Source organism: Harpegnathos saltator, unplaced genomic scaffold (genome assembly GCF_003227715.2).
Source record: "Harpegnathos saltator strain DR-91 unplaced genomic scaffold, Hsal_v8.6 scaffold33, whole genome shotgun sequence".
Taxonomy (NCBI): Eukaryota; Metazoa; Arthropoda; class Insecta; order Hymenoptera; family Formicidae; genus Harpegnathos; species Harpegnathos saltator.
Window position 1 is genome coordinate 829,959 of NW_020230128.1, and position 69,280 is coordinate 899,238.

Consider the following 69,280-nt stretch of genomic DNA (forward strand, 5'->3'; position numbering starts at 1 on the left):
TTTTTTACTTAATATTGTATAATATATAGAAAAAATATATCTATATTCTGCAATCTATATGATATGTGTAATTTTTTAAACCAAGAGTTCACTCAATACTTGATGTGCTCACGTATGATATAAATCACCTTAAAGTCAATTATGCGATTACAAAAAAGATTTACTCGAATATGTCACCATCTCATTTAAATTAATGAAATGTGGTAATACTGTTTAAAGAGATGAATGATAAATCGACGGTCATATCTCGCATATTATTGAATACAGCAAATTGATCAAATATGCATATTAAACATGTAATAATTTGTCGCTCTTACAGCATCACATAGTGACATGGCAGGTAGTTTGCGTCCGATATTTATGTTTAATGACATCAACAAATCATAGTGTTGTTTGCGTAATTGATGCTGAAAACTGCTAATCCCGCGACATTAATTAATTGATGAAATTCAAAGGATGATCCATATTTGCGTAAATAATAAACAGTCGCGGTGCATTATTACAATAGTCGGAAATGCATTAAAATTTACATTCGCATAATTACAATCATATTACGTGAACTATATTCATCCAACCTATAAAATAGCGTTTTTACTAACCACATCCTCCAACGTGGAATGTATTCTCAAAGTAGCAGTGAGTGCAAAAGAATGCAATGAGATACTAAAAATTTCAGTCAAATGAAATCAACGGACGTCGCTTATTTATCGCGCTATTCGTCGATCAATCATAAAGAAACCACGACAGAACGTAAATTCATCGTCAGAACTGAAAAGTAACGCGTTACTTGCAACGTCGTTACTACTACAAATTACTTTTCTTCAATAATAATTCGGTAACGGCGTTATTTTTTCTTCATTCGTAACGCTCACACGGTAACGAGTTGCTCTCTCCAACGCGTAACGAATAATGGTAGCGAATTATTTCTAAAAAGCAACTTTGCTAAGCCGACTTTCGTCGTGCGAGAAATGGCCTAATGAATCCCAAAACAAACCTTAAATTCACGTAAGACGAAAAAGCCGTCACACATTGACGTCTTCTTCGCGCCCGAGTGCTCAATTTGCCCCGATACTTTTATCTCTCTCTCTCTCTCTCTCTCTCTCTTCCTCTCGGACGCTGCACGGTGGAAATCACTTACTGGCCGTAAACGGAGGAGAGGAACCTCCGACGATAATACATGTTCGTACTAATAATAGGTCCTTCGTAAATACATGGTAGCTCTTGTACACTAATAATTATCATCGTGCACCGAGTGTGCAGCGGTATCTCGACGCGTCTTACGCGCGTATTCAGCAATAACGTCGCGCTCTCATTGACCGTACAGATAATCAATACCGATAAATGCGTATCGCGGCTGAACCTCGGAATTTCGACTTTGTCTCTTCTGATTTCGGAACAGCTCGACATCTTGGGTGAAATTCCTCTTGTATTGATCACCGAATGTCCGGAACAGCGATGTTCCGGAATGGTGATACGTTTCCGCTTCGCTCATGCCGGGATTACGATTTCTCGTCGAAGTCGGCGTGTCCACATGGGATAATCGGCGAATCCCGGTCGGTCTTTTTGTCGGGCGCCGTAAATGCGAGGGCAGACGCGTTCGCGAACGTCCGTCGACAGCGTCGCGGCGCGGCGCGGCGCGGCGCGGATCGTGGGAGAAGCGCGCGAAACGGCGAGTCGCCGTTTCGAAGGGTCTAAATGTAACCCTAAAACTCGCAGCCGACGGTCGGAAGAATGTATAATTACGGGGCATAAAAGTAACTATCACCCACTCAAAGAGAGGCACTCTCAGGCTGCGCCCGCGCTCGCTTCGGCGTTTTTCGGCGGTCGTCGCACCCACGACTCGCAAATTCCCATCGATCTCTCCCGCTCAGGCTCGAGATGTTCGGCAATTTTTTCCTTCAAACGCCGATTACGAGGAGGAAGAGAGAGCACGCCCGCTTCGGACCCAATCCCGCTGTAAAACCGTCGTAAGTATACACGCCGCCGAGCGGCGTCGGGTGGACACTGAAAAAGTCGGAGAAACGCGCCGGCGATCCATCGAGGATTTCGAGGATTCCGACATGACTCGGGGGTGGAGGCAAGCCCGCGGATCGCGATTTCGAAGAGGCAATTTTGGAAACGGCTCTGCGATGCTCGCGGGCGTGCTTTGCACCTTTTTCAGGCTTAGCGGTTTCTCTCGCCGGTTTGGCAAGTGTTCTACGCTTACGGAGTAACGATTAAAGTAACGATTATATTCGTTACCGTTGCTCAAGCAGGTGTAGTATCGCAACCGTCAAGGACGAAAAGAAAAAAGATAACGCTGTCTTTGAAACTGTTGTTGTTTGCTGTAAGAAAGCAATTTTCTTCCCGATGCTATTCTTGCCGGTTACAATAGGAGGAAACGATAAAAATGCACCGATAACTCGCCGGGATTCCCTCGCTGACGATCGCTACGGAATGGTGAGAAATGCGACGTCGGCCGCAATTATTCGACGTTTGTCGAGACTAGAACAATTTGCGTTAGCAGCGCGGCCGGATCAGATACGGCATGCATGAAACACCATCTGTCATATCGGATTGTTAACTCGGTTATAGCTCACGCATATCAAATCGTTCAGGGCGCAGCTTAGCCCGGAATGGGCAGCGCGGTAATGCGATTTGGATATATGGAGAGTCCTGTGGGATATTAACGGCGTGGAGCCTTTTCCCTAGCGATGCGATAAATGATATGCATATGTAAATATCACGGACGGGCATTGAGAATCACCCTAGTGCGCTCGCCGCCTCGTGGAACAAACGTCACGCCCGAGCCGGTCGTTTCTCTATTTCGATGCAGCTCGATGCGTCTTGAGCAGTCTCACGGTTAAGTTTTGAGGTAAAATTTTTTAAAATTTTAAGGTAAAATTTTACCCTTCACTCACATCGTACGTCAAATATGTCAAATTATAAATCACATTACACGCGTAATCATCTGTCACGTATCACTCGTTAATAATAATCATTATTAATATTATACAATGTGTGGGAAAGTATGTGTGTGTTCTTTGCGATAAACAACGCGCGAACAACGAACGACGAGGCGCGCTCGTTTAATTGAACCGTCGGAATAATATTCGGGCGACGCGACGAGAAATCCAAACGCGTCTAATTTTCCCTCGCAGATCTTCCATCGTGGGCCGGCATGATCCTGTTAACAGGATCAAGACTCGCACTAGATGAAGGGTTCTTATTATTCGCAATCGCCTTCGCACCCGATCCTTAGGGACCGCGGATCCCCTATATTTATTCCCCGCCGCGCCATGAGAATCATCCTAAAGAGTAGGATGCTCGCTTGTGGCCACGCAATAAGAGAAACTGTTTGTGCTTCCATTTCCAGCCGTTAGTTTGTAAAACATACAGTGTCCAATCGTTCGGAAGAATTCGGGTGCGGTGTTCTCGCGTCGCTCGTACGGAATTGTCGATCGACGTTTCACCGAAATTATTAATCGACCGCCCATTTCCGGATCGAAGATTAAGGCAAAGTTGAACCGAACTCTACGGTAATTATTTATGAGAAATTATTTACGTGCATAATCTTTAGATACTCGAGTCAACACGAAGGAATCTCAATTCGTTGCTTAAAGAGAGAAAGAACACTCGAGAGTCTCGTAAATTTCGAGCGATCGATAACCGCGTACGCCTGTGTGGAAGAGAGGAGAGAGAGAGAGAGAGAGAGAGAGAGAGGTTTACCTTGTTTCTCCTACTCCCGTCGAAATTGAATGTAACATACGGTAAACTTAGCGTTAATTTTTAATTTTATTTTCACGTTAATTAAATGGAAATTAGACAAACAAAGGCGAGCATAATAAATTAAACGACCGCGTGATGTATTTGATTCCGTGCCCTGTACTTTTGCATTTAGTCCGTATATATGATATTGTTTAAATTATTTATTTTAAATTCGCTCGTAACAATCACGTAACAATACGAAAGATTCGATCGGCGATTCCGGAACATTACAATTGATGACGATGAATCCAAATTGTCAAAGCTATTTCGCAATTCGCTCGTTCCCATATAGGCTTACCAGAAGAGAAGTCTCCACCTCTTCATCTCGAGCGCGCTTCTATCGTCAGACTAATGATCTGCAAACAGTGTCTTTCAGCTCGTTCCTCTCGTTACAAAGTTTTCACCGAGCGTATCGTGTATGAACAAGGCAGACATCTTGAGAAGTTTGAAGAGACAAAAATAAAGTAATCTTTAGCTACGCGTAAGCTCCGCGTTTATGTCATTGTTGGTACTTTGTTTATATAAATCCCTCCCCCTCCCTTATTATACGTGATCACCGAGCTCGATGAGACCTGAGTATTGCATGCTAAACTCGCAATAATGGTGTGTAAAACACGCATATATTATAATATCGATAAATCGTATCTATTGCTGAATCATCCATAATGCATGTATCATATTATTTCGTGCGACAGCACGTCTGCCGACATTGTTATTTCTCTGCATTGTTATATTGTGAGATTGTTTATATGTTGGCGCCATCTCTTGGAGAAATACATTATCTCTCGCCCCGACGCTCGGAGAGAATAATAGAGGTTTCTTCAAAGGGAATGTACCATATTGAGATGGAGAGCAAACGTGCAACGTTACCCATTGCAGAAACTTTCTATCATAGGAGGATTTCCATCCTGCTTGTTATTTTATACGTCCCGAAATACGTTACTAACGCAGGATTAAATTTTTCTCTACTCTTGTAAACGTAATTTATTCATTTTGAAATTTATCTTTCTAGTTACTCCTAATCCATTTGTAAAGATTTTATGCCTTGACTTTTTGTTCTTTCTTAGATACCTTCTAATGAACAAAAAGGAAATTCACTTTCCTTCCAATACAGGATAAGTCCATCCTTCAATTTAATTAACATGATATTGCTGCATCGAAAGTTGATTGAAGAAAATCTTCGGTACTGTTTGCTTTTAAAATATAGACGAAGAAATGAGAATTTACAGGAAATATATATCTAATGACATGTATTTATTTCTTATCATAGTAATTTGGAGCGTTAGATAACAATCGTATTTGTCATATCGTGCCAGATAAAAGCATTTTAGTATTTCGTAATCAAGGGCGATCAAGTTCTTTGTAGATACGCATTTAACGCTTCGTCGTAATCGATCGTTCGGCGTCTGTTATCGAAATCATTATAAGACGCATCATTTTGTGCTACATTATATTTTTAAATAGCTTGATATATAAGCGTACATGAAATGTTTTTCTGTACATTTACATGTAGTGGTGGAGTACTCAAACAGACTATATATTCGTACGAAGTGACTTCATTTCATCAGTATTACAAAATACCATTATGCACGCATTACTTGGCTTGGTAGTCGCCTACTTGGCGGTAATCGTACAGGGTGAGACAACAGAGACTAGTCCTTTTTTGTTTTCGCAAAATCGTGCAAAACATTTCACTTTCGTCATTCTGTTTTGGTCGTTCTCTCTTGGTGTCAACCAAACTAATGATTACGATAAAAACACCAGCCATATTTAAACCGCTACAGGAGACATCATTGTATTAAATTCGTTTTAATCTTGGAAATCATTGTGTTAGACTCGAAATTTTCATTCTCTATTTCTTGATACACATATCACCATGTGTGTTCACGTAGGCTTACCAACGAGTCAGATTGTCGGTGGACACGATGCTCCGAACGGCAAGTTTCCGTATCAGGTATCTTTGAGGCTGGACAACAAACATTTTTGCGGCGGATCTATTATCAACAACCGTACTATTCTCACAGCCGCCCATTGTGTGGCAGGGTAACGTATATTTCGCTTTTATTTTATATCGTCCATAAGAAATGGAGAGATTCACGACATGTCTCTAAGAACTATGAGAGAGGAATATACGCACAACTAAAATGTTCTGATTTAAAAACAGCAAAACTTCGCCTATCATTCTCTCGCGAATCACCGTCCATGCAGGCACGAACTTTTTGAAACGACCCGGCATCGTCTACAGACCGAAAAATATCACATATCACAAGGAATTTAATAGATCTCGTCTAGCAAACGATATCGCCGTAATTACTTTATCATCCGTAATTAAATACACCAAATTGATACAACCCGTACCACTTGCAACCAGTGATATCGCTCCCGGCCGTAGGTGCATCTTATCTGGATGGGGACGCATCTCGGTAAGTGATAAATCCAATAGTAGCTGATAAAACAGGAGTCATTTATACAGCAGAGGCGGCCTCGGCTTTATCTAATCGGCTCTATCGATCTAAATTCATTACGAAACGAACTACTTCAAAGTAAACCTTCAATATCGCTGACGTCTTTAATAAAAATCATTTTTTTGCCATTTGTTATTTATACATTATATATTATTATAATATAATCACGTTTCATGTATTTTTGTGTGTACGTATGTGCAAAATTAATATTATATATTTTTAAGATTCCTCTAGAAAACGCGTAAATATTACAGTACATAATCTTTGGTTTGCTTTTAGATGGGCGGTGACGTTCCCAATAAATTGCAAGAAATTGAATTGGTTGTTTATGATAGCAGAAAATGCAAACGGACATACACAAACTTCCTGAACAGCCAAATATGCACGTATAAAAAAAGGGGGCAAGGCGCGTGCCATGTAAATACTGATTTTCTATATATTCAATTGCCTGAAATATTAGGGAACATGTAGACAATATATATTTATCTTCTTTGAATCAAACGGATTGAGTGTATATTATGTTACCATTCGTTCAGCAGACAATTCATCATTATTTCCATTAAATTTCCAGGGTGATTCAGGTAGTCCTTTAGTCGCCAATGGTACTCAAATCGGTATTGTCTCCTACGGTCAGCCTTGCGCCATCGGATATCCTGATGTATATACGAAAGTAGCCGCTTTCAAAAAGTGGCTGAAACAAAATGTTTTCGATAAGGTTGTGTAATAATAAAATAAACCCACTTTGTATATTTCTCTCCTCGTTTAATTATTATTTCCAATATACGAATATACGTGTCGATTGCATTAACTAATAATGCAATCGAGAGGATGATAATTCTATATGCAAAAGTAAATCAGAAATTTTTAATATATGTAGATATATTAAATAAATTCTATTTTGTATCAAACAAATGATTTTCGTACGAGATTTTTTAATGTTTATCATTGGACCAGCTTTGTTTAATGACAAGATAAAATTCTCAGAAAATATTTTATCTTTAAATCTCTTGCTATCGTATATGGTTACCAGATGGTTACCAGATGGATACGATGAAAAGCTAGTAACAAGTAATTACAAGATTCAATCGTTTGATAAAATCTCGAATTATTCTTTTTTTCTATAGTGTCAATTTATATTCGCATACAGAACCGTCACCTTCCAAATTATCCCACCAGTTAAAAAATACTCTATATATTTACTTTATTTAATACGCAAGCAAGTAGAGCCAATAGATAAAATAGCTGTGACGAATAAAATATTGCTCCTTATTGGACGATACATTAGTCATTGCCCTTATTATTTGTCGTTATGTTCATTATAAATTTACTTTCTTTTGTTCGCGCTGCACTAGACGTGCTAGTCATGTTGAAATTAATCAAATGTATATCGCAATTTGCAATTCACAAATAGAGAGATGACAGGAACTCTCGAGCTTTTTAGAAAAATTGCGACGAGCAAAAAATGAAGTTGACTCGTCTTATCGTTCCCATATGTCTTAAAAGTACGAGTCACAGCATTAAAATTTAGTGTGTCTCGTCGTGTTATGAAAGAGATTAAAGGTCTACGCGTTCTCACCTAAATCGTATCTATTTGGGAAGTGACTCTGAAACATATATAAACCCGCGGATATATCTTGTTTTTACCAGTCAGTGAACATGCAGAAGATGAATGGATATAGTTTCGTTGCGTTCGTTGTTCTGATATACGCTGCTCATGGTAAATATAACAAAAATCTAACAAAATAAACGAATGGCAACAACAATTTTTATTCCGATAATTCATATAACTTTTACGGAAGAGAAATTGGGTCTTTTTTTACTCTTTCTTTTCTCCACTTTTTCTTCATATTCGTCATTAGATCTTTAATTCTTTTCAAATAGCAAGTTTGTTCGCTTAATTTCGGTAATTTAAAAATCGTAGGAAATTATCGAGCTTATATAAGATGTGAAATCATACTAAAAAAGAGCCTATATAATACGTGAAATCATACTAAAAATTACTAAAATTATAATTTTATCGCCGAAATTACTCTTTTCGCTGTTCTAATAAAAGAAAAGTAGTGATATGCATGTTAGATTATTACATCATTGACACAATAACAGCATTTACTACAAAAATAATTTTTCTAACTATGATTATATCGGTACGCAAGTTTAATCACACTGTTACCGAACATTTTTGTTCCAATGTGACAATGAAATGTTTGATTATTGGACAAAAAGTATCAAGATATGCTACTTATTAGCAAAAATATATTAATACATATAAATATATACAAGTTATGCATACAAGTTAGACAGTGATGCGTCCATATTTATAAATTATTTTATAATTATTTTATAATTTATTTCTGTCCCTTCGCATTTTAAGCAGCTTTGACTCCTCGAATCATCGGCGGCAAAGATGCTCCAGATGGCAAATATCCGTATCAAGTATCGTTGAGATACGAAATGGATCACGTATGCGGTGGATCTATCATTAACAATCGCACTATATTGACAGCAGCGCATTGCTTGAAGGAGTACGTTTTAGATATCATTTGTGTCCATTTATGTGTATCATCGTCCGAGGGTAATGCAACTCTAGTTTTGTATATCTTCGTATTGCTTATTAGGACAGAAAATTCGCTGAATTACTGGAAAGTCCACGCTGGCACGAACTTTCTCAATGAGACAGGCAATGTTTATTCAGTGGCATCTATCACTATCCATGAGAACTACGATCTGTTCATTAATGACATTGGTCTGATTCATCTTGAAGAATCAATCGAGTTCAACGCGAAGATACAACCGATTAAACTCACGACTACTGACGTTGATAGTGGAGTTTGCAAAATAACCGGATGGGGGTTTAAGGAGGTATGTAATTGTGTGGCCATAATTCTCTATCTAAATGTTAAAAAGTCCTTATAATTTATCCTTAAGAATTTATTTTCATCTCTTTCAGCTCAAAAGTTTTAGCTCCGTTTCGAACAACTTACAAGAAATCGACGTGATTATATATCCTAACACGAATTGCAAGACTTCAACGCCTGGCATAATGAGAAGTCACATTTGCACCCTTACCAAAGTAGGAGAAGGCATATGCTTTGTAAGTTATTTAAATCACTATGATATAGAATATCGCAGTATATTTTTTTATTATGATCAAAAAACGCCAAAACTTTGCTGAATGGATTTAGACACTTATTTCTCCATGTAAAACTCTGAAAAGTGAGTTTCTTCAACTCGAGTTGCCTTGATATGGATAGTTCTATAATATAGTTTTTATTTCATAATACAGGCAAAGAGATATTTATAAACCGTGACTAATACTTAATAATAAACATCCTTATTACTATCAAATTTAATCTCTTTATCCAGGGTGATTCCGGTGGACCTTTGGTGGTGGATGACTTTCAAATTGGAATTGTTTCTTCCGGTTATCCATGCGCATTAGGACATCCGGACTTATACATGCGAGTGTATTCTTTCTTGGATTGGATTGCCCAGCATATAGAAAATTAAGCAATTTGATGACATTTATGGCGATAAGGAATATATCTTCACAGAGTTAACTTTTGTAATCGGCCGATATGAGAAAACGATTTGATCTGATTTCTACGTTGGCCTCATATAATTAATCAAACGATTGCGCGGCTTTAGATGTTGTAAGAATCTTTTTAATTCTTAAAAATAAAATATATTTTAATGTATTTGTATTAAATAAAACTTCAAAGAAATAATATTGAATAACGATTTTAATTTCAAACATTTTCGCTCTCAATCTCTGATAAAGAATAAATATCATATAAATATATTATATCACGGCCACATCGCAAGTACCATAAATACCATAGAATTTTGTAACTACGATCGTTACATATCACCCATTTACTGCTTTGTTTAATAATAAAATTTGTTTATAACTTGTTACATAAAATTCTTAGGAAGTATTTTATTTTTAGATCTTATCTAATCGTTGTCTTTAATCGCCGAGTATAAAAGATGAGATAAAAAACAAGTATTTCATGAAATCAAAAGTTAAACTTTATATAAATAAAATTTTCTAATCAAGCATATGGTATATGCGTATATTTTACAATATTCGAAGACATTTTCCTCAGAAACAAAATCCCGCGTGAAAAATTACATTCTATATTTCCGAATTACATCTTCATGCCGAATTATCGTCTTTTAGGTTTCAATGACCAGTTACGAAATATCGAGTATACTTTAGTATTTACTTTACATAGTATTTACTTTACCAACCTAACATATAATTAAGCCCAATAGATCCTCGGGGTTAGGATTATATCTTAAGCCCAATAGAGAACTGCAACAAACGGAACATTGTTTTTCATCTGTTGCTCGTTATATTTATCAATTTCTTCTCCTTTGTTCATACTGATTAAGACAAGATATGTCAGTCACGTCAGGATTAATTAAGCGTATCGCATTCGATATAACGGCGTTATCATAAATTCTGAGAGATATAAAAATATCTAGACCAGATAAAAATAAACTATCCGTGAGACAATGATCCGTATTTCTCCGATAACCGGCAGGGATTTCCCAGTTTTTTCAAAAATTCCGGATAAAAAAAGCAAAATTGATCAGTCTTAACGCTTGTGCCAATCTATATTAGAGATACGAACTACGACGAACGAAATTAAGTGTACTTTATCATGCATGATATGAAATCGATTAAAATTTCATTCATGAACGTCACTATCACGTGAACCATATCTCCTTCGCAAGCAATAGTGAAACACATATAAACCCAGGAATTAAATTCTGTTCTAACCAGTACCAATAAGTCTGCGATCAGGATGGCTGCATACGCTCTTCTCGTGCTCTTCGCTCTGGCATGCGCCGCTCAGGGTAAGTGAAGATTGTATGACAAAAATCTCTTACGATCAAAGTAAGCGTGTGGTAGATAGCAATATAACGTGTTTTTCTTTTTTTTTTAATAATTCCTGTCACTTTTACCGTAGTACCAGCAAATATGTCTTTCTCATTTCCTCAATTTCATCTTTTATCTCTTGTCTATCTTCCTCGCAATTTGTCGGCAAATTTTTAATTTTTTTAAACAACACGCCTAAGAAAAAGAAATTGTTTGTTTGATTTTGTTAACTTCAGTGTTGTTGTAAATGGTCCAAACAGATGTTAGATCATTATATTAAATTACTAAAATTGTAATTATTTCCGCCGCCACTTTTTATTGTTCTAACAGAAATTTGTTGTGTAACTATGGTCATCAAATACTTTTTTATCTTGATGTAATCATAAGCTTGCTGACTATTATCGGATAAAAGATTAATATTCTATTTAGATGTTTATTCACAAAAATACACACACATACATACACATACACACATATACATATACAGGGTCTGCCAAAAGTTCCGGAACGACTAATTATTTAAAAAAATAATGATTGTTTAAAACAATGTTTGAAACAAAAGTTATAGGACTTAAAAAAAGCTATCAGATATTGATAATTGTTTGACCTTAGAATGATCTTGAGAAACGTTATCAAGGTCCACATAAAAATTTTAAATAGAAACTCTAATTTTTTATTACACCGTCTTTTTCCACCAATTAATTTGAGCAGCTTTTGTCTGAAATATTTTTTATTTGCCTAATATTTTTTGCAATATTTAAGGATAACTTGGTAACTTTTTCGATATTTAACTTACAATATCTCGCTAACTGTTTGTCGAGATAAAAAAATGGTACTATACTTTTCTATTCTATTTAATCTCAAGAATATATTGGTACAATAATGCTCTTTTGTTAATTTATCGATCTTTCGAAATTTCAAAATCATCAAATTACCAAAAGTCTGGGCGCTATTGTAACAATATATTCTTGAGACCAAGTAGAATAGAAAAGTCTAATACCATTTTTTTATTCCGACAAACAGTTAGCGAGATATCGTAAGTTAAATATTAAAAAAGTTGCCAAGTTATCCTTAAATATCTCAAAAAAATATTAGACAAATAAAAAAAGGTTTCAGACAAAAGTTGTTTAAATTAATTGGTGGAAAAAAAGGGTGTAATAAAAAGATTGAAGTTTCCATTTAAGATTTTTATATGGACCTTGATAACGTTTCTCAAGGTCATTCCAAGATCAAACAATTATCGATATCTGATAGCTTTTCTTAAGCCCTACAACTTTAGTTTCAAACATTGTTTCAAACAATCATTATTTTTTTAAATAATTAGCCGTTCCAGAACTTTTGGCAGATCCTGTATGTATAGTGTCCAATGATACTTAGTTTTTGTTCTGTGCGACGATGTGAAACGCATTTATTTCTCTCTTTCTGTACATTAAGGATCAGTGATTCCCCAAATTGTGGGTGGCAAAGATGCTCCGGACGGCAAATATCCATATCAAATATCGTTGAGATACTACGGAAGTCATAACTGCGGCGGATCTATCATCGGAAATCGTACCATATTGACAGCAGCGCATTGCGTCGAGGGGTACGTTACAAACACCATTCGCGTCCATTCGTCTAAATTACCGTGCGAATACAATTCTTAGTTTTGCGCATCTTCATATTATTTATTAGAAAAGGAAATTCGCTGAAGAACTTGATAGTCCACGCCGGCACGAATTTGCTCAACCTGACAGGCGACGCTTATTCAGTGGCATCTTTCATTACTCATGAGAACTGGAACAGGCCTCAACTCATCAATGACGTCGCTTTAATTTATCTTGAACAACCGATAAATTACAACTCAAAAGTACAACCGATCAAACTTACGACTACTAACATCGATGACGGACCGTGCACGTTAACCGGATGGGGATCTACTAGGGTATGTAATTGTGTGTTCGTAATACACTAGTCGAATCTTAAATTTCATCGATAATGTAATTATTTCTTTGATAATTTATTTGTTCAGCTCGGTGGAGGTGCCCCGAACAAGTTGCAAGAAATCAATTTGCAAATATATCCTTCCTCGCAGTGCAAAAGTAAGAATTCGAGAGTTCGGGACAGTCATATTTGTACTCTGACGAAAGCAGGAGAAGGCGCTTGCCATGTAAGTTGTTTGCATTGACATTACATAGAATACTGCATCTATTTTATTTTACTGCAATATTATTAAAAGTACATCAAACATCTTCGAATAAGTACATAAAACATTGAATACAATGTTGTGCTTGTTTTACGCAAACAAGAATATATTTTATCGCAACGCAGACACAAAGACGATTAGAAATTATCACTAGCATTTAATAACATACAAACAAACATTCACTATCGACGCGATAATAAGCAAATGCAATCTCCTTAACCGTATTTTTGTTTTAGGGTGATTCCGGTGGACCTTTAGTGGTCGGTGACGTTCAAGTCGGAATCGTCTCCTTCGGTACACCATGCGCGCGCGGATATCCTGATGTATTTACACGAGTGAGCTCTTTCAAAAGTTGGATTACCAAACATATGAAAAACTAAAAAATTAGGGACCAAGCAACTATTCGATGACACTCATAATGATAATGATATCACAAAATTGGTTTTCGCAGTCGATTGATATTAGAAAACAAATTGATTTGATTTTATCTGAAGTTTATGAATTCAATGGTAATTACTTTCAGCAACGAGATTTCTACAATTTCTCAAAAACGAATACACCTTTAATGTACCTTTAATAAATGTAACTCAAAAAATACATTGCCGAATTACAATTTTAATTTTATATACCTTTACTCGATCTCTAATAAAGGAAAAGCACACGCCCATCATCAATGCCATGCCATAAGTACCATATCGAATATGTGTAATAATTCTGCATATATACAAATGTCATATCGTATGAAAAAAAAATTATAATTTTGTCTCTAAATATAACTACCCCATTTCATACTTTGTTTAAAACCAGATAAAATTCTTAGCAAGTAATCTGGTTTCATTTCATCATAGTTGAAAATTCAATTTGCAATTTTTCCCTTGGATCGTTGGAAATGTCTAAAATTTGTGCGAATTGTTGCGCCAAACAGCATGCATATATACGCTTTTTGAAAGTGATATTTTATTTATGAGAAGTTTGTATGTCTATTTTTGTAGAGTATAGCTTAACAACTACGACGGAAGCAATACACGTAGTTGCAAGATCGGTCATGTTTTTTAACGTGAAATTACCACTAAGTCTATGACACGTACGGAAAACGTCATATAATTACATATAATAAAATGTTGCTCTTAACTGCAAATATCTAAATAAATAAATATTGATGTACACATATCATCAACCATAAAGCTCGATATGCCGATTCGTCGTCGTCCTTGTTTCCGCCTTATCTTGTTTCTGTTATGTTTATTTATAAGTCTAATAAAAGTGTAATAACAAGTTGCGTTGAAGTCAAATTTATTGTTTGTCATGTTTCCTAACATGAAATTACCACTGAATCCATGACATGCATTGAAAACGTCGTATAATAAAATATTGCTCCTAACTGCAAATATCTAAATAAATAAATATTCATGTACACATATCATCAACCATAAAGCTCGATATACCGATTCGTCGTCGTCCTTATTTCCGCCTTATCTTGTTTCTGTTATGTTTATTTATAAGTCTAATAAAAGTGTAATAACAAGTTGCGTTGAAGTCAAATTTATTGTTTGTCATGTTTTCTAACATGAAATTACCACTGAATCCATGACATGCATTAAAAACGTCGTATAATAAAATGTTGCTCCTAACTGTAAATATCTAAATAAATAAATATTCATATACACATATCATCAACCAGCTCGATATAACTATTCGTTGTCGTTCTTGTCTTCGTCTTATCTTGTTTCTGTTCTATTTATTTATAAGTCTAATAAAAACGTAATAACAAGTTACGTTGAAGTTAGATTTATTATTTGAAATGTGTTCAAAATATGTTGTGTCAGCCATGTTTGCGAAACGCAAATCATGAATAAACATGATACAGAGGAGTATATGTTATATGCAGTTGTAGTATAGAAGCTGATATATAAGTAATGGTATATAAATAATGATATATAAGTAATGGTAATATAAGTAATGGTATATAAGAACGTGCGTTTTTCAGTACGTTCTATTGTTTCACGACGAGACTTGCAACTTTGTACATATGTATGTATATTTCGCTATGTTTAAAACTTCTTTCAATATTAATATTTCTCTTATATTTCTTTGTCCACTTGCCTTATGTTTTACCATTACTTTTATTACGCCATTGTAAATAAACATTTCTTGATCTTTTGCATCATCTTTGTGGACAAGTCATGTAATACAAATATATCAAAAGATTTTGTTCATATATCATACAATGTTATTGTTGGATAGTTATCTGCTGAAGCACATATTTGAAGTTAGTACCCTAGAAAGAAAGTTCATTTTCCAGTTTGAAAAATCATGCTCGCGTAGTAAATATTTTATCCTCAAACGTTACGTTACGTAATCGTATCCTACTAATTTAAAACACTTCATTTGCTATTACGATCGCATTAATCCTTGCTGTTTGGCGATCACATTAATCCGTTTATATATCAGACAACATCGCCGTTAACTATTGTTATTTATTTCGTTATGTAATCATACGCCTTTGCGTAAGAGTGAAATCAACTTTGCAAATCCCTTTCGCGGATTCAATATACGCATGATTATTAACGTAAGTTATAGAAATGATATGTAAAATTTTATTTTTCTGCATCGATAAACTCATTGCATCAGGCACTCAACGTCAGCGTCTGTGTCTGACGATGAGTTGTGCCATTCTTGCCTATCTCCTATACCCGAACCGTATAATAGGCAAACTACTTATCTTTACAACTTCAAATGTAAGCTTCGGATTTAACACTTTACTAAAGGAAAAATTGTCTTAGAATTTGTTCAAGAGTATGTAATTTCAAGGATAGTAAGTTGTCCCGAATAATCCTGTATATTAGAAACATAAAAACTACAACGAAATTAAATGTACTTTATAGTTCATGGTATGAAATCGATTAAAATTTTATTCATAAACGTCATTATCAATGTTGGAACAGATTGATATAAACCCGTGGAATCTATGCAATTCTGTTCTAACCAGTATCGATCTGCAATCAGTATGGTGTATGGTATTCTTGTGCTCGTCGCTCTAATATGCGCCGCTCAGGGTGAGTGTGTAGATTGTATTGTATAACAAAAATCTCACGACCAAAATAGCGGACAGCTAATGTTTTTCTAATAATTCGTATCACTTTTACCGTAATACCGACAAGTCCAATCTCTTGTCTGTCTCCATCGTAGTTTGTCTCCTAAACAACTTTCAGTTTCCTCAAATAGCACGTCCAAAAGAAAAGAACTGTTTGCTTAATTTTGTTAACTTAAATGTTGTTGCAAATGATCTGGCCAAAAATATTGGACTATATTAAACCAATAGAATTGTAATGATTTGTGCCACTACCATCGTTTGTTGTTCTATCAGAGAAGTTTTAATAGAAATTTATTATATAATTACGGCAGCATCATCAAACACTTTTTTATCCCAATGTAGCCATAAATTGTCAAGCTATTATCAAATAAATTATCAATATTCTATTTAAATCTTTGTTTATTCACAAAAATATACACACATATGTACAGTGTCCAATGATAGATGTATAATATGTTCCGCGCTACGGCATGACACGCATTTATTTCTCTCTTTCTGTAGATTATGGATCAGTGATTCCCCAAATTATGGGTGGCAAAGATGCTCCGGACGGCAAATATCCATATCAAATATCGTTGAGATACTACGGAAATCATAACTGCGGCGGATCTATCGTCAAAAATCTAGGTATCTTATTGAAAGCAGCGCATTGCGTCGACGGGTACGTTTCAACACCATTCGCGTTCATTTATGTTTATTATCGTCCGAGTATAGTGCAACTCTAGTTTTGCACTTTATATCGCTTATTAAGTACATGTTGGAGAACTTAAAACCCCACATCGACACGAACTTTCTCAATATGACAAGCTGTTTATTCAGTGGTATCCATCAGGACCCACAGCAACGTCATCAAAGTTGTGATTCATCTTAAAGAACCAATCCAGTTCACCTATGTACAGTCTCTCCCACTTGCGACTATTAAGATTCATAGCAGATCATATAAGTTGATCGGATGGGGACCTACGAGGGTATATAATTGCCCGTATTACGTTAAGTGAAATCTTAAAAATTCCATTGATAACATAATCACCTCTAACGTAATCTACTTTTTCGGCTCAATAAAAGTATTTCAAATAACCTCCGAGTAATCGACCTGAATATATTTCCTTCCACATATGCAAGATTCCGGTAATATAGAAAATTAACATTTGTGCTCTGCCGAAACAAAGAGAAGGCATTTGTTTTGTAAGTTGTTTGTATTGACATTGTATAGAATATTACATCTATTTCATTTTACTACAATATTACTAAAAGTATATCAAATATCATTAAATCAGCATATAAAATATTGAATAAAATGTTCTTTAATAAAGTGTTCGTTTTACGCATATATGAATATGTTTTATCGCAACGCAGGCAAAAGGACGATTAGAAATTATGACTGCCATTTGATAACATACAAACAAACATTCACTATCGATGCGATATTAACCGAATGTAATCCTTATTTTTGTCTGCTTATTAATAATCGTACTTTTGTTTCAGCATAATAAAGCCGGTGGACCTTTCATAACCAATGGCGTTCAAATCGGAATCGTCTCCTTTAATAGACCATGAGCGCGGGAATATCCTGGTACATTTATAACAATAGCTCCCAAAATAAGTTAAATCAAAGAAAATATGAAGAAATAGGAAATAAAGAACTAGGGATCAATGACACACTCGTAATGATGTAGATATCACGGAAATGGCTCTCGCAATCAATCGATACACTGTAAGAAATGATGTATTAAATTTAATATATTTCATGTGTTTCAAATTATCCACTCTTATTTATGTGTTAATTTAACATACAGCAAATATATTAAAAAGTAACACGCATTATATGTAAAAAATTAACACAAAAATTTAACATTTGAATGCTGTCAAGAATCACAGTTTGTGTTAAATTGACATACAATGAATGTCACTTCAACATTTGGGAAAAGTAATGATCTATGATTTGATGAAATGAAAATGTTAGATTGACATAATCTATGTGTTAAAAATCCAAGTTAAGAATAGTTAGTCTTAATTTAATACATGATAATTGTTACAATGAAGAAAGTAACACATTTTAAATGTTGACTTTGACATATAAAATATGTCAGAGCAAGAATTCATGTATTTACATATAAATTGTATTATTTTAACATTTGAAAATGTTATTTTAACACTTAAAAATAGTTAATCTTAATTTAATATAAGAAAGTCTAAGTAACACAACAACGATATATTAAATTAACACATGACTGTGTAGAAAATTTAACACAAAATTTTCTACATACAAAAAATTTTAACAAAAGTACGAAACGTTTTTAACTGTGTATGAGAAAACATACTGATTTGATTTTTATCTGAATTTCATAGATTTAATTAGATGATAACTAATTGTGTGGCAACGAGACTTCTACAATTTCTACAGAAAGAATATATTCTTTTTAATATAATATTAACGCATTCTATAATGTAATATATATTTTTCTTTAATACATTCTCACAATAAATGTAACTCTAAAAGTAAAATACTAAATTACTACTTTCATTTTAAATATCTTTTCTCGGTCTCTGGCAAAGAAAGAGCACACTCTTATTATCAATACCATTATCACACATAAATATCATATGAAATGTATGTAATAATTCTGCGTATATATAAATGTCACATTATTCGAAAAAGAGCTATAATATAATATTGTCTTTAAGTATAACCATCCCATTTCATGCTTTGTTTAAAACTAAATAAAACCTAGAAAATATTTCCACTTATATACACATGAATGTGTACTCTTTCAAATATTAAATCGCCCGGAATAGGAAAGACTAAGTAACTATCCGATGACATTCGTAATGTTAAAGATATCATGGAATTAGTTCCCATAATCCGATTGATATGAGAAATTTATTTGACTTTATTTCTACCTAAACTTCGCGGGAATCGATTAGGCAATATCTTTTGATATTGTGAAATGTAATTTTGCAATATTGCAAATATTGTGGCAATGCTTTTGATATTGTGAAATTTTGGCAGTTTGTAAAAAGAAAATAAACTTTAATGTATCCTGAATCCCTTGCCGTATAATGACGAGCGAAACTTGCGGTATAAAATTCGTGTACCAAACATGAAAATCACGAGTTAGACTCGTGATATGAATTACGGACGAAACGTGACAATCACAAGTTAAGACGTCTCTTTGTCTCAGTTCGCAAGTGACTTTGTCCCTCACTACGGCATCGCACGATGCCAAACTAAATCGTACGGCAAGGTTGATAAACGTAACTTCAAGTGAACAATGCTAAATTACATATTTAATTTAGACATCTTCATACAATCTCTCTCTCTTTGGCCGATAAAGAAATAAGTCTTATATAAGTATTTATTGGCACTGGAACTAGGTGTGTGTGTTCGTAAATATTTATACAGAGAGCGCTTAAGTGTCCATTAATTCACGCACTCGCTCTATCAGTACCGTGAGATAAACGTAGCGCAAACATCGTTCCTTTCGAATATATATTTTTAATAGATGTCTCGAGATACAAATTGATATAAATTGAAGAAATTGTGAGCAAAGTGCCATAATGTTTATCGCGATGAACGTTTTCGTCAGTCTCATAATCGCTCACTTAGCGCTCGGCATTAACGGTAGGTTTATCATGTATTTTCATTAAATATTTATTAATTATACTTATTGTGTATATTTCCTCGTTAGACAGGAAGCTGTATTTCAATGCATTCCGCATAAAAATCGATCGCTCATGGATAAAGTAATGTTTTTGACTAATCATTTCAATCGACAGGTTTGCCAAGCCCGCTGATCATCGGTGGCGAGGATGCTCCGATCAACTTGTATCCTTATCAGGCGTCATTGAGATATGACGATAAGCATTTTTGTAACGGAGCCATCGTCAACGAGAGATATATCGTCACCGTAGCGCAATGTGTTTACAGGTTTGCCTTTTCTCCTTGCCTCTCTTTCAAATCATCGATATTTAATAACGTTGCATTAACGAATGTTTACGATGCTCGGGTTCTCTTGTAAATTGAGTGAACGCGAAATAGTTGTAAATTTTGTTATAGTACAGCTATATGTTACAACTTTATGAAGTTGACTTGTTATTACAGCATTAATTATCCAGTCGCGTATTCCGTCGCAGTTGGAAGCAATAATCTCAATGAACCTGGTGTTGTATATGATGTGACAGGTATAATAGTACATGCTGGTTACAACAAAGCACGACATATACACGATATCGCTTTAATACGCTTGTCGGAAAACATCAAGTTTGACGCAAATGTCCAGCCGGTTGCCTTGGCAGATGCTGAACGGAATTACAATGATTATCCTCTCGTGGTTACAGGCTGGGCGAACAACAACGTAAGTATGGAATTCGTGATGAAGCCTGAACTATGAGTGGTTAACTGATTTTGACAAGTCCATTTCTGAAATCTGAAATTCTGAAATTGTTCAAGAGAGAAAGATTCACGCCTATTACCGTTTTCGAGACGGACTGGATTCGTAACTGAAAAGTCACAAGTAAACTAAATCAAAAACTAATTATCTCTTTCAGATGTCGTGGTATTTTTATCTGTTGCAAGAGATTATAGTGAAAGGATATTCTCAGGAAATGTGCAACGATGAGTACAAATTCATCGAAAAAAGTCACCTATGTTCTATGTGTGTGAAAGACGGTGAAGGATTATGCGACGTGAGTAAAATAAATAACATAACATTTTAATCTGTTTAATGTCGTAATGAGAACTTTGGCGGACCTTAACATGTTAAATAAATTATTCGGACAGGGTGATTTCGGTGATCCCGTTGTTGCGGACGGTGTTCTAGTCGGTCTCGTGTCACATGCACGTTGCAGTTCCAATTACCCAGACATCTCCACCAGGGTGTCTTACTACAGATCGTGGATCGATAAAAACACAAATGTCTAATGATAAAATGACAACAAGAACTCATCGATGGAGCGTTATTCTCAAATGTGCGTTGCGTATTCTGTTTGTAATATTTCTCGCGAAGAGCTGTTTGCACTTAAGTCTGTACACATACAAATGTATGCGACTTTTGTATGTTATTATCTTTTTGTCTAATTCTGTGAGACAAATTAACATCCGGAGTTTAAGAGAATAATTTACAGATATATCAGAATCAACATGAAATTCCTCTGTTATTATTATTTTTCCTGTTTCTTTCGAGTCGTATTTTAAATATCTGCGCGGAACGTAAAAGTGACACTTTGCGTTAACAAAAATTATCGGCGCGAACAATACTGACGGAGCAACACGTGTAACTTTTTGCAGCTCTGTATGCAGTACGGTCTCTCGATAGTGCGTGCATGTTTACCTGTGAAATTATAAATTAGAGTGCTTTTGTACGCTAACGCGATTTACGAGTATCGCGGATAATATTTCTTCTCCATAAACGGCGGATACGCGTTGTATCCAGCATTCGGAAAATACTGGCCGCATTTGGGAAAGTTCTTCGGCACTGGCGGAATGTCCTTTCGCTCGCCGACTTTTAAGAGGACCTCCATGCCAACCATCTGATGGTAAATGAAGTGACAGTGGAACAGCCAGTAGCCTAAAGCGAGATACGTGTCTCGTTAATGTCTTCATTTGCAACGTCGCATTTAAAATTGAAATTCGAAGCTTCGAATAATTCTCAACTTTGAAGGCTCGAGAACAGCCGAAGCTTCCAATATTATTTGTAGCCCTATGTTAACTCTCCTCTTTGTTAAAAGACTTTTCCCGTATGACAATTACCAGGGTTGTTCGCGATGAAGCGCAACACGACGTAGCCGTTGTACGGAATCACGACGGTATCTTTCCTCACTGGCTTGTCAAAGCACCTGTTGACCAAATTTTTCTCGTCCATTTCCCGCACGATTTTCCAGTTAATGCTGGTCTCATTCTGCGCGCGTCCCATGCCCATTACGTGGAAATTGTGCCCGTGCATGTGGAACGGGTGGGACAAATTGGTCGCTTGTACTAAAACCGAAGACAAATCATTCTTGAAAGTCGCTCGACATTTTGGTCTTTCGCTCGCAATGCGACCCGAGTGGTCCAATTAATTAAGCAGCTAAACGTGCCGAAAAGTATAAATAAAAAAAAAAAACAAATTTCACAGCTGCTTTACAACATATTCGAAGTATGTCAGGATCGGTAGGTGAGGATCGTTTTCATGCGTGTTGGTTGGACGCCTATGAGCGACCATGGTGTATCATAAATAAATTCACCGATGGAAAATAGACATCGATAACAATGAAAGAGTTCAATACATACGTTCGTCTACCAGCACTATCTCCGTCAACGCGTTCAACGGGATGTCCAGTCTGTGCGTGCAGGTGCACATGCCGTCTGGGCACCTGTCCGATATGGTATTTCTGTTGCAATACTGATTATGAGGAATGTCCGAAGATTGAGAAAGGGGCGGCGAGGGCGGGAACTCGAACGATATGCCGTCGATTAGGGCGTTTATGGTAGCTCTACCCGACGCGACTGTTCAAAATGAGAAAATTACTGCTTACACACTAGGAAAAATGTATTGTTGCGTGAACCAAAATTTTCTTGTAACAACAAAATGATTTGGTTAAAATATGCCCAACAAAACTGTTTAGCTCCTGCAAACAAATATTTTGTTTGATTACGGTTTGTTCGTATAACGTAATACTTTTGTTATACCAACCAAAAAGCTTTAACTAAATTAATTTTGTTAAAAATATTATAATTTTTTCTTAATATATAAAATCTAAATTTTAGTGCACAGAAAGACAAAATAGTGTCCATTGGGCATTATTTTAGTTCATGTAAAATAATATTTCGTAATTATGTAATTTTTTATGGATGAAATTACTAAAATTTATTACTTAATTTTTATATATGAAGTCTAAGAACAAAATCATTTGGTTCAGAGAACAAAGTTTAGTTGAGACAACTAAATATATTTTGTTATATAAAACAAGATATTTGGTTGCTATTAAAAAATGCTTCAACTAAACAGTTTTGTTAGAGATACTAAATTTTTTTTCCTAGTGCAATGCGTCCTGCTCAACTTTGTTTGTTTGTTTCTGGATCATATTTGCGAACTTATATTCTCCGAACGCAATATTTGTCAATTGATTTCTCACGCGCGTTCCTCGATACCGCTTAAGTTTGCTTCCAGATTTCACTCGCTATGGAGTAACGATCAAGCTTACCCATAAATCTACGATAATGATTAGGTTCGAAGACTTCCTGAAGCGTATATTGCTCGAAACCGACGGGTAAATAGAATTTTAGGTCAGGCTCCTTCTCGAGAATCCTCTTGTCTATCTTCTCTTTGCTGTCTAAATTGCTCACGCAGATTGTATCGTCCTGCGGTACTTCGCAAGTTGCATTCAACGCGTTCAGCACCTGCAAAGAATTAAGCGGGTGGTATCGGTCGTCGCGAATAGGAGGAAATCTCCCTCAAAAGTTTACCGAGCGGAATTCCATTCGTAAAGCGGAGTGACAGACGAGTCGCTCGAATTCAGGTCGATTTTTGTCTCTCACCGAGCCGCTGTGTATTGTCAAGTGAATATTTTTCTACGAAGCTACGAAGCACTTACGAGACCCTGAGGGAGACCGGCGTTGTAACTAGGAGACTGCAACTGCGGCTTCTCCGGTGCACCCTTGTAGCGCAAGATGGCCACTTGTTGTATTTCTTCCAGCGCGCATCCGCCCATGCCGCGAACTTGTACCCAATAAGAGCCGACGGACTTGTTGGTGTGCAAAATGAAATCGTAACGTTCGCCTGCAATCCGGATTATTATAACATTATTGCACCGAGATTTTCCGTCGATACGACTATTTAAGAACTGGAACCACGGCAGGAGTCAAAGTGTCTCCTCCGTGAGCGATAATAATGCAATACCTGCGAACGACGTGACGGAATCCACCGTTTTCGGCTCGATATCCGTACCGTCCGTGGCAATAATGGTGATCTTGTGATCCTGTATGGTGAACATGCCTGGGCAAACCGTGCAAAAAGCGTTGATCAAGCGCATGCGATATCTCTTATCGGGCTCCACGTCGATCACCTCGAGCGTGGTGTTCGTCGTCATCCCGGTCTTTGGATCCTGTAAAAAGCTGCTCATGAACGCATTGACTGCCAACGCGCTGTCGCGTGGTACATTTTTATGAGCAAAGTAAACAGAAAGAGGATATCTTCGGCTTCTATTTGATGGACGCAGTCTCAAGTCGCGGTCCCTCCAGAGAAATAAAATTGTCTCGTCTTCGTACCTGACCGAGCAATTGCTGCTTCGGAATTTAAGCCAGACGACCGACCGTGTTAATCCCGAGAAGATAGCAGCCGAGAACGGCCAAACCTACCGTGTACCGCCCTTTGCCATTGATGAGTATCGTATTCGGCAATTGGCCGACATCAGAGAGACGTCTGCCGGGGAAGTATTGTATCGCTGGTTGATGCATCCAGTCGTTGATCGACAGCACGTGAGTGGAGAGGTCGTAATCGTACAGACGACCGTGAAGGTCGTCCTCAGGCGGTTGACGCACGATAACACTACCGAAGACCCCGTCCATCTTCTGCAGGCCGCTGTGTGCGTGCCAGAAATGCGTCCCCGGATTGTTCGCGCCCCACTGATACCTGCAATAGCGCGTGAGAACGTGAAGTCCTGCTGCATCATACACAAAACCTGTACCGCGCGGCTAAACTCAGACTCGAGAGAGTGACTTCTTCAAGGTGTTGCTTCACCGTGTTGCTCGTCATGAAAAACGGTAATTCCATTACCGTTACCGTTATCTTTACGAAACAGGTCATTACGACTTGTCCGTCGCATTCTCTCCATTGAGTTTCAAAGACCCGCTCCACGCTCCGCTCATTCCACAGACACGCGTCCTACATGTACAACATGTAACGATACAAGTAACGTACGTACTTGTTAGCGTTATGGAGAAAAATGATAAGCCGTTGCTATCATCCTTCGGTAAATTGTGTCTAACAAAACACGGACTACAAGGGCTAAAAGGGCTTCGAAAGGGCTCGTGCGTGATCACCTGAATACGTTGCCACCGCTGATGGGGCACTGCGTCAGGAACGGGACGCCGTCGTAATATTGAAATTTATTTTGGAACAATCCGTGCCAATGGATCGACAAGCTGCTGCCGCTCATGCGATTCTCGACATCGATCACTACGTGATCGCCTTCGCACACCTCGATGGACGGCCCCGGTATTTGCCTGTTTACGACCGTCGCGGAGCGCTCGACACCGTCGGCGGGCACGCACTGGCAACTGCTGCAGAAGCTGTTCGTCGCGTTGGGGATGCACAGTCTGCAGGCCCTGTAAGAACATTTTGTGGAACGCCCGTTACTCGTCCGATCCTCCTGAAATCTCTGAAACATTCCTCTTCCTTTGTTTTGTTTTCTTTTTTATTCGGAACGTTCAACGAGACAATCGTATGTGGGAAATGAAACGACAAATGCGACAAATGCGATCACCGACGCGGTGATCGTGACGACTTACATTCCGTTGATCTGATAATACTCCACGACGAAGTGGTAATAGCAGATCTTACGGTCACCCTTGCGACACGTGCGAGCGCATTGGACGGGGCTCGACATCGTGGTGTTCGTGAGGAGCAGAGGATCCAGGCAGCTCCTCTCATCGATGGGTCTCAGATTGTCCAGACCGGCGACGACGGACTTTTGGCTGTGCTTGCGATGCCGATACTTGATCTTGTGCGGATTGCCCTCCGGATCGTTCATCGGCGTGATGGGCGTAGTCGTCTTGTGATTCGTCTCCGACTTGCTGTGATACGGAACAATCGGCGCGTCCTCATAATTGTCTAGTCTTTGTTTGTATTCAGGCATGTTTCCGACGTTGGTGTAAGGATCATCTGACATTCTTCTGGGTGACCTCTCAAATGGTATTCTCTCAGGTGACAGCCATTCTTTCATGTCAAAAGGAGGGTGCTCTATCGCATCCTCGACCAGCCCTGACAAAAAATTCCGTCTCGACCCATCTGTGGTAAGAATATATCGCGTCTTTGTTTATCATGTTTATCACGTAGCCGCGGCTTTTTAAGTACGGTAATCAAGATGCTATCTCATAATTGCGCGCTCTTATCTACAACCGCCAACAACCGATCTTTATGCAGTCTTTATGCAGAAAATTATGCTACACACGCTATCATCGTGGAAAATAAAGACACGCGCTCAAGGGATCCGAGCAAATTGATCGAACGGAAATCGGAAGACACACTTAAGTCCGGGCTTAATCCTTACTGAAGCCGCCGAAAGAAGAGACAAGAAAAAAACATACCACAGAAAGCAAACAGATACAGCAATAATACTCGCGTAGCGAGCTGCATCGCGATATAAAACAACTGGCCCTGCGCGATGCAACATTGCGACTCTTATATCGATTTTCTCGCGTATGTGTTTTCTTATTTAATTGAATGAACATACGTGTAACCCAGCTGAATACATACGTATCACGATGGACCGAAAACTTCTGAAAATGCCACTTGTTATTCGTGCGTTGCACGTGCCAGATGCTGACGCAATGATAATCATGGCTGTTCGCGCGCTCGTTCCGCGCTCGTCGTGCTGGAAACGCGTCGATACAAGACGGGCGTTTATCGAGAGAATATTGTTAGATACCGAGAGAGATATCTTCGAATTGCCGAATTGGCCTGCGATAATGCGTGCGCGTATGTCGATAAACATGCGTATGAGAAAACACCGGCCAGTCGCCGATAAAGATTTCGTTCGATTCATGAGAGTTTCCCGCGCGAGCGACGCGCTGCGCACAATCATGTCGGCGATATGGTGGTTCCACCGAATATAGTGCTTGTGCACAAAATATTATTGAAGTTTCAGCATTACGTATTTTCACAAATGCCGAGTGCGGGAAGAAGTCCCGGAAAACATTTCTCTCTCTCTCTCTCTCTCTCTCTCTCTCTCTCTCTCTCTCTCTCTCTCTCTCTCTCTGTCTCTCTCTCTCTCTCTCTCTCTCTCTCTCTCTCTCTCTTTTTCTACGCGCGCAATTCTTATATATCCTTATACACCGCGCAGAAGTGCATCGAAAAAAATCGACCACAATTATGATGAAATTTCCTCGGAAAGCCTGCCTGAAACTTTCGAACTCTTCCAAGCCAAAATCGGATAGGTGGATCACGCCTTATTGAATCAAACGCGCATGTTATATATATTTTTGCTATGCACATCAAAAATTTATTTTAGATACTAAGATCTCCGTACATATATACATATTTATATGTTTCTCTTCAATATTTATATCTATTTTCTCATCTTATAATGCCGCTGATAACAGATATACGAACGATCACTATAATATAAGACTCGAATTATTTGATCATCAGGTACAAAGATTTATTTATGAATTGCGAAGTCATTATATAACTAAATCCTTCGAATAACATAATTCTGCTATGTACATGTTGTAGACACAAGTCAGTGGAAGAAAGGTTGCGAAGACGGAAGAATTTGTCCTCTTGATAATCTTCAAGAGATCAATCTTCCTGTTGGATTCCGAATTCGTCGTGCGGTTAAGGTTCGTTAAGGTACAAAGAACGTCAACTTCCAGATGCGATCTTTACTCGCGCGTCTCATTCCTCCTAGGACAGAACGCATCACATTCCTCCTAGGATATATCCGTCGCACGGATATCCATAGACGCAACGTAACGTGTGATCCACTGAACGTAGAAGCGATTAATCCGAAGAATATAAAGTGGCTCGCATCAGGCGATTCATTTATCAGCGGGGACGGAAGCGTCAGACGCTCGAGTGATGCTGAGTTATCTTTGGCAAGAAATTGCCACACCGCGGAAAATCTTGCGGGACAGGTGGCACGTCGGACGGGCCTCCCACATGAAACACGTTGCCCATGCCCGTCGCCAAATGGTAAATAAAGTGACAATGAAGCAGCCAATAACCTGCGAATAAAGCACTTGTTTTGAAACTGGATGCGGAACTGTATTTATCTGGATACGGAAACAAACGCGGGAGTCGGGCGTTTCGCTCAAGGTATCAAATTAATACTGCTGAATCGTGATGATGATTACAACTACGCTCTCTGCGATTATTCGATATATCTTTTAAATCGCTCAAGGGCGTTTCCGGTAATTGCATCGTGGAATCAATTTCTTAGGAAGTCACTTCGGTTTATATCTGTCAATCGATAAATAGAAAGATTGATAAGCTTTGAACCAAGAGACACTCACCGGGATTGTCCGCACGGAAGCGCACGATCGCGTAACCTCTATTTGGCACAGCTATAGTGTCCTTAAATGGCACCGAGGATCTTCTCCTACGTAAAAGACCTCTCCTGTCCATCCTCTTTATCTCCTCCACGGTGACTCCCGTTCCGTTGTTGGGAACGCCGACGCCCATGATGTTGAAAGCATAACCGTGCAAATGGAACGGATGATGAAGCCCGGGTACTCCGGCTGAAAAGAAAATACAATGATGATGCAAAAACTTGGCAAGTAGAGGATTATTGTATTGGAAAATTTTTTTATTTTTTGCGCTGCAAACCTCTATCTAACCGTAAAGTTAAAATCTACATCGCGACATCGCTTAACTGTAAGTAAAAAAATTGTAAGTGGAAGTCTGAATCAAAAAGATGTCCAGATATCGATACTTTTTCCTTTAGTCGTCAGTAAAGTGAAAAACAGAAGTGCTTACTCTCATCGATTATGATGAGTTCAACGATGCCGTTGTACGGAAGTTCTATGACGTGCGTGCATATACACGGCTCCTCGCAATTACTTGGTTTGCTCGTACTGTTGCAGATCAAATCGGATGGTATGTCTTCCAGTTGCGAGAGTGGAGGCGAGGGTGGTAAACGCAATGCAATGTTGTCGACATACGAAAGTGTATGACGTCCGCCAGGTGCAACTACGATAACACACGAACAGAATAAGACGTTATAAAATTCGAAGAGTTGCAACAACTAACAAGACGCACCGAACACACTCGTAAAACTTGTCGATCGATAATCGGTCTTTTTTCAAGCATAATTTTACTGTGCGGAGCAAATCTTACCTATAAATCTGTCAAACGAGTTAGGTGCAAAGAGGTCTTCTATGTTGTATCGATAAAACTTAAACGGCAAATATATCTGCGCGTCTGGTCGCTTCGTATAAATGTCCCTGTCAACTCGTTGCGCACTTTTCAAATTGCTGACGCAAACCGCGTCATTTCTCGATCGATCGCACTGAGAATCAAGTGGATTTAATACCTGCAAAGATCACCATTAGAATCAGAATGAAATTAAAATTAAAATAAAATTTAATTAAAATAAAATTGAAATAAAATTTAATTTAATTTAAATAATCGAGCTGAGATCAAACAAGCAATCAGAATATTAATTAAACAGACAACGTGAACGCGGTGATAATCATTTACGTGCAAATAACTATATGCAAGTTTAATTAAAATTAGGCAAAAATTAAGTATATCATCGTGAATAAAATAAACAGAGTGAGAGGGAGGGGCAAAGCGAAACAAGTGTACGAATAAAATACATATACTTACAACTCCTTCAGGAAGCGGAGAGGTGAAACTAGGCATAGGTGAAGACGGTTGATCTGATGCACCATCGTATTGCAAGATAGCAAATTGTTGAATATTTCTCTCTTGGCACGGTGACAGTGCGCGAAGTTGAATCCAATACGAGTCGACTCTGTCATCCGCATTTATGATAAAGTCGTAACGTTCTCCTGAAGATAATCGTTAAATCATTCGATATCTTTCAATTCATTATACGTAAAAAAAATATTTTATTTATAGGAAATTGCATCAAATATCACTTCCTGTGCGGATTCTCATTCCTGATTTGAGATAATTTCAGATAACAATACCAATCAATCGCAATACCTAACATCCGTACATTATCACTTCTTATTTCCGAGTTAACATTGCTTAAAATATCGCTTACGCTTATGAAAGATGCAACTGATTATATAAATGTTTATGGTGCAAAACTTAACGAGATATAAAAGTCACCTCATTGTTAATTTTACGATAATAATTTTACGATAATTTTGTCGGAGATAAAGGTCACATTTATCTCTCGTATGTTCGGTCTGTTCATATTTATCTCATTGTCGCACATATGTATATATGCACAATCAAAAATAAAGATTCAATAATCAAGATTCTATAATCCAGAAGTATTTTTTTTAAGTAATCCATCACATCGAAGATATTATTAATCCGTAGCGGAAAGAAACATGACATCTTGCGCGAGAAAAATATATTACCGAACTGAATCATTGTGAATTATTACATTTGAAAAATATCAAGACGTCATATGTGCCTCAGTTTGTAACTAGGCTGACATATGCATCATTTTCATATAATACGTAAGGTTAAAAATCACCTAGAAAACTTTAATAAATTGAACTCTCGTTAGTCTATTTTTGTGAGAGGATCTATTCTAAAACGTTGAATAAATTATTATATTTTGTTATAAAAAATTATTATATCTCGTTAATAATAATAAACATGCATTAAGGCATTTATTTAAGGGCACGTGGTGCCTACCAGTCTCTCGATTAATATGATAATTAAAGCAGACTAATATCCCAAACTTTATACTAAGCGTCATACCTGAAACACTAACGATGGAAGTTACTACAGTTGGTTTCACTGAAATGCCATCAACCGCTATGATGGTAAGATTATGACCCTCCACGGTAAACATCGACGTGCAGACTGTGCAGAAGTTGTTCACAAAGCGAAACCGGTAACGACGATCGCGCTCCACATTGAACACCTCGAAATTCGTGTTGGTGGTAAAATTGCTCCCCTGCTTTTGAAAATATTATTCTCTCTATCGCCCTTCGACTTTTGCGAGATCCGAAACTATACGGATAATTGTCATACTTGAAAATTTTAATTACTTTCTTAATTTTCTCGTTTAACGATCAGAATACTCGAGAAAAAATCTTCAATTTCGCTTTCGAGAGAGAAAATACTTCGTTTCAATCCTTCAGCACTTTTTTCTCTTTCTCTTTTATTTCAATTAGAGTAACACGGTTTATATAGAAAACCAAAGATAAACAAGTCTATTACCTGATAACGCCCTTTGCCGTTAATGAGTATAGAGTCCGGATCTTGATATCTCGGGGGTTCTTCTAAACGACGGCCTGGCATTCGTGATGCAGCAAGTTCGTGCAACCAATCGCTGATAATAATCCCGTGACGAGACAAGTCGAAGTCGTATAATTTTCTGTGTACTTCGCGTTTTACTGATTGACGTACAATCAATCTTCCAAAAACACCGTCTAACTTTTGCAGGCCAGTGTGAGCGTGCCAGAAATGAGTACCCGCATTGTCGGCATTAAATTGATATCTGGTGAAAGAACGTTACCAAAAAAAAAAAATATATATATATATATATTTCGTACATATAGTTCAAATCTACAATTCGCATTTCAAGATTCGAGACATTATATCCGAATAACAAAGTTTCGAAGTGTGAATATTCGAACATTCAAACGGCACAGAATCTTGTTACGCTCTCCGAAAAATCAGAATTCTGTTCAGGAGCTTCGATATTTCGAATCTTCGATCAGAATTTAAAGATTCGAGCTTCAATATTAAGCGTCGAATTACACCGAAGCTTCGAATATATCAAAAATAGTACTGCCTCTATATATATATTTAGATTGTCGGTCCAATTGAATTTTCATTTAATTTCACTCGATTTGTCTCTCTTACGTTGCGATTTGCCTGAATTAAATTATTACGCACTTACCTGAATGTAGTTTGTTCAGGAATCGGGCATTGGGTGACATGAGCCGCGCCGTCGTAGTATTGCGAGCCCTTCTGGAATATTCCATGCCAATGAATCGTCAGTTCCTCGCCTTCTATATTGTTGGAGACGTCCACCACAATCTTGTCGCCCTCGCAAACATCGATGGTAGGTCCGGGCATCATTCGATTCACCGATATCATAGTCCGTTCCACTCCGTCCGCTGTTATGCACTCGCAATTGTTGCAAAACGCATTGGTTGCATTCGGCTGGCATAAATCGCAAGCTCTAGCAGCACAAGGATCGGTATCGATGAAGAATCGATGAAGAATGATCTTTGACGCAACTACTGATGCAAATACACTACTTACTTGCTGAGTACGGAGTAGTATTCCACCTCGAAGTGATAATAACATATCCTAGGCTTCTCATCGTTGCAGGTGCGCGCACACTCGAGAGGGCTGTATATATTGGGATGATCGGGTGTTGGGTCTACTCTGATCGGACAATATCCTCTTATATCTTCTCTCTCGTCGTCGACTCCCCCGATTATGCGCGATCTCCGCTGAATTTCTGACGACTGACTGATGGTATTTTCGGCCGAATCTTCGGCCGAGATGAAATCTTCGTACCAATCCTCGGACGAATCTACGAACGGGAACTCGTCGTCCACCAAAGTCCCATCCTCCTCTATCGAGGCCGCATCGACCGCTATCGGAATCGCATCGTCCGCCGGGATCGCGACTTCCGCCGGGATCGCGTTACCTGTGATCGGCGATAGCACCTCTGCAAACAACGCAACGTATCGATCGTGATTCCTGCAGATTCACATTTGTTTTCACATGCTAAAACAACTTGAAAATATGCTCAATTTCGCGAACGCGACAAACTGCTAATTGGCACAAAACTCGCGACATGATTACATTCGTGTGTTCATAATAAATGAAATGATAGACGGATCCGTGATAAAAAAAGTATTGTTTCGGCTCTTTTATTTATTTATATTGTATTATATTTTTTACGCTTCTCTTTATATCCTTTTATATCCTTCTCTCTCTCTCTCTCTCTCTCTCTCTCTCTCTTTATTCTTTTTTTTAGTATTTATAAAGAAACGTTGATAGAGAAGCACATAAACGGTGCGCGTCATAAAAAGATGAAACTTTATGAAACAGTGAAACGATTCAATATATTCGCAGACGATTTTAAAAAGTACGACCTATAACATTGCAATGAAACATCTTGCACAACCATAAAAGGGCACGAACGAATGTCTAAGTGAGCAATAAGACTTTTTACCACAATAGATCAGTATCACGCAGAGAACGATTGAGCGGCGGAGGTTACACATTGTTGCAAAATGTGAAACGTTTGGTGATGCATGTGATATTTAGTACCGCTTTTATACACTTCCGAAGATGCATGTATATACACAGATCATAAGCTTTGATATATCCTGATAATACGTATTTCCTCGACTGCGCATACACAAAATGTCAATAAAATCGTGTCAATAAAATGTATATAGATATAGTGTATTGTTCGGTCGCGTGAAACGAATCGTTCTCTCTTACTTGAATGCGCGGATGAAAGAGAGAGGGGAGAGAGAGAGAGAGAGAAAGAGAGAGAGAGAGAGGGAGAGAGAGAGAGAGAGAGAGAGAGTCCATATAGTCGAACGAACCCACACTTCCTATTAAATCAGAACTTTATAAATATCGTTCTACGAAGACCTTCACTTAACTATGTATCTTCTTTATTTTTTTTGCACGGGTGCATTAAACGACTTTTGCTTATCATGCAGTTTTCTACATAATTTACTCGTTATCTTCTGCATAATTGGCTCTTTACCTAGTTTTACCTAGTTATCTGATTTCCGCGTAATATATCACACGTGTGTGTGCTAATTATTATTACGTTGAACTCCCGCAGTGTCTGCAAATACAGCAAATTATGTATCTCGGTTGCCCCCTCCTCCCGATACGTCATTTCTCTTTTCAACTTAAGTATATAACCTTAAGTTTAAATAGAAAAAAAACTGCTTTCAACAAAGTATCCTGAATTCGATAAAGTTCGATAAAGAAGGACAGAATTAATGTCACGATAATATCACAAACCGTTAAAATAATGCTATATCCGTTAGAAAATATCTATTTTAGGCTGAAGTAAGAAACTATACGTGTAATCAGATACGATTGCTTCCGATTACAAAAGTTGTTCCATTCTCTGGATGTGTTTCATTCAAGACAAATTGCTTTTCTGTCTCTGATATTATATTTCTTGTTAGAAATCAACACAATCAATTCCTCGCAAGATAATACTGCAATATCAACAAGACATTGAACATCTTTTTTTAATCTCTTTTAACGTGTCAAGATAGAAAACAAGGTCAAAAGCATAATCGTTGCTTCCGTTACATATAATTTTGCTATATCAATAAATAACGTTATCAATTTACAAATCTTTGTGTAGGTAAAAACTGAAAAATTTTTTTTTTACAAACAATACTTCCGCTGGAAAACGATTCTCGTAAATTTGCTTTCGTACATTTTCTTATTAAGCATATCATATATATATCAGTAATTGTTGATATTTGTTCCACTTGACAGAAAATAATCGTCTATCTGTAAACCGCTTGCATAGTGATAATTTGCGCTATCGTTGATATAATACAAAATATTGGATCGGTTTATTTTCAAAGAACTTCTGAACTAGTGTACACTAATGCAATTCGTTAGAGTGAAAGGAAGTATATTTGTTTCAGTCTAATTTATTGCAGTAGTCCAGAAGTTCTTCGAAAACGATCAGATCTATTGTATTACGTACACATGTCAAAAAGATCGTCGAATCGCACATGATTCACGCATTATTGATTTTTATATTTTAATAAGATCTACATGAAATATTCCAACTTAATATCTTGACTTCGTTATATAATCAGGATTTTTATGATCTTTCTTGAAAATCTCACAAATACCGTTATGACATTTTTCTCCAAGAGTAGAAGAGCAAAACAACGATACGCAAAATTGCATGTCAAGATGATTTTAATACCGAATAAGACGCAGTAAATCAGATAAGAACTCTCAATGGCTAATAATAAGTACCATTAGGTAAGATCATATTTAATTACTCGGATTTAATACGGGGTTAATACGTCAAGGTGAATTATTTCCGATTATCGGATCTTAAAAATAATACCCAAATAAGAATCTTAAGGCAAATAGCAGAAATACATGTTATGCGGAATTCCATTTTTATATAAAGAACAGATTTTTTATAATTGGGTATAATAAATGGAAACATAAGGGGAAATTTGATGTTTATTTTGTTATTAACAATTAAAATCAATTCAAAGATGCGCATATCATGAATATTAATTTTTCATAAGTGTTAATTAATATAAAGTCATTTATTTCAATCTCCTTGCATAAATATTCATCTGCGTAAGAGTCGTGGTGCATATATACGAAGGCAGCATTTCTTTATAAAATTGTCTTGTGGATATAACACAGATCAGAAAGTGATTTTACCGATACTATCTCGAATAGTATACGGCTATTTCAGAATAGATTCGGGATGAATGTAAATGTCGCAATAGATTAGCAATCAACTGAGAACATAACAAATGAAATGTTAAGGGTCTGCAAGAGCCACACTAGAGACCTCCCGCGAACTAGGCAAAATTATACCACAAATTATGAACAAAATACGGAGAGAATCACCTTATATGTGTGATATTTGCAATCAGGAGAAACGTCCGCAGGGTCATACAGAGCACTTTTTTGGAAAAAAAGTCGAAATAAAAATCCATTAAATAATTTGAATGAACGTTTATCCGCGGTGCAGCACGAGCCCATATTTTCATTTATTACAAATTTTCAAGAACCTAAATGCAAAATCGGGCTCTGTACGACCCTAGATACTAATATAAGGAAGATGCCCATGTAAGTTTGATAAGCGAATATGATATATACGTGGCAAAATCTGTAGGTGTAGATAACACGGAAAGTGTAGCCCAGTTGCACTACAATGCAGTCTATATGACCTAACCTTCCTGCCTTGCGTTCACGTGAGCAATGCATTAGTATTAGCGTGTATATGAGCAGTGCATAAGCATAGCCGTGTGTATGGTACGAATACCTTCCAGCTTCCACTTTAAAACATAAGATATTTTGCCACGTTGACGATATGTAACCACCAAATTGATATGAAATATTCTTTGAACTATTATCGAGGTCCCTACAGAGCCAGATTTTGCAATCTGCCTGTCCAAAATTTATGAAAAATAAATGAAGCGTCCGCCGTACCAAGCATCGCAGCGAATCACTGCACAAATTATTTTACGAGATGCAAAATTTCGCCTCATTGACGATACGTATAATTGCTAAACTGTTATAGCATCTTCCTTGAACTATCCCTGAAGACCTTACACAGCCAGATTTTACAATCCGGCCGTTAAAAATTTCACAAAATCGGCCCTGAAATATAAGAAATAAAAATAAATTCATTAATAAACATCTAATATTACAACAACTTTAATGGTTCCTACAGTTGCTTGTAGGAGTTAACAGTTAACAGTTGTTGTCCCGTACAGTCGCTTATAATATATATGTATATATATGTGTTAATAATCAAAATCCTGCTTTATAGCTACGTTAGAAATAATACAAAGGAATACGACCGAACAATTTAATAGTGATATATTACGTTAACGAGGCAATATTTCTCATGTTCCAAAATTGTATTGTACGTGATATGCTGCAATGCCCGGTACAGTCTTATATACAATAAATGTCAGGCGGCCTGATTGCGAAATCTGGCTTTGTAAAGACCTCGGGGATAGATCGAGGAATATGTTATAACAATTTGGTGCTGTTATATGACAGCAACGAGGCAAAATATTTTTTCTTGTAACATGGTATTTCGCGGGACTCGCTGCGATGTTTTGTACGACACACGCTTTATTAATATATCATAAATTTTTGACGGCCGGATTGCAATATCTGGCTCTGTAGGGACCTCGATAATAGTTACATGGAATATTCCATATCAATTCAGCGATTACATATATCGCCAATGAGGAGGAATATCTCTTCTTGTGAAATTGTATTCGCGTGATCCGCCTTAACGCTTGATGTATCTTTATTTATTTATAATGAAAGTTAGAAGGCCTGATTGCAAGATCTGGCTTTGTAGGGTTTTCGGGGATAGTTTCTCGGGGATAGAGGATTCAAGGAAGATACCATAATAATTTGACGGTTATATATACTGTCAACGAGGCAATATATCTATTCTTGTAAAATTCCGCCTGACTCGCTGCGATATATGGTACAGCTGACGCTTTATTTGTGTATAATAAATTGTTGACGGCCTATTTGTAAAATCTAATTCTGTAGAGATCTCGGGAATAGTTGTAGGAAGATGCTATAACAAGTTCATGGTCATATATTACATCAACAAGGCAAAATATTGCTTCTTGTAAAATGGTATTCCACCTGCAACTCCCGGTACGGTTGATGTTTTATTTATATATTATAAATTTTTAACGGCCGGATTGTAAAATCTGGCTATGTAAGGTCTTCAGGGATAGTTCAAGGAAGATGCTATAACAATTTAGCAATTATACGTATCGTCAACGAAGCGAAATTTTGCATCTCGTAAAATAATTTTTGCAGTGATTCGCTGCGATGCTTGGTATGGCGGACGCTTCATTTATTTTTCATAAATTTTTGACGGCCGGATTGCAAAATCTGGCTTTGTGGGGATCTCGGGAATAATATAAGGAACATGCTATAATAATTTGGCGGTGATGTATAACGTCAGCAAACAAAATAGGTTAATTTGTAAAATGGTATTCCACGTAAATCGCTGCGACACTTGGCTCACTCGTCCAAAAGCCTGGAAAGCATTTTCTAACTGTGTATCGGCCAGCGAAATGCCCGAGTGAGTAAGACAAGGACAGCGCGATCGATTCGTCTTTGTCAAACTGACTTGACCCAACCTTCCTGCTCTTGCGTTCGCGCGCACGGTGTTGGTTCGCGATTTCGCTGCACGAGGCCTCCAAAGTCAACGCTGGATTTGTCTCTGGCTCCTGTAGACCCTTAATCTTTGTGTGCATGTGCGTTCTTTACTTGAAATCACTGAAATCGAAATCGTCGAAACATAGTTGCCTGTAGTGTTGTCGGGAGGATAGGATAATAAGATACCACTTTAGGTATCAGAGGTAATACAGACTATACATAAAATATTAATATGCAACGTAAAACAATTTGAAATGTGACGTACATGTGATTCAATATCAGTCGAAAAGACGATGTGTTAGTGTCAAAACTAACTGACGCAGGTTATGCTTTATTTTAATCAATTGTGTATGTGTGGATAATGTGTGGACATTTATGTTAATTCATTTCATACTTTATAGGATAATTTTTAATTCAAATCTGATGATCCACATATATCAGAATTGTCGATTTATTTATTCATTTGTAAGACTTACTTCCCAAGTTATATACTTTTATCTTATCGATATGAGTAAACAAGGTCTTTTATGATATTGCAAGTATTTTATTTGAATAGTTTTGTCAACTCAGTTTGCAATATATACATATATATAAGCTGATATTATTCTATGAATCAATTTATATGTGTCGATATCATATAATTGTATAGTTCAGCACTCAGTTATAATTTTATAATTCATATTGTTATTACTATAGGACAATTATTTTCAAACGATGGATAATACTCCTTTACAAAAAGTAGAGCTACAAGCAGACGTTTACATGGTCTGTTTGCAACATGCTTTATCAACAGAAAATTTTGAGGTGATGGGTTTACTTATTGGCAATGTATGTTCTACATATAAATATTTTGTATTTGATATGATTATTTTTAATACTAAATTTGTTGAGCTGATCAAAATATTAATTCCTATTATTTTAGTTTGCACATGGAGTAGCAAAAATATCTGCTGTTATAATTTTACGACGGTTAGACAAAAAAAAAGACAGAGTAGAAATTTCCTCAGAACAATTATTAAAAGCTGCTATTGAGGCTGAACGACTAACAGCAGAATTGAATCGTCCTATGCGTGTACTTGGCTGGTATCACTCACATCCGCATATTACAGTTTGGCCATCACATGTAGGTATGTAACAATGATATTTTTCTTTCCTTCTTAAAGTCAAAATTCTACTATATAATTTGGAATAAAATAATAATTAATTCTGCATGAGGTGTTTTCTATTTCTATGTGAAATATATATATATATATATATATGAGGAGTATAACACACATACATATATATTTTAAAATAATACTTTTACTATATATTAAATTTTATTCTTAATTTACAGATGTTAGGACTCAAGCTACTTATCAGACTATGGATCACAGTTTTGTAGGTTTAATCTTTTCAGTATTTTCTGAAAGCAAAGATTCAAAGGTATATATATTTTCCTTATCTCAATATTCGGACTAATAAGTAAGATAGTTTTAACAGCATAGTCACTAAAACAAACCTCGTTCTCTAAGATAGAAATTTATATATTTTACCTATCTCTAAATCATTTATTGCTAAATTATATATTTATTACTGTAAACAATTTAAATGTTAAAATTTCTTTTTTATTTCTTACAGGAACATGAAATTTTTCTAACTTGCTTTCAGTCAAGTATGGGTATGAGTGAATCTACAGAGATACCATTAGAGATAGTACATACTCACCAAATTTCAGATAGATGTTTAAAAGTGAGGTTTCAAATTTTATATTCCTTTTTTTTCTTTTCTTGGTTTTTATATTCTTGGAAATGTAGTAGAATCAAGAACCGCTCTTTATCTAAACTTTATCTAAAAACTATGTACTATTACAGACAATGACAGACTTGTCAAAAATTTTGGTTCAAGAGGAAGAAGATATGGCTGAGACATGTAAAGACCATCCGGATGTTCTCGCGACTATTCATAATAATGCTGGTATGTATTATCGTTTTTTATCTTTATTGTTTATATTACAAAATAATAAAGATATTAATAGATTGGAACAGTAAATTATTTAAATATTTAACGTGCACTAATTACTAATCAAAATTGTTAATTCTTTTTCATTTATAGTCAGAACACGTGCGTTGATCCATATAACAGATATTATCACAAAACCTTTGATACAAACGTTCGAAAAAAGGATAGCATTGAATAAGTTGCGTGCTGCTCATCTCCGAAGTAAATTGGAAGAATTACGAAAAATGTACAATGGATGAAAACTTTTCAGCACTTATATTTTAAACCACGATGATACGGAATTTCTGATAAGGATTGTTAAATAATAGAAGTAAGAATTTCAAATGGAAAATAAATATTTACTGGATTAATAAAGTTAGTTATACTTCTGAGTAGTTTAGCATCATTTATTTGATATACTACTTAATATCCAGAGATTTTTCACAAAGTTTGTGACAATGAAATATAAATTTTTTATGTTACTATTAAAATAAGAAATACTTGCATTGCTATATCAATAGCAATACAGCATGTTAATGAGACTTTTATGTGCTATATACATGTACTTTGTATTTTCTCATCTATTTTGAATAAGTAAAAATTAAAAATTGTCAGAGTATTGTTTAATATCCATCATAAATCCAACCAATATTTCTTAAAACGTGCACTGAAGAACTACTTTAGCATTGTAGATAAAAGATATTTGTTATAGTTGTAAATTTTATATTTAGATTTTAAATATAAATTATAAATGTGCATATTTTCTTCTCCTGAACTTTTAGCATCATGACTATTTACAACAAATGATATATATTTGATTCATTCACAATTCATTAACGATATAATTAAATAATTACTGTATTAACATTAATATTCTTTCATTGCACATTTTAATAAATTAATAATACAAACGAATAAACCTTTTAGTGACTTTTATTTTACTTTTCACGAACAAAGACCTGGCAATAACTGCACAGTTCTATATTTACACTACGAGAACAACAGCGTATTTAAATAGACTTAAATGTATTCAAAACACAGATTCCGCAGAACGAGAAAGATGTATAGGATGAGAAGGACTACGTGCTAACCTTTTGCGAGGCAGCTTTTCGAATGTAGTTAATAGTTTTGCAAAGTCAGGACGATTTTCTGCGTGGTATGACCAACAGAGCATTAAAATGTCCTGTAAAGAAAATTTGTCAATTTCGATTGCACATTTGTAAGTAGTGGACGAAGAGAAGATGGCGATATTGTAAATTGTGTTTTTTAACATATATATATTATACCTTTACTTCGCGAGAAGCTTGCAAATTTGCCAAAGTTTGCTTCATTCCTTTCCCCACTTGCCATATAATAGCTTCGGGGGGTTGTCCTTTAAAGGTCCATTCTCCACATAACAGCTCGTACCAGACAGTCCTGTCATAAAGTATGTCCCTTTCATTCTCACGCTACTTTATCTTGTAATCCTTAGAACTTACTTGAGATTATATAATTAAATATAAAAAAGTTACCAACCCAAATGCATATACATCAGAAGCATCTGTAAATGGTAACTCTTCCTGATCCCGATTTTGTTGTGGTCTTAATCGTCGAACGATTTCGGGTGCTAAGTAACATAACCAGCCAGCTGGTATGCTTAGTCCGTCTTCTTTCCTAGATACATAAAATATGCATATAAAATGAGCATCAAGCATATAACTTGATTGGCAAGAGTAAATTTTAGCGTCAAGCATATAACTTGATTGGCAAGAGTAAATTTTATCTAGCAAGACATAAATTCACCTATTTCCGTAGCATAGTTTAGTAACGCTAAACAAACTAAAATCTGTTATTACAACTTTCCCATTTTCTAAAAATATGTTTTTGCTCTTGAGATCCTTGTGTACTATTCCACGAGCATGAAGATATCCCATACCCTATAAGATTAAATTATTAGTTATATATTGCATAACAAAAGATTGTCGACTTTGCATCTTATATTATTTTATACATTTTTATATCTTATGTGTTTAATATTCTATACTTGTCTAATTTTATATTAACATAGATGTAATATAAATAAATGCATGCAGAGACAAATTGATAATTTGATTGATACACATCATACCTGAGAAATCTGTTGAGCGATAGCAGTGGTTTTATTCATATTAAATTTATCCTTTAGTAAATGAATATGAGTATAAAGTGTCATGCCTTTACTCATACTAGTTACTATAGCCAATCGAGGAGGTTTCATACAAGCTCCCATAAATAAAACTAAATTTTCATGTCGAGTTTTTCGGAATGTGGCTACCTGTAATAACAATCAAGATAAAATCTTTCGCTGTTTACAGAATTATGAATATTTAATTGTATAACTAGCCGGAATATTATATTCTATATAATATATATTATATATAATGAGAATATATATTCTTACCTCTAATTTGAATGCTTCTAATGTCTTATCATCGTCCAAATAATAATCCATATTCAAGACTTTAATTGCAACATCTCCATGCCAATTGCCTCTGTATACGATACCAAATCTTCCCTTGCCAATCGGCTCTCCAATCTTTAATTCATCAAATGGAATGTCCCACTCTCGCATCGACAACTACAATAGAGAATGCCAGATAAAACGGATTTACCAAACATCTCAAACAATTCTATCCTTTTGCCAAAATTGGCGACGATATAATACATACACTATTTTGCCGAGGCCAACGACCATCTCCGGGTTCGCCGTCAGAAACTTGAGAATCCTGAGAATCGACTCTCACCGGTGTCCTTTCTGAATCTGTGCTGACATTACCAGATCCTGAGACATTTATTGTTTTCTCGCTGTCACTCGATATTGTTGTACCTTCGAGTTTATGCGTCTCCAGTGTTACTCCTCTTTCGTTCAATACAACGTCTGTAAGCAGAATAACTGATTTGGCTTCATACACCGAAAAAATGGAGCAGTAACATGTAACGATATCAATTGTTCCTATTTACCTGGGAAATGGAACTGTTGTTTGACAGGAGCCTGTGGAGTCTGGGTAGTATTGGCAGGTAGCAATGCTGGACTAGAAGGCGTTGAGCTATTACAGCTCGAAGTATTTGAACTAGAATCTGCGCCCTAATAAGCAGCAAATAATCGATACATATTACAAAGATATATTTTGCATATCAAATAATAGTTATCAATCGTAATATTAATTTAACATGTAAAATACTACAACTCACATTTAAGACATGTGTACACATGTGTATGTAAATAAATAATAACATACCTGAAAAGGTATGTTCATAGAAGAGTGTGGATGTGATCGTTTCCGATCTCTCCGATTTAAAGAAGCTAATAAATTTGAATTATGGTGATTTGGAGATGTTATGCCAGGCTTGCTTAATATCGGAGAAGCATTTATCATACCTATAAATTGTTTAACCAAAGTGAGAAAGATGGGTCAATAATAATTGATTGCTAGATATCAAGCGCAATAATTTTCAACTGATAGGACAATGATAAAATTATTTATTTTTTATTCGCAAATATTGTTTTCATCAAATATGTATATATTCAAGTATATATGTATATATTCTTTGAATTTCTTATACTTGTCGAGTATAATTGAAAAAGAAGTGGAAAGAAATGCGTAGTAATAATTGTATTAAAGTCACAGTGAGCACAATCTGTACGCACCATCAGCTTGTACAGTTCGTTTAAACTCGTCAAAGAGTTCCTGAGGTAGGCCACATGAAGGGGGAACTTTGGATTCGCAATCTCGGTGGCACTTATATTTACACTCCTTGCATTTTAAACCACTGCCTATGAACATTTGCTTCTCACAATAGTCACATGTTGTTTTTATCTTAAAAGTTTTGGTAAAGCGGTGAGCAATTACATGACCCATGCCGCGGGTCACAGTTACGGGAGTACGCGGAGATTTTGGCACTTGGAGACTTGTTACTAAAAAGGGAAAAAAACAAAAGTAGATAAAGGGGGAATTATATTACTTTCGGACGAAAGCACAGAAGTTTATAATCGTAACGTTTATTACAAGACACATAACATTAAAACATAACTTCTCTTTCTAATATACCTGTTCCCTTAAAGCTGTTATCATCACTTTCTGCGCTAGAGTAAGGTGGTGATTTAATAGGACTATTACTGTTTGGCAAGAGACTTTCTCCTACAAAATCTGGTGTATTATAGCATGAGCCTGGTTCCGTTGGTAAACGATTTCTTCTTCTTATGGCGCCAACGTGAGAGTTATTTCCACAACTAAAAATATGATACAACAATGTCAGCATGGAATTTATATTGCAAGTATTATATTAAAAACAAGGATATATAATTATCAAATAGCTATGAGCAATCATATGCCCACTTCAAAACACTAATAAGTATTATATTCATAAACACATGCAACAGATTACATTAAATTATATAAAGATCACAATAAAGTATCCCAAATATTACTTAGATGCTGCATCTCCATTTTCAAGACGTTCTGCTAATTGTGATTCGTGAGATTTTGACTTAGTTAATGGAAACATTTCAGGTTGTGGCATGCTATTTTTCACACCTATCTGATGTTTCTTGTATGGTGGAGGAGTTGTTGGACATTTAATTTCTATAAACAAGATAGCAATTTCTTGTATACATAGATACGTTACAATTGTCCTAATATTAAACGTTTGAGGTACGTTGTATTTATGTGAGTAAGACTTGATTATGTCAAAGCTAAGTGGAGAAACATCTTTACAGGTACTTACCACATCCTTGCCTTGATAGTAGTGGGGTACAGGGAGGACTAGTTGACATCAAAGATGATACAGAAGAAGCTTGCGCTAATATATCACTGTTTAAATTGTTGTTATTATGATATGGAATGCTATCTTCCAATGGAACAGAACACCGTGTAGTACGAGATCGTATTGGCCTAGGAGAGGCCCCCGTACGTAACTGATGCCTATCCCAAGAATCCCAGTATAAATTCATATCGTTATTTTCCATATCTCCTCTCACAAGAACATCTGAGAAAGATTTAACAAGAAATGTGATGCTTCTTGTTTATACAAAACCTTATACTTTATAATTCTAGTGGTTGACATGATCAGAGTAAGACTGATTAGTCACCTATATATCTCCGTAAATTGTGTAGTGCTCTGTACAGTCTACGAAGTTCTTCCTCATACCGTTCATTATTTTCACCTAATATACTGCTTAACTCGTGCTCAGATTTCTCTTTCAGAGCCTCAAGAGAATTAGCTTTGGAACAAACAATCTAAAATATTACAATATACATATTATATTATATATGCATATTAATAGAAGAAATTTTAATTTTGTAGTATTGTTAAAAAATTTAGAGTAAAATAATGCATATTGATCTTGTGCAACAAATAAATTAATCATAAACATGTCTCTGTATATTATTACCTGAATTGATTCTGGGGTGAGACCAACAACCTGCAACCATTGTTGTAACGATGGATATTGTCTCATCTTAGCTGGTAACGAGTCTGCAGCCAATTTGGCTTTTGTCACAAGTTGTTTAGCATACAACTTTATTAGTTTCCCCTATGGAGCAGCATTTAAGATACAGATAGATTTTACCCCGTGTAACACAGTTTTGTAACATATTATATAAATCTATATTTTGTACATGACACAAAATACATATTGATGTTATGCATATATATGTGTGTGTGTGTGTGTGTGTGTGTTGATTTTTTAATAATAATACACAAATTTTCCACTTCTTCAGCACAGGTCAGGGAAAATACAGAGAAGAAAAAACAAGTTGTAACAACCTATATTGGTAATCACAAAACACAGTGAGATGAAATTTCAGCACATTCCCTCTGAACCATGACCATCAGCTCCAAAATCATCAAAATATCCAAGAGCAAATGAAAACATAGAATAACACGGATTGGCAACTTGACCATCGGCGCATCGCCAAATCAACAGATAGCACCGCGGTCTGTGTCAGGCGATTGTCGAAAACAACAAGAGTCACTCATGACTTTCGGGCCGCGCGCAGGCCTTCATCGGGGAATCATGATCGAAGCCGAAGGATCAAAGAGCCGAAGCTCTTCCTTACCTCGAGTGTTCTTATCTCCTGCTGGGTGAGCTCTGCACTGGTAGAGCATTGGGTCCGCAAACCCTCCAGTCGATCGGCGGAGAGGTCGATCATAGATTGCACGACGTCCAAGGCACGTCGGATCTCCTGCTCGGTCGTATCCTCGCCGTCCGCCATCCCTCGCCGTGCGTTAATGATCGCCGGCTCCTCCAGCGTATCACGGATACCTTATTACTTGACTGGCATAATGCCGCGCTGCACTGAGACTCCCTTATCACTGGTCTTCCGAGTAACCAAACTACTTATCAACATTGACAACCATCTTGGCCGCCTATCGCGTTCGTGACGTCAATCGTTGTGCTGCCCGGCGATCCGCTCCCAGGGCTCACGCCGGGTTCACACCGTTTGCCGATCGTTATTCCAACGCCGGCGACATTTTACTTATTGGGTTCATTGCTGAGAGCCAATAACCAGTAACCGGTTATCCCGCTAAGCTTTTAGACCAATCCGGAATACAGGACCGACGAGGTAATATAAAGACTGACAACCCTGGGTCAATTTTCGTATTGACCAAGGGGGCCCCAAAGGACCCGGAGGTAATTGATGAAGCGCGATGATAATACCGACTGATGTTGCTACGCTCAAGATAATACAGCTAGCAACTATTGCCGGTGCGCGGCGAGAGGAAAGACACGCGCCATTATTCGTGTGTTATCTCTTAAGCTCCTTGCACAATGCCAGGCAACAGGCAATAAGAATAAAAATAGACCAATCACAATAGATTATTCTTGTAATAGTCGATTGTGATTGGTCTATTTTTATTCTTATCGCTTGTTGCCTGGCATTGTGCAAGGGGCCGTACCTCGTCGCACCTACTCTCCCGCAAGCCAAAATAGTTGCTGGATCGATTAGGCCGCGTTGTAGCCTGAGCGACTGCGAAGTTTCTCCATTCATCTCGGCGCGCGCTTACCCATCAGATTTCTGTAATTAATTAACTGTTACGAATATCGAAAAAAGGCTACGAGATTTTTATATTTATTTTAATTCAGTCTATATTTCCACGAGCTCTGTAAAAATTGTTTTGCAACACCTTATATACAGGGAGTCTCATAACAATTATTGCAAAGCTTGTGAAACTATAGGGCGGGTTAAGACAAACATAAAAGTCTCATACCGTTCTCGGCCACTTCTCGGCTGCTTAAGCTAAGATACTTTTACAATTGTCATCCTCGCCGTCGTCGTCGTCGTCGGCCGCGAGGGCCTCACTAGCTTCGCTACCAGCCGCGGGGCCGGCATGTTGGGAATAATCAATTGAGATTGTTCAATTTTCTTATAATTTTACTACTTAGAATTTTACGACTTCTGTTGTGGACGCTGCCTTATTTCAACCAATATTACATGTGTTAAATCTGTTTTGACGTTACACTGACATCTATGCAATTCTATCGAAAATTAACATTTATACTATCGGATACTATCAACATTCGTCGAGATGGCAGAAAATTTCGTGATTATCAAGAGAGAACGAGGGTGATCGAAAGATTTGGATATTATCGGCCGTTTACTGTCTGAAAGAAGCTGCAGTTTCGCCAAAATACCGGCGAAGCGCTTAAACTCGTGTGCACAACGCCATTATTACCTAAATGGAGGGTAACTGTGGAAAGAAGTACAATTTCATGGAAATATGTAACATTACTGCGTCGTGAATGCTACAAAACATCTAGAGGAAAAAATCTAGGTAATATAAATCATACAATTAGCATTGCATTATAGCTCCAAGTATCAACAGTCACGCGACTTTTGCAAATCGGTGTCAGTGTTGATACCGCGATGATAGATACAATCAAAGTGAATCAAAGTAACAATGTAACTCGTCGCACTTTATATATATATACACACAACGTTAGGAGCATTCTTTTCTCGCGGATGCTGTCAGGTTTCTATGACATATGCGACATATTTGGTCTATTCTTTTTAGCTACACTGCGGAACTAGTGCGATAAGTTAGAATGAGACAACTATATTTTTTCTCATCTTCTTTAACTTATTGCACCAGTTCAGTAGTGCAGCTAAAAAGAACAGACCAATTGTAATTCGTTGTTACAACCACCAAATGGTGTACAAAGAACATGATCTAAACGATATTTATGGTTTATAGGAATTATACAAAAGCCATTATCATAGAGACTACGCTAGCTGCGTCATACTCCACGATAAGCGGATGATCAACGCGCCATCGTATATCGAGGAAATTTCTATTCAGTGTGTTTTGCAAGCCTGCGGTAAAACTCTTGCTTCGCGATCTCAGCCGGAAAATAGTCTCGTGTCGCGAAGGATGCATTGTCGGAATACTCGAGGACTTTGATCCGAATATCCTTTCTCACTCGACGAGATGATCCGTTCGCGTGCTGCGGAGTCGATATGATCTCGGTAAGTTTGCAATCTTGCGATGACATAACTACAGGAAAGCGCATGACGTATCGATCGTACAGATCATCGTTTCATGTATATGTCGTTGATGGACACGAAACGTGAATATACGATATAAAGATTACTCGAGGATACTACGGCTGTGTCTTCGATGCTATTTGTCACATCTGATACCAGGTATCGATGCTCGGCAAATATATATCGAGATAAGAGTATCGATACCTGGCAGCATCGAAACACTCTCGGTCGAAGCGTGAAATGCAAATAGCCGCCGCCGCTAAATACGCATCACGCACGTGGCAGACCTCGATGGCGAAATCTCGATGCTGGAGGACACTACGACGTTGAGAGCAGCGATACCGATACATGCGGCAAGGTATATTAAAGTATCAGTGGTCAGCCCTACCAGACGACACTTCCGTGCAGTGATGCCAGAATAGAGACGCGCGCGACCCCGCATAAATTGTAATGGAGGGGATAACGCACACACAATCGAGAGAGCCCCGCGTACATGTGCGCGCCGCGCTTGGGCTAGCTTTAGATAGTAAAAGAGAGCATAGAAATTGCTTTTTATTCTCGTTTTCATCGCCGAGCCGAGCGGGAAGCCAACGTTGCTCGCTTCTCGTTACGCGCGATGACGATGTTGAAAAAGGCTGGAAATCGAAGAAATAACTTGTTGTTGTCGCGCGTAATAAGAAACGCAAAACGTTGCCTTCGTTGCCGGCTCGGTAAGAACGAGACGGAAAGTAACATCTTCGCTCTCTTCTGCTATCCGAAGCTAGCCGAACTGCGCGGAGCGCACATGTATACGCGGTTCACGGTTGTCGGTTCTGTGTATGAGTTATCCCCTCCACCGCAGTTTATGCGGGGCCGCGTCTCCATTCTGGCATCACCGCTTCTATGCCGTGGATGCGCGAATGGCCGATGCCGTTGTTTCTGTCAAACGCACCGATCACACCGCCACGGAAGAATCATGTAAATGTCCGCCGGAGGACCGTGAGGAGAGAATATCGTACGCGACGCGTCTGATACGTGAGGTCGGTCAACCGCTCGGTCGGCGTTTACCACGCGTGAGACACGGAGACACACGGGAGTGGTTGCTGCGGGAAGCGCGCGCGGGTTTACGACGGTCGAGCACGGGGAAGCGACGAGACAGCGGCGGTGTCGTTGGATGTCAAAGAGAACCGCAGACGGAAGGGTAATCCCCGTTTCTCGGGTGAGAAGGCTTTTTAAACGGGCGAGACAGAGCGGGACAGCAGCGAGGCAGACTCTCATTCTCGTCACCGCCCGAAATACCGCGCGCGCCTGTAATCGGGAATCACCCGCGATTTGTGTGCAAGCGTGAAAACGAGGATGCGTCGCCGTTCGCTACAGTGATGCCGCCGCCGCCACCGCGAACTTTGTTCACGCGCGCCGTTCGCTTTGCATCGTTAGCCGCAATCGGACGAATTCGTTTTACTCGCGCGCTAATGGCCCGTGTTGATAAATCGCGGGACTGACCACGCGGAGCGAGCGCAACGGACAGAGATCTCGGCGCAGCGCGGAGAGATTCACGAAGCGAGGGATTCTCTCCCTCGATCGCGTCGTCGTCGTCGTCACCGTTGTCCTCGTCCTCGTCCTCGTAATTCTCGCCGTTTCTTCGCCGGAGAGAACGTCTCTACGTATATTGAATTAAAGATACAACGAGAACGCACAGAGTTACTTGTGTTCCTGAGAGGGAGTTGTAACCTTATACGTCTGTGCTATCATTTCATGAAAGCGATGTTTGTAAATACTACATGCCACCTCTAAGTACGAAGTAGGATATAAGATGATACCTTGTGTAAGATGACTTTTTCGCTGAGATAATTTCAGATAACTTGTGTATGATTCACTAACTTCAGTGATGTTTCTCATTAATAACTTGTGTTTATTTACTCGATGATTAGGATACTTGATTACTCGTTCAAAGCATTACAGGACTTGTGTATAGCTGATATGAGAGAGCTTTTCAAACGAGACCCCATTATATCTTTAAACACTTTCATTAATCATTAAAGATTGACATTAACTGATAATTGAATATTGATTTTGCAGATTTAGTTATGGAGGATAGCATGAGTGTAAAGTCTATGGAATCAGTGGCGACAAGTGATGAATATGAATTTGTGAATGAAAGAGGTACTAGCAAGCAGCAACAAGCTCTTTTGGAACCACCAATGTTAAAAATTGCTAACAACGGCAATCTAGAGGATCTGCAAAATAATCTTCGTGAGGTTTGTAAACTTATCAGACTTGCTGAATAGAAATTTGTTGTGTTTTAAACACAAATCAATGGCAGATATATTAAATAATTACCTGTTGCTTTGTATGTCAATAGGTTTTAACAGAGGACTCGAAGATGGAGTGTAGTGAATTCAAGTCGACAGGTGCCAATAAGCAGAAGACAAAAAAAGTAGGCCATAGCAAATTCTACGATGTTAGTTCTTGTCTTGTTGCGTCCGAGAAGCAGGATATTATGAAGCCCGAGGATTACATTGAAGAAGGTAACTTGTTCGATAAGTGCATCTCGAAAATTCTCGACTATTTGCAACGATAAAAATGGCAGACAAACCTCAAGGTTAAACATATATTTGTGATGACAGAATTAAGCACGTTATCGCACGTTCAACAAGAATGCACCATCTTCAATGGTGTTACTTACCTGGGAGCAGCTGCAATAAATGCACCAAAATCAGAATCTGAAATACAACGTAACATGCATATATTGAATGCAGAGCAAACATTGAATTTAGGAATAAAAGTTTCCGTCTCAGTCCCGAGTAGCTCGCAAGGCTCGGTCGTGTAAGTAGTACTCAAATTTAAGTAGTGTGTAACCCAAGATTTCCTATATGTAATACAATAAAGTAATAACTGTTTCAATTGTTTTCAGTTTATACGATGCTGCAACGCAGCAAGCCATTGCCCATTACGAGGTGCAACGTATACTATTTTACGCACGTGGGGAGAGTGTTGGTACTTGCGCGGCGTGTTTTGCTTTCACATGGTCACACGGCGATACTTTAGAATCTGCCATTTACCAGTGTCATGTCTTTCGTTGCGACATACCAGAAGCGGTATGTCTCAGTAGCATCTATTATTAAACATAGATACGTTTGGAAAATGTTGGCAACGCAATGCATCGTAATATAACTCATTATAATCTCTCCATATATATTTTTTTTGTATAAAGACTAAATAAGAGTTAAAATTTCACTTTTGTCTTATTACTGTCTTGATATATTTAATTCTATAATTTCTGTTCTATCTAGGTTGGACAAGTATCAGCCTGTTTTTCAAAAGCGTTCCATAGAATACCACGTTCAATGACGAGTTCTTTGACGGGCAGTGACTTTAATGGTTTTAATGCTGGCAGTGAAAAAGTTAACTCTCGAGTATTCATCTTTGAGGTGACTATGGAAATAAAAGAAGAAGATGGGAAAGGTGGTTTCAGTACGGTCCCTAAGGACAGAAATTGTTTTAAATTACGAAGTAACGTGGCGAAACAAGTTTGCTTGAGTATCCAGCAAGTGTCTAGCAAAGAAGGCGGCATTACACTCGAAGTAGAGAGATGTTTTGGAGTTCTCGTTAGCCCCGGGCGAAATGTTAAGCACAGCGATATGCGACTACTCGAGATGGTAACGAGAGATTCACTCCAGCCAGTTAATTTTATGTCTATAATCACCTCAGATGTTCGCAATATTACGACAATTTTGCAGCAAGTTAATACTGGACCAATAATGCAAGACAAACAGTGCTATAATATTTGCGGACGCTGGGACCCCGCCGATCCCGCATTGGAAACTCTTAATATAGAAACTCCTAGAGAGGGTAAAATTTTCATAACTGTCGCCGTTGATCTCGTTATCAGAGATATTCGGGAACCAGTGAGATTTGTGATAGAAACATCGGTCAAAGTGTTTCCACAAAACGAGAGATTTTGGTATTTTAATAAGAGAAATCTCGTGCAACAGTTTTATCTCAACTCCAAAGAGGTGAGTTGTCCCTTCGTATATACTCGTAAGAGATTGCACTCTACAAGTATTTATCGATTTGTCACGATTTGTACATCATTTTTCATAAATCATTCTCTTCGTAACACAGGTCATTTCCGGAGACGGTGCGGAAGTACATTATGAAGTACAAAGTATAGAAACATCTGGCGAATTAGATAGAAACAGATTAAATCTTGCACTAAACTTGGCGTCCTTAATTAGATCGCCATCTTTAACTAGTATTGACACGCTTACACCTAAAGAAGAAATAGATTCAGGTAATAAATGAAACTGCAGAAAAAAAAACACTATCTTGCTGATGTACAATAATACAAAGGACATTTGCTAATTTCAATTTTCATATCTAGACGGAGATGAGCCCATGTTAAGTGGCACAGGTGAAGTTTCAAAAGACTGCTCAGCTGACGAATTAGCCAGCTGGGCTGAAGTTTTAGATAGTTGGCAGGTTAACGAGCAACGTCCGAAACTTCTTGTAAAACTGGCGAAACAAGGAATTCCTGAAGCTTTACGCGGCGAGGTTTGGCAACGTTTAAGTAATTGCGACAGCTCACAAGAAATGATGGACAAGTACAGAATGTTAATTACGAAAGTGAGTACTTGTGACGTGTGATTTCGGATAATTATAAAGATAAATATATGATACAAATGTTATTCACATAATTTTGATAATGAATGCGCAGGAAAGCAGCTGTGAGAGTGTGATTTTAAGAGACATCAATAGAACATTTCCAGCACACGATTTCTTTAAAGAAACAGGCGGTCTAGGGCAAGATTCTTTGTACAGAATAAGTAAAGCATATGCTGTTCATGATGAGGAAGTTGGATATTGTCAAGGCCTTAGTTTCTTAGTTGCTAGTCTATTACTTCATGTAAGTGATCGTTACAAGCTTTCGTAGAACTGTAGCATACATATTTTTGCAGATAACATGCTGCAGTAGTTTGTAGAATATTTTACCAACAAAAACGAGCCTGAATATTTCTTGCAGATGCCCGAAGAACAAGCATTCTGTGTTCTGGTCAAATTAATGTATGACTACGGTCTTCGAGATTTGTACAAGGACAGATTTGACAACCTTCACATGCGATTTTATCAATTAAATCGTTTGATAGAGGTAAATTACAAATCTATCACACGTATATGTAATGATAATATTTAGAAGTCAGCTTTTAATATCTTTCATGGCCAATTTTTAGGATCAATTACCAGAGTTGTACAAGCACTTCTGTGATCGCGGCGTAGAGACGCACATGTTCGCCGCACAATGGTTTCTAACTCTGTTTACCGCTAGGTTTCCATTGTATCTTGTTTTTCATATTCTGGACGTATTTCTTTTACAAGGACTCGATACGTTATTCCAAGTTGCCCTCGCCTTGTTAATGGTAAGTTCTTATAGCCTTTCGATTATTTAACATGCAAAAATAGCGTATAAATTAATTTATTAGTTGACACAACAATGATTCCTTATATCTGTCTTATAACATCATATGCTTAACATGAATAAAAATCAATTTTACTCTCTTGTAGTTGTGTAAAAAGGAATTATTACAATTGGATTTCGAAAGTATATTGAAATACTTTCGGGTACATTTACCGAAACGTTGCCGGAACGAAGAAGTATCGCGTTATGTTATGAAGTTAGCTTGTTCGGTGACGCTAAAGAAGTTGAAGAAATACGAGGCAGAATTTATGACACTGAAAGGTAACTTCATATTCTACGTTTGAACTGCACATCCTTCGGTCTACCTTTCAATCCAATGTTCCATCGATTTGTTAAACAACATTGTATACCACATTATCCATGCATGTGCCTTCATGTATGGTGATCATTGCCTGTTGGTTGTGAGCTCATCCTTGTTATAGTTAGGAGTGTTCATTGCCTGTCGGTTGTGAATTCGATATGGGTAGAAGGCTTTAAATAATACGAGGTATATTTAAAACCAAAGAATACGATGAGTTTTAGCATTATTACAAGGATAATTGCTCTCGCAAAAATGTATACATACACACATGGTTAGTCGTCGCGGTGCGACGATCATCCCACTGCAGGATGTAACTCCCGTTCAGTGAGCGGTAAAAGCCAGGACGGACCAGTCGGGTAAACTTAAAGTAACAACAATAACAATTATAATAATAAAAATTATGATATTAATTTATAACAAAATTAAACATCACAAGATATTCAATATACGTAGAATAGATGCGCATGAAATACGTATAATATGGTGCTTTTTTAAAAAAATCAAAAATACAAAATGTTTCTAGTCTCGTGAAAAAAGATAGTCATTTTATGATCCGTCTAAATAAATATCGTATTTAGTGAATATAACAAACTTTTGCTACACACAGCTCTCTATAAGATATTAAGAAACGCAAAGCAAGCATTGCACAATTACCTCGTTGTTAGGTGGTGGTCGCTTCGCTATATATTTTTCTCTCTTAACCCACATATTGGCACACGGCGAAAAAGTACATCACTATTACTAAAATAAGAAAATTATTTTGTAAAACACATTATTTTTCAATATAATATGAAAGCTTTTCTTTGAGAACACAATTGCAAATAGGTCGCCTTTCCTAACATATTAATATAAATACTGCTCGAATATGTCGTTCGGTGGTCTCATCTAATGTATATCACGTACAACGTGATTTGATATTAAGTATTACAATAATTTTAACAGAGTAACTTTTTTTTATATTAAGTATTATAATAATTTTAATAGAGTAACAAAGTAAGAGCTTGATTATCGCCAGACAGATAATTGTGATACATTTTCTTTCTGGCTTTTCTAATTGAATTTAATGACGAATTGGCGAGCAACTAGTGAAAGTATCATGACATGTACAGTATTAAATACTCATGCTAGAAATCAAAGAACCGTCACACTGTAAATTTCTCATGGTATTATCCTACAATATATGTGCTGTGAACAATATAGTATATTAATATTGATTGTTATATAAGAAAATTTTATGCTATTAAGTTTCTGTTTGGAGTATATAAGTTTAATTTTGCAGAATGTTTATTTTTTCTTTATACATACCAAATCCTCTTCCGGAAAAAATTATATTTGTTATTAAATCACCTTGCTTATCGGTCGTACTGCTTCCGTATGTGACCTTGTATTGCTTTTTATTTATACATTATTTATTATTGCTTAGTGAAAATAAATCATCCTATACATATTTTCAGTTTTATGAATTATATCCATTTATTTTATCCGTTACAATATATCCTGTTCCTAGTCACTAGTCTCATAGATATTACTTCTGCCTTTTCACTTTTTTTTGTTTTTCGCTGTATCTTGGGTAAATATGCATGGCGCATCGTGATTCCACAAGCCAGCACTTGTCTGTGCCGTACTAACTGTACTGTATTAACTAGTTCCTGTGTACGTTATACCTGTTATAAAAACAACGTAGTATCCCAATATGCGCACTAGTATTAAATATTAAGATTAATATAGGAAAGCAATATAGAACCTTATCAAGAGCAACATGTACTCATAATCAAAGAGAAATTTAATCCAGAGATTACATCGGAAACGTACAATTGTTTTGAAGCTATCTATATTACTTATATTTATATACGTGTATCAGCTAGATCGTTGGAGTACATACAGACTGATAAGTAGTAGTGATATGACCACTATACTGTGTAGTTATATCAGTTGGGAACTTTCGTTTACTAAATGCACAAGATATTACTTGCATAAATTATATATTTAGAAAGAAAAGATTATTTTATGTGTTAAAAATTCGCGACTTATATGATATAGCGCGGATTATAAGGATTAATGGATATTATGTAAGAGAAGAATACCTTCAAAATATCAACACAGGATGAGATCAGATAATTTTGAACGAATATTTCTTACAATTTTGTCAAATTTTTACCGACATTATTACGGAGATCGCGGTGTTTGCGAATATTTCATACGTGTCTTGGTAATATTACTGTCACATTTTAGAGATATATCGTCAGGCAAGAGATACGCAATATCGACTATGTCAGCGGTTTAAATTTGGCCTTAGCATATTTCGTACAGCAGTATATGGTAGGAGCGATTGCTCGTGTTAATGAGATATCGTGTATCTGTCAGTTACGTCCAGACCATCTGTTTTAAGTATACCGATGGTGCAAGAATGAGCCACGCGGTGAAAGAGCTAATAAAGAGTAAGAGTAATAAATGTTTGTATAATGATTAAAGAGTGAGCGATGATCCAAAAATTACTTCGTGTCGCGTGTGCACGCGTCGGGTATGAAAGATAGAGGAAAAGTGCGTTTTAAAGCAAAATTTATGACTAAATTAACGTATCACGACTGAACGAACTTAACAAACGAAATAAGATGCGTGACATCCTCATAATGAAAATATAATTCGTGAATAAATAAATACGTGTATTTTAGAAAATGACGCGTGTAAAAATTGTCATATAAATACAAAGACACTCATGATTTGTTCGAATATATATATATATATATATAATATGTAATATTTCATACATTTTATGCATGTATATACTTCATTACGTTGAGTGAGAATCTCTAATTTTCAATGCAGAGGCACAAGAAAATGCTGACGAATACAGCAACGAAGTGGAACAATTACGCGGTGCAGTGGCTCGAAACGAAGAAGAGAAACAGAGATTGGAGGCGGAGTTGTTGCAAGTTAAGGAGATGTTACAACGCGAGGTAGCTCGGGCAGACGCCGAAAGCCGTAGGAGCAACGTTATTATAGCCGAATACAAGCAGGTACTGATTCACACGATGTCAGCCTGCCTGCTCAAGTAATGCGTAGAATTGCAACAGCTATATCGTATCTTCCAGATTTGCCAACGCCTAGAGGATGACTATAATGCCGCGAAGACGACATTGAGCGAATTACGAGTGCGTAATCTTCTTCACGAAGACTTATCATTATGTCAAACTAACGTTGTGCACAGATTAAGACGATAATGTATTTCAGACAAAAGTTTCTAAATGCGAGAAATGCAGGACATGTATAATGGACTCGTCGAACATACTGGCGGACATAGCGCATCCTCTGGAGAATCGGATAGATCCTATGCTGCACAGAGTGCAGGAGAGAGTGCGCGAGTTGGAGTTGGAATTGGCACAGACGAAATTGGCTCATGTTGAGGCAGAGTGCCGAAATCAGGTGAGTGACTACAGTAGCATCACCCTGCCTCTGATCAAGTTCTCAAATGTAATCTAATATATTCTCAAATGCAATCTAATATATATTCATACACGTGGACGGTCTCACGTAGGATCTGACGCATCAGCTGCACGCCACAGCCTCCGAGTTGCAAGCTGCGCGAAACAGTTGGCCGTGGCTCAGCAAGACCTTGTCAAGCATAAAGGAGGCGGCCAACAAGAGGGAAGTTTTGGCTCCAGCTACACTGAGAGATCTGAGGCGCGACAGCGCACCCGGGGGTGATCTACACAACCTGATCCACGCTCGAAGTCGCGATACTCGCGACAGTCTCAAAGAAGTTGTGTGATCCAGTAAGTATTCCCATTAAATTTGGCACAGCTTTAGCGATGAGATTCAAATACAAAAGTAGAATCCACGACAATATATAAATTTATGGTCACTGCTCGTGAGTAGTTTCACGGTGCAATATCTTGTTCATACCTCCTTATTCGTTCTGAGGAAGAAACATTATATATATTATATATATATATATATATATATATATATATAACATTTGATGACAGATATATTCCGTGCGCTCATATTAATGTTTTCATTATGCAGACAAAATGCCGATAAGAGAGGAGGAGGAATACGTACATTTCGTTGGAGACAAGTCGTGTGCTAGGCACAGACACGCAAACATGACGTACATTCGTAGTTACGTGTAATATTCGGCTCGATCTGTTAACAAAACTCAATGTGCATCCTTTATCACGTTCTATACGCACCGCACATCGAGTGCTTTCGATTGAAGCAGCCGTGCACTTGTATACCGCTATAATATTCTATCAAATTTTTGTTACGTTTCGGTTCTATTAGGTTTCCGAAGTTTATTCGACTCGTTTCGTTTCGTTCTCAGTGCTGCGGGAATAACTCTTGTTGTTTGTTTTTATACGTTTGTCCACTTTTCTTCCTTTCATTCGGCCGTGTGAGATGTTACTTGACGCAAAAGTTCACTCTGTGACACTACGCGGATAATCAAGAATCGGCAATCTATTGGGAAGGATATCGTGTTGCGTATTCGAACGCAATGAATTATTTACAATAATAGGAAGTAAGAGTAAATAAATAAATAAATAAATAAATAAATAAATAAATAAATAAATAAATAAATATATACATACATGCCACGTTTTGTATGAAACTAGTCTAAGTATGAAAGGGAGAAAGTGCAGTAAAGACCTTCTACTGTATACATATACAGTAATAATGCTTTATATATATATATAAATATATATATATATATATATATATACAGCACTTTCAAGTGACACAACAAACGCTATTATTCGGAGATCGGTATATTTATATTGCAGCAAATAACCAAGAAATTGGTGAAGTCGTTCCATTTACTTTTCTATTAATTAATCTTAGCTCGATCACATAACATTCCGAAATAGCGTGAGTGCGTTTCTTTCTTCCATGCGAGTATACGTCTTTGTTGTTAAGCCTTGCTATTCCGCATTAATGATTTCGGAGTTTAAATCCGATTATATAACGTATGATAATGTGTATGTATAATTACTACGTACTCACAAATAGCTGTTAGGTTTGATATATCGAGAGCTTTCGTTTACATTTAGTTCTTACGTGTACCTTCGTTACCGATAAATACTCTCGAAGCATGTAACATTTTATCTTCCTTCCTCGTTTCACTGTGAAGCATTACTCGTAAGAACCTAGAGAATAGACACGCGTGTAAACGTTTGTAAATGATGCATTAGGTGCGAGATACTCAAGAATCCCGTTTAATTGCAATTTGCACTGTTTCGACAAAGTCTGTTTCGACAAAGTCTGCAGTGAGAGACGGACACTACTAATTAAAGCCATAAAAATTATGGTATTAAGGCACTACTTAAAAACGCAATTGTATCGATGTGTAATTTTGTCTAGTATATAAATGTTTCGACGATAAATTTGCTATATATACATACCTGTAAAACACGATATACACAGTTACACACGTATATACCGGATGTTTCAGACCACCCGGATCACCCGATTTTTTCGTTAACGCGACATTTTAGAGAAAAATATTTCAGACAAAAGTTGTAGGGCTTCAAAGGATCTATTTACTGACGCTATGAATTTGACCTTGGGATAACCTTGAAAAGTCCAGTCAAGATCAACAAAAATCTTAAACGGATATCCCAATTTTTTATTACATCATCTTTTTCTAGCAATTAATTTGAACAACTTTTGTCTGAAATTGTTTTATTTACCTAATATTTTTTAAGATATTTAAGGAAAATTTGATAACTTTTTTAATATTTAACTCACGATATCTCGCTAACTATTTATCAGAAGAAAAAGTGGTACTAGACTTTTTTGCTCTATTTAGTCTCAAGAATATAATTTTACAATAGCGCCCTATAACTTTTATTAACTTGCTGATTTTTTTAAATTTCAAAATCATCAAATTAACCAAATTCAGGTCGCTATTGGAACAATATATTCTTGAGACTAAATAGAGCAAAAAAGTCTAGTATCACTTTTTCTTCTGACAAATAGCGAGATATCGTGAGTTAAATATTGAAAAAGTTATTAAGTTTTTCTTAAATATCTAAAAAAATATTACGTAAATAAAAAAATGTTTCAGATAAAAGTTATTCAAATTAATTGCTAGAAAAAGATGATGTAATAAAGAATTGAGGTATCCATTTAAGATTTTTGTTGATCTCGACTAGACTTTTCAAGGTATCCCAAGGTCAAATTCATAGTGTCAGTAAATAGATCCTTTGAAGCCCTACAACTTTTGTCTGAAATATTTTTCTCTAAAATGTCGCGTTAACGAAAAAATCGGGTGACCCGGGTGGTCTGAAACACCCGGCACATACACGCACTCCTGACTATCAAACTTAGCTTCGTAAGTCGTGCCAGATGTTTACTTAAGTGAACTATTTATTTATATACGGAGTTACATAGAAGCATCGAGAGAGAAAATTTGAAATTGTTATGTAATGAAGTGTGTTGAAACTATTCATATCGGCAAATATAAGCAGATTCCCTGTGTGCCATCGCGTTATACAATGGGGGTTTATTTGAAGCACCGATTTGTATGCAATGTTGAGCTCATTTTTCTCGTTGAATCAAGTAAATCGCAAAACGCGTAAGTAACGAATAATATGTACACGATTGCAAGCAAAGTTTATGGTCACCTTTGGCTTACGTTCTACACAAATAATCACACGTATTATTCAAGATGGAAGAAATCATCTCTGTAAATACTTATAAAAGAAGGAAACAGTTGAAATCGTCTACTAACAGGATCATGTAAAGTCTTAGAGATTAATTACGTATGAACATTGTATACCCTGTAACTCTCCATTCCATTATTATTGAAATAAAGAAAGATACCACATCTCTCTCCATGTAAAATATTTAATATCAAGGATCTCAAAGGTGATTTTTTCTCGCTCATATCAGACTGGAATTAACTAAAGATATTACTTTTACCCAGATTCTGTATTGATTTATTTGTCCAAAATCTTTGCGTCATTGCGAACATAATTATATACAGTTTCAGTCTTAGGTATGTAGGAAGTTTTAATAAATTACATCAAATAATCACAAGTTTCAACTTAATATTAGCAATTTATCATTTTGGTATGTAGAATATTTAATAAACTATTAAATGTCGCGCACATTTATATTAAATCTACCTAAAATACCAAAAAACTTAACATGTTGGTTAATATCCATATATTACATTAAGAGATGAAACATCTGGAGCATCAGAACCTTTTGTGACATCTGATAAATTAATTCGATAAAAAAGTTGAATTGTAAAAATATATATATATATATGTATATATAAATATAAATATAAGAGGTATGTATTATTTATATTGATATTTATATAGACATGTTTATATCCACATATATGTTGTACATATAATGCACACATGTCCATATATGCATATATAATGCACATATGTGCATATATGCACACATCATGGATACATATGTATGTATAAACATATATATATATATACATATATATACGTATGTATATACATATGTATATTAAGTATGAAATTTTGATGTTCCAACAACAGGAATGTTTAAACTTTAGTGAAATAGAAACATATAATACTTTCCTCAATAATTATTCATTGATCAATGAAGGTTGTATTATCATGCGACAAAATATTATATTTTATAAGTTCGCAACAAAAGAAGATAAGATATCCGTGAAAATGAAAAACATAAAGAATATATGATTACTATAAAATACAAAATTAAACGCCAAATTACTTTTAATAAGCACGCAAAATATCATGTGACTTGATAATAAATCACATATGATCACGTGTTAATTGAAATTGAAATACTTAATACTAGGTATAAATGAATAGTCTATTATAAAAAGAAAAAAAATAAGGGAAACATATGGGAGGTAGTTAGGTATTAGAACTATAGTAATTTGAATAAACGACAAACTTACGAATTTTGTCAAAGCTATTTTTTTAGGACGTCTAACTTGTCCACAAAATATCTAAAATGCTAATGAAAATGTTCTTCAAAATAACTAAACTTTTAAAGCTGCAAAGACTTGCAGGCCATATCGCGAGCTTCAAAAACGTGATATGTAGGCTTATGCTGAGCTGCTTCAATTATATATATATTTCATTTCTTACCTCCAATCTCCATCGTTATGATTAAGAAAATTTGTTTGTTTATCAAGCTCGTTACCATTCCCAATTTCCTCTTCTAAATGTCTCACGATCATTCATCGGAAGAACTGCTATCAAAACCTTCGTCATGGTTCACAAAGTGAACATCTAATAACATGAAAAGCATAAATGTATCTTGCCTTCAAAACGCACGATTATGCGACGACAAAAAGCAAAAGATATAATCACCTGCAACTTCATCGTGTACCTCAAGATTCTGTTCAGGTTGTGCCTCGAAGTCAAGCGGATTTGCCATATCCAATATTCTTAGCAACCAGATGGGAAAGTCGTTTTCCAATACATAAATATCATTCTCATTCTCGAGATCGTTCTCCAGTACAGCGATAAATGGTTGTAAACCCTCGATATCGTTGGCATCCGCGGCCACCATATTGTTACCTTCATTATCCCTGTTGTTGTTCGCCAAATCGCCGTTTTCCACCTCGACCAAGTCTAATAGCTCGAATCGTGGCGCTTCCGCAACACTCGGTGATTCTGTGTCGGGTATGTGATCTTGGGCAATGCTGGACAAATCGTTCTCCGGTGTGATATCCTGGCCGGAGGTTGAATTCGGGTAACCGGAATCCACGATCTCGTGTGACCAACTGTCCGGAGGAGTCTCGAAGGTGGGGGAAAGTGGTCTAGCTTCGGCGCTGCATATGAATCCGACGCTACTCGACGCACTTACATCCTTACTCGTAAGATCCTTTGTATCACATCCGACGTTCTCGTTGCTCTTCAACGACGACGCGAACTGAACTACTTTGTTATTTGTATCCTCATAACACGATTTAAAACTGTCATCGAAACCATTGTCTTCTTTGGCACACACGGAAGAACATTCGTTGTTGCTGCAAGATTTCGTATTCGATAGCTCTCGAAGCGGAATTGAATTCTTGCCATTTACATTCGGATTCGCGAGATCCTCACTTCCATGCTTTAAATACGTTTCCACGTTATCGTTATGCGATATTATCTCCGCTATATTTAATCTGCCACATGCATGTTCTTCGTATACGTCATCAGACGGTAAGACGTGAGGTATATCTTCTATTCTTTGTACATCCACAATTTCAGTCTCATGTTTGATTAAATTATCTTTTCCTGCAGTTCCGTCTTCGTTATCGTCTTCTTGCAGCAAACTTACAAAAGTAGAGTGATCACTGCATGATCCCTTATTTCCTAAACACAATTCTCGCTGTGAATTATTGCTAGATGAACAGTTCGCATCAATTTCACATTTTAAAACGGCATTTTCGTTGTCAGAAATTGCCGGACAATTAATTATTTCTGTAACAGCACTATCGTTATACGAGGACCTTTGATTAGTACCTTTTAACGCGCTGATATCCGATACAACTTCCTCAATCATCTCCATCGGATTTAATTCGGTATAACTCTCTAATGCAGATATTAAATCATCGCCTTCCAAACAGCTCCGCTTGACAGCATTGGAAATGCGTATTTTTTTACATCTAGGTGAGCTGGTTGATTGTGGTTCATCATGAATATCGCGAAATATATTTTGTAACTCAGCTTCTAGCCGATCTTCTTCCAAAACTCGACTTTCCGTTGAACCAACGTTATCTTGCATAATATTATCAATATAATTTATCTTAAAATCATTTGGAGACACATATTCTGAAAGATCTTCATTTTTCATTTCCATGGGAAATATTTCACTTGAGGGTGTTTCCGAGGTGAGATTGACAACTATATCTGCTTTATTCCTTATTTCTGTTTTGTTAAAAGTACTATTTAACAAATTTTGAGAAATCAACGAGTCATCCAATTCGGGATTAAAGAGAAGTCCTGGTGACGTTGAAGAACGGGAAACAGACATATACGGTTGAAAATTTATCACGTCATAATTATCTTGTACATTGCTCGAATTCATATCGACGTTCTGTAATGTAGCTTGCAAGGAGGTTGCAATACCCAACATTGCAACATCATCTATCTCAGCTACATCGTCCATCTGAATCGCATTTGCAGCGGAATTAGGTACATTTCGTACAATTTCAACAGGTCCTTCTCTATTGCTGAATCTTGGAATATTGGCTTCATTGGCGGGAATTACAACCGACTCCTCTACTTGAGAGTGATGATGATCTATCGAATGTTCATTCCAGTCATATAAATAGCTATTTTCTTCATTGGAAGCAATTTGGTTCTCTACGATAACGATGGATTCTTCATAAAAATTGTCATTGTCATTTTCAAATTCATCTTCATTCATATCATAAAACTCAGTTATATTCTCTTCATCTTCAAAATCCAAGTTGTCTTCAATATAGTCTTCCTCAAACTCAGATTCAGATTCAGGCTCTTCAGGAGAAAGGATTATCACCGGACCTTCCTCACGATCTTCGACAATGTAACCACTTTCGTACAAAATCTCTCTTAATGTTTCTAATGATATGGAATATTTACTCATGAACGTATTTACCTCTGCTAAATTTATCAAATTCAATGATTCCTCATCTTTATGTGCTAAGAAATTAATATAATATTTCGCTTCATCTACCAATTTCTCAGTATCTGTACGTTTGTCCTCGTTAAACGGATAAGTAATTATTTCTATTGTCTCGAAGAATCCTTCCAATCCTTCGATTACTGCTTCTGGCGCAATCGGCTCTTGCTTTCGTTCAAATATCGCCATTTGTGTGCACGCACCTAAATGTTCCGTGCCTACAGGTCCATAACAGATTCCATGGAAGCTCACTGTGTAATTCGGATACTTCCTCACAATGTTTCTTGCCCTGTTCACAAGATCATACAGGTTAATTGCGGAAAATCTCTATGAAAAAAACCGTGTGACTCACCAGTGCTCGAAATATTCTCTTGTCCATTCAAACTTATGATCCGGGTGTCTGAATCCACCGGAAAGATTCGGAAATAATACATTGAAATCTGCATTTGGTGTTGTTATTATTGCTAACTTTGGTCGGATATATTCAAAGATATTAGCAGGAACGTTGAACAATGTATAATCATGCAAATGCTCAATTCTAAAATTAAAACATCTTTTTCTGAATGCAGAATAAGAGAGATATACGCTTCAGCATTCTACTGACAAAATACTAATAAAAAAAAGAAAAAAAGAAACAGAAAATGATTATTATAAGATATATACATTAACATGACATACAATTCAATGCATAGTACAACATCAGTTTTCTCTAATTTCTTGTCACTTTGTACCACATTGCCTACACATATTTCAATCTTGAGCGGTCCTTGTCGCTGCTTCAAATGATCTGCAATTAATGGTTTAACTCTATCTTTATAGAGTAGCAGATTTACCCTATCAATGTCAACAAACAGTATCTCTTCTATTCCTGCAATATGTTTCAAATATGGGAAGATAGCTAGTTCAGCGCATCCAAAATCCACAACCTGTTGGAAATATTCAGAATACAACTAGCGTACAACTAGCTTGCACAAAGCTATTGTCTAATAATAACAATCATTTCACATTATATTTATAATGTTATATTTGCAGAATATATACAAGTATAGTAATATGAAATTTAAATATATAAAACATTAAATATATAAACATGTAAAACATTTGTATATCTCAAAAATCTACCATGTTGTTTTCTATCTAAGTACTGACTAGGATCAATTGTTTCTTAACAATTAATTAAATACAAGATGACAAAGATGAAATACAAGATGAACATATCTAACATAGGAAAATAGTTTCACTATATTTTCATTAGGAAAAATATCGATTGCAAGTTTATCCAGTCATAAATAAAAAATTACATTGTGAGAACTGGTACATCTCGCATATCATACTTGGTTTACCAAGTAATATTAATGTAAAATATAAGATGAATATTGAGTTTTTACAAGTACTTGATAGTATTTTGTACCTTTCAGATACAGCAGATCAAGTGGTTCAATACTAGAAAATCTATCGAGTTACTACATAAAACAATTGAATGTTAACTGAAATGTGTTATATTTGTAACGATAACGCCAATATGACGAAGCTACGATACCTTCCGCAATTTCCCTCCGTACTTAGGATCATGAAGTATACTCGCTACAGTTAAGTATCTCTGTATATACGCCGGTGGCGAGAATTTCACTGTCTGTGATACTTCTACCAACGATAAAGGCTGTGTATCGTCAACTGCGTCTTGAACTTTGTTGTCGTCGAGGATATGTCGACGATCCGCTGTTTCCTCTTTCCCGGCATCGTTCCATGGCGTACCCATCCTCCCGGCATAACTATTGTACACGTATTTGCCGAATAGGTATATCATGTTAAATATTACGATCAACATGTCTGTAAGCCTTATTTTTCCGCACCTTCTCACAAGAAGCTCATCTCGTTTCTGCGCGTACTACACACTTCGACCATATCTCATCTCGACTGGCGGTCAATGCAAAAACATCGATGATGATTTTAAATGTACCAATCGCTACGTGTCGTTTAATCTAGCAGGTGACTCGCCAATGTCAATGAGAATAATGAGAAATCCGTCCTGTTTTTAGTCGAATATTTACATCAATCAAATTTTTTGCACCGATGTAGGAAATGTAGACTAAAGGGAGACCCTTTCTCCCGAAATTTGATAGCAATTGTCACTGTTCTTTTTGGGAATGCGAAAATATTTGCTCAAGAAAACAGTTTTGGAGAAAAATTTCAAAAATAACGTTAAACATATTAATAAAAATGCATATACGATAAATAAAATGTAACAGATATGCACTGTGTGTAAATAAGGAGTTAAAGATCTTTTCTCTCATCTCTCTACTCTTATAAACAATAAACAAAATGTAACAATTAACGTAATTTTTGTAAAAATAATATTAACGAAATGATTCTAGAAGTATTTTTTAACTTGAAATTTCTAGTTTTTAGATATATTTTTGAATACAAAGTTTAATTATTTTAAGAATGCTACATAAATATAAATCAAAATTTATCAAATGTTAAAACTGTTGATGAAGATCGTCGGATTATTCTGTATAAAGAAAAGATAGTAGTTAAATTGAATATATCAATTAAAACTATGAATCTTCTTTTTAATTTGCGTACCTGCATATAACAGTATAATTTTTTATTGAAGTATTCAATGTTATAAGACAAACATCGCACTTTGAATTTGATCATTTATTGTATACATAAACAAACAAACCAATATATACAACATCCACTAAACATGAATAAAAAGCTAGAATCTCTTTCTTTAAGAATAACGTTATTACTTTAATATTATTTTAATAATTCTGAAAATTAGAGACTTTCATCTTTAAAAATCATTTTGCTGGTAGTATTACTACAGAAATTATAATTTCTACAGAAATTATAGCTTACTGAAATTATCTATTAATATAAAGGAAAGTATGTTTGATTAGCCTTTGAGTCATACTACTTGGAAGATAATACACTCTCTTAGTGCCAAAACAGAAAATGAGAAATTTCAAATTTCCCGCCAGAAAGTCCAGATACCGCTTCGGTCATTATGTGTTCCTGATACTAAAGTCCGAAATTGAGAAAATGAGAATTTTCAAAGTAAATGAGCTCGTTTAATGCGGTTCGAATCTCGGCTAAATTTTATGAAAGTCGGTAAATTAAGGGTCTGTTCTTTATAGCTGCACTGTTGATCTGATGCTATAAGTTAAAGTGAGACAAATATAGGTTTTCTCACTCTAGCTTATTGCACCAGTTCAGCAGTGGTGCGATCTTTTAACTCGTTATTGGAGTTAACGACACTTTTGTTATCATTGCACAGCTTTTGTATATCGCAGAAAAGCTGCGCAACGATAACGAAACTTCAATAACGTTAACTCCAATAACGATAATAGTCGTTAACTCCAATAACGAGTTAAAGAATCACACCACGTGCAGTTACAAAGAACCAGAGAGGAAGCTGAGAGCGGCCAACACAGCGTTTTCGGCGACACCGATTTTTCGCACTGGGAATGAGCGCTATCTGTATTTTGAGAGGGGAACTACGATGCTACATCCACTTTTAGATCTCGACGGTAAAACCTGCATCTGGTGGCTGTCCGTGCTACATCCACTTTCAGGCGGTTTATGTCCGTGCTACAACCATAATAGTGTACTTGACAAGCACGGTCTCGCGCATTGTTATGCATTTGTACTGGGAGTAGAGAGTCGTCCACGTAGTCGAAAATGTAGGGTTTTGAGAGGACTTTAATTTGGTGCCAGACCGAGGCTTATATCTCTAACCGTTTAGGAGATATGGAAGGTTAAAGTTTTCCAGCCTTTCTCCGTCGATATCCAGCCTTCCTCCGTCGATATCTCCGCTTCTACTGGGAGTAGAGAGTCATCCATGTAGTCGAAAATGTAGGGTTTTGAAAGGACTTTAATTTGGTGCCAGACCGAGGCCTGTATCTCTAACCGTTTAGGAGATATCGAAGATTAAAGTTTTCCAACCTTTCTCCGTTGATATCTCCGCTTCTACTGGGAGTAGAGAGTCGTCCATGTAGTCGAAAATGTAGGGTTTTGAGAGGACTTTAATTTGGTGTCAGACCGAGGCCTGTATCTCTAACCGTTTAGGAGATATCGAAGGTTATAGTTTTCCAGCCTTTCTCCGTCGATATCCAGCCTTCCTCCGTCGATATATCCGCTTCTACTGGGAGTAGAGAGTCGTCCATGTAGTCGAAAATGTAGAGTTTTGAGAGGACTTTAATTTGGTGCCAGACCGAGGCCTGTATCTCTAACCGTTTAGGAGATATCGAAGGTTAAAGTTTTCCAGCCTTTCTCCG

The 69,280-nt window shown here is 36.7% G+C and overlaps 9 protein-coding genes across 24 annotated transcripts; 5 read left to right on the top strand and 4 right to left on the bottom strand.

The window, feature by feature from the left end:
• The first annotated feature begins 5,242 nt into the window (after positions 1-5,242).
• LOC105192265 (plasminogen) lies at positions 5,243-9,750 on the top strand. Its single transcript, XM_025300182.1, has 11 exons — positions 5,243-5,384; positions 5,640-5,790; positions 5,912-6,170; positions 6,492-6,629; positions 6,784-6,932; positions 7,243-7,280; positions 7,819-7,929; positions 8,587-8,734; positions 8,828-9,071; positions 9,160-9,303; positions 9,576-9,750. Exons 1-11 carry the CDS (start codon positions 5,333-5,335, stop codon positions 9,717-9,719), a joined length of 1,578 nt encoding a protein of 525 aa, XP_025155967.1. The 5' UTR covers positions 5,243-5,332; the 3' UTR covers positions 9,720-9,750.
• A 1,261-nt stretch (positions 9,751-11,011) lies between these two features.
• Positions 11,012-21,740, top strand: LOC105192270 (ovochymase-2). Its single transcript, XM_019845605.2, has 14 exons — positions 11,012-11,075; positions 12,532-12,682; positions 12,772-13,021; positions 13,109-13,246; positions 13,519-13,659; positions 16,272-16,338; positions 16,878-17,037; positions 17,209-17,344; positions 19,559-19,641; positions 19,913-19,998; positions 20,154-20,304; positions 20,479-20,731; positions 20,925-21,062; positions 21,157-21,740. The coding sequence occupies exons 1-14, from the start codon at positions 11,024-11,026 to the stop codon at positions 21,295-21,297; spliced, it is 1,947 nt and encodes a 648-aa protein (XP_019701164.2). The 5' UTR covers positions 11,012-11,023; the 3' UTR covers positions 21,298-21,740.
• On the top strand, positions 15,259-18,130 carry LOC109503588 (chymotrypsin-1-like). Of its 2 annotated transcripts, XM_019845612.2 has the most exons (4): positions 15,259-15,313; positions 16,228-16,338; positions 16,878-17,037; positions 17,862-18,130. In XM_019845612.2, the coding sequence occupies exons 2-4, from the start codon at positions 16,251-16,253 to the stop codon at positions 17,887-17,889; spliced, it is 276 nt and encodes a 91-aa protein (XP_019701171.1). In that variant the 5' UTR covers positions 15,259-15,313; positions 16,228-16,250; the 3' UTR covers positions 17,890-18,130. The 2 variants fall into 2 exon arrangements, with proteins under 2 accessions (XP_019701171.1, XP_019701170.1); XM_019845611.1 differs by lacking the exon at positions 17,862-18,130 and having other exon boundaries at positions 16,878-17,124.
• LOC105192264 (laccase) lies at positions 21,082-26,740 on the bottom strand. Of its 2 annotated transcripts, none has more exons than XM_011156279.2 (11): positions 26,662-26,740; positions 25,864-26,362; positions 25,396-25,680; positions 24,712-24,985; positions 24,254-24,458; positions 23,949-24,133; positions 23,559-23,754; positions 22,645-22,860; positions 22,126-22,350; positions 21,707-21,943; positions 21,082-21,260 (listed from the first exon to the last, which is right to left on the bottom strand). In XM_011156279.2, exons 1-10 carry the CDS (start codon positions 26,708-26,710, stop codon positions 21,750-21,752), a joined length of 2,328 nt encoding a protein of 775 aa, XP_011154581.1. In that variant the 5' UTR covers positions 26,711-26,740; the 3' UTR covers positions 21,082-21,260; positions 21,707-21,749. The 2 variants fall into 2 exon arrangements, with proteins under 2 accessions (XP_011154581.1, XP_025155942.1); XM_025300157.1 differs by having other exon boundaries at positions 21,082-21,293.
• Positions 26,741-27,627: 887 nt separating this feature from the next.
• LOC105192263 (laccase) lies at positions 27,628-33,487 on the bottom strand. 2 transcript variants are annotated; one of them, XM_011156278.2, is made up of 10 exons: positions 33,423-33,487; positions 32,498-32,912; positions 32,130-32,414; positions 31,445-31,724; positions 30,980-31,178; positions 29,903-30,087; positions 29,411-29,606; positions 29,051-29,263; positions 28,588-28,812; positions 27,628-28,299 (listed from the first exon to the last, which is right to left on the bottom strand). In XM_011156278.2, the coding sequence occupies exons 1-10, from the start codon at positions 33,472-33,474 to the stop codon at positions 28,139-28,141; spliced, it is 2,211 nt and encodes a 736-aa protein (XP_011154580.1). In that variant the 5' UTR covers positions 33,475-33,487; the 3' UTR covers positions 27,628-28,138. The 2 variants fall into 2 exon arrangements, with proteins under 2 accessions (XP_011154580.1, XP_011154579.1); XM_011156277.2 differs by having other exon boundaries at positions 30,980-31,181.
• Positions 33,488-38,159: 4,672 nt separating this feature from the next.
• On the top strand, positions 38,160-40,843 carry LOC105192262 (lys-63-specific deubiquitinase BRCC36). Of its 3 annotated transcripts, none has more exons than XM_011156276.3 (7): positions 38,160-38,346; positions 38,840-38,947; positions 39,066-39,270; positions 39,480-39,568; positions 39,764-39,874; positions 39,997-40,099; positions 40,238-40,843. In XM_011156276.3, the coding sequence occupies exons 2-7, from the start codon at positions 38,858-38,860 to the stop codon at positions 40,381-40,383; spliced, it is 744 nt and encodes a 247-aa protein (XP_011154578.1). In that variant the 5' UTR covers positions 38,160-38,346; positions 38,840-38,857; the 3' UTR covers positions 40,384-40,843. The 3 variants fall into 3 exon arrangements, with proteins under 3 accessions (XP_011154578.1, XP_011154575.1, XP_011154576.1); XM_011156273.3 differs by having other exon boundaries at positions 38,840-38,971; positions 40,238-40,841; XM_011156274.3 differs by having other exon boundaries at positions 38,164-38,466; positions 38,840-38,971; positions 40,238-40,841.
• Positions 40,844-41,018: 175 nt separating this feature from the next.
• Positions 41,019-46,583, bottom strand: ksr (kinase suppressor of ras). Of its 2 annotated transcripts, none has more exons than XM_019845615.2 (16): positions 46,201-46,583; positions 45,534-45,674; positions 45,231-45,378; positions 44,867-45,127; positions 44,571-44,724; positions 44,191-44,372; positions 43,791-44,057; positions 43,381-43,520; positions 43,103-43,226; positions 42,811-43,034; positions 42,543-42,719; positions 42,231-42,416; positions 41,906-42,039; positions 41,639-41,776; positions 41,410-41,539; positions 41,019-41,306 (listed from the first exon to the last, which is right to left on the bottom strand). In XM_019845615.2, the coding sequence occupies exons 1-16, from the start codon at positions 46,354-46,356 to the stop codon at positions 41,154-41,156; spliced, it is 2,715 nt and encodes a 904-aa protein (XP_019701174.1). In that variant the 5' UTR covers positions 46,357-46,583; the 3' UTR covers positions 41,019-41,153. The 2 variants fall into 2 exon arrangements, with proteins under 2 accessions (XP_019701174.1, XP_011154574.1); XM_011156272.3 differs by having other exon boundaries at positions 41,020-41,306; positions 42,811-43,019; positions 46,201-46,356.
• Positions 46,584-47,802: 1,219 nt separating this feature from the next.
• GAPcenA (GTPase activating protein and centrosome-associated) lies at positions 47,803-58,156 on the top strand. Of its 9 annotated transcripts, none has more exons than XM_025300132.1 (17): positions 47,803-47,917; positions 48,338-48,609; positions 50,686-50,864; positions 50,969-51,134; positions 51,234-51,432; positions 51,521-51,704; positions 51,900-52,622; positions 52,732-52,900; positions 52,991-53,232; positions 53,324-53,512; positions 53,630-53,755; positions 53,838-54,023; positions 54,169-54,343; positions 57,210-57,400; positions 57,476-57,535; positions 57,615-57,806; positions 57,919-58,156. In XM_025300132.1, the coding sequence occupies exons 3-17, from the start codon at positions 50,694-50,696 to the stop codon at positions 58,150-58,152; spliced, it is 3,207 nt and encodes a 1,068-aa protein (XP_025155917.1). In that variant the 5' UTR covers positions 47,803-47,917; positions 48,338-48,609; positions 50,686-50,693; the 3' UTR covers positions 58,153-58,156. The 9 variants fall into 9 exon arrangements, with proteins under 9 accessions (XP_025155917.1, XP_025155911.1, XP_025155909.1 ...); XM_025300124.1 differs by lacking the exons at positions 47,803-47,917; positions 48,338-48,609 and adding an exon at positions 49,288-49,584 and having other exon boundaries at positions 51,900-52,265; positions 52,347-52,622; XM_025300126.1 differs by lacking the exons at positions 47,803-47,917; positions 48,338-48,609 and adding an exon at positions 48,911-48,985.
• A 4,005-nt stretch (positions 58,157-62,161) lies between these two features.
• Hen1 (Hen1 methyltransferase) lies at positions 62,162-66,974 on the bottom strand. Of its 2 annotated transcripts, XM_025300155.1 has the most exons (6): positions 66,851-66,974; positions 66,538-66,769; positions 65,676-65,923; positions 65,350-65,535; positions 62,714-65,286; positions 62,162-62,632 (listed from the first exon to the last, which is right to left on the bottom strand). In XM_025300155.1, the coding sequence occupies exons 2-6, from the start codon at positions 66,754-66,756 to the stop codon at positions 62,577-62,579; spliced, it is 3,282 nt and encodes a 1,093-aa protein (XP_025155940.1). In that variant the 5' UTR covers positions 66,757-66,769; positions 66,851-66,974; the 3' UTR covers positions 62,162-62,576. The 2 variants fall into 2 exon arrangements, with proteins under 2 accessions (XP_025155940.1, XP_011154562.1); XM_011156260.3 differs by having other exon boundaries at positions 66,538-66,974.
• Positions 66,975-69,280: the final 2,306 nt, after the last annotated feature.

Bases quoted from the DNA above. Each gene is read 5' to 3' on its own strand.
- Hen1 (XM_011156260.3), bottom strand. From the start codon at position 66,825: ATGTTGATCGTAATATTTAACATGATATACCTATTCGGCAAATACGTG. The intron at 65,536-65,675 runs GTATGTCATGTT...TTTTAATTTTAG, and splicing joins GTTGTACTATGCATTGAATT to AATTGAGCATTTGCATGATT. The intron at 65,287-65,349 runs GTGAGTCACACG...TCTTGTGAACAG, and splicing joins AGAGAATATTTCGAGCACTG to GGCAAGAAACATTGTGAGGA.
- LOC105192265 (XM_025300182.1), top strand. From the start codon at position 5,333: ATGCACGCATTACTTGGCTTGGTAGTCGCCTACTTGGCGGTAATCGTA. The intron at 6,171-6,491 runs GTAAGTGATAAA...GTTTGCTTTTAG, and splicing joins CTGGATGGGGACGCATCTCG to ATGGGCGGTGACGTTCCCAA. The intron at 9,304-9,575 runs GTAAGTTATTTA...CTCTTTATCCAG, and splicing joins TAGGAGAAGGCATATGCTTT to GGTGATTCCGGTGGACCTTT.
- LOC109503588 (XM_019845611.1), top strand. From the start codon at position 16,251: ATGCAATTCTGTTCTAACCAGTATCGATCTGCAATCAGTATGGTGTAT. The intron at 16,339-16,877 runs GTGAGTGTGTAG...CTCTTTCTGTAG, and splicing joins TCTAATATGCGCCGCTCAGG to ATTATGGATCAGTGATTCCC.
- LOC105192262 (XM_011156273.3), top strand. From the start codon at position 38,858: ATGGATAATACTCCTTTACAAAAAGTAGAGCTACAAGCAGACGTTTAC. The intron at 39,875-39,996 runs GTGAGGTTTCAA...GTACTATTACAG, and splicing joins TTTCAGATAGATGTTTAAAA to ACAATGACAGACTTGTCAAA. The intron at 40,100-40,237 runs GTATGTATTATC...TTTCATTTATAG, and splicing joins GACTATTCATAATAATGCTG to TCAGAACACGTGCGTTGATC.
- LOC105192263 (XM_011156277.2), bottom strand. From the start codon at position 33,474: ATGTGTAACCTCCGCCGCTCAATCGTTCTCTGCGTGATACTGATCTAT. The intron at 32,415-32,497 runs GTAAGTAGTGTA...TTGTGCTGCTAG, and splicing joins TACTACTCCGTACTCAGCAA to AGCTTGCGATTTATGCCAGC. The intron at 31,725-32,129 runs GTAAGTGCGTAA...TTCTTTCACCAG, and splicing joins CCTGAACAAACTACATTCAG to ATATCAATTTAATGCCGACA.
- LOC105192264 (XM_011156279.2), bottom strand. From the start codon at position 26,710: ATGCAGCTCGCTACGCGAGTATTATTGCTGTATCTGTTTGCTTTCTGT. The intron at 23,755-23,948 runs GTAAGTGCTTCG...AATTCTTTGCAG, and splicing joins CCGGTCTCCCTCAGGGTCTC to GTGCTGAACGCGTTGAATGC. The intron at 21,944-22,125 runs GTAATTGTCATA...ATCTCGCTTTAG, and splicing joins CTTCATCGCGAACAACCCTG to GCTACTGGCTGTTCCACTGT.
- ksr (XM_019845615.2), bottom strand. From the start codon at position 46,356: ATGGCGGACGGCGAGGATACGACCGAGCAGGAGATCCGACGTGCCTTG. The intron at 45,379-45,533 runs GTAATAATATAC...GTAATATTTTAG, and splicing joins TCACCCCAGAATCAATTCAG to ATTGTTTGTTCCAAAGCTAA. The intron at 43,521-43,790 runs GTGCGTACAGAT...AACAATTTATAG, and splicing joins ACGAACTGTACAAGCTGATG to GTATGATAAATGCTTCTCCG.
- LOC105192270 (XM_019845605.2), top strand. From the start codon at position 11,024: ATGGCTGCATACGCTCTTCTCGTGCTCTTCGCTCTGGCATGCGCCGCT. The intron at 16,339-16,877 runs GTGAGTGTGTAG...CTCTTTCTGTAG, and splicing joins TCTAATATGCGCCGCTCAGG to ATTATGGATCAGTGATTCCC. The intron at 17,038-17,208 runs GTACGTTTCAAC...GGTATCCATCAG, and splicing joins GCAGCGCATTGCGTCGACGG to GACCCACAGCAACGTCATCA.
- GAPcenA (XM_025300123.1), top strand. From the start codon at position 49,446: ATGAGTTATCCCCTCCACCGCAGTTTATGCGGGGCCGCGTCTCCATTC. The intron at 49,585-50,685 runs GTAAATGTCCGC...TTGATTTTGCAG, and splicing joins CACCGCCACGGAAGAATCAT to ATTTAGTTATGGAGGATAGC. The intron at 53,756-53,837 runs GTAAATTACAAA...GCCAATTTTTAG, and splicing joins AATTAAATCGTTTGATAGAG to GATCAATTACCAGAGTTGTA.